Source organism: Parasteatoda tepidariorum, chromosome 5, assembly GCF_982258835.1.
Source record: "Parasteatoda tepidariorum strain Cologne lab strain chromosome 5, Ptep-v5.0, whole genome shotgun sequence".
Taxonomy (NCBI): domain Eukaryota; kingdom Metazoa; phylum Arthropoda; class Arachnida; order Araneae; family Theridiidae; genus Parasteatoda; species Parasteatoda tepidariorum.
The window spans coordinates 93,531,960-93,600,255 of NC_141759.1; the positions used below are offsets into that span (position 1 = coordinate 93,531,960).

General features: G+C 30.7%; 1 protein-coding gene across 2 annotated transcripts; it reads left to right on the forward strand.

The window, feature by feature from the left end:
- Nucleotides 1–2,365: 2,365 nt before the first annotated feature.
- LOC107445008 (very long chain fatty acid elongase AAEL008004) lies at nucleotides 2,366–51,529 on the forward strand. 2 transcript variants are annotated; one of them, XM_043042237.3, is made up of 8 exons: nucleotides 2,366–2,589; nucleotides 23,134–23,254; nucleotides 32,885–33,075; nucleotides 37,265–37,354; nucleotides 41,649–41,705; nucleotides 42,518–42,623; nucleotides 44,956–45,092; nucleotides 50,699–51,529. In XM_043042237.3, the coding sequence occupies exons 2-8, from the start codon at nucleotides 23,188–23,190 to the stop codon at nucleotides 50,990–50,992; spliced, it is 942 nt and encodes a 313-aa protein (XP_042898171.1). In that variant the 5' UTR covers nucleotides 2,366–2,589; nucleotides 23,134–23,187; the 3' UTR covers nucleotides 50,993–51,529. The 2 variants fall into 2 exon arrangements, with proteins under 2 accessions (XP_042898171.1, XP_042898173.1); XM_043042239.3 differs by lacking the exon at nucleotides 2,366–2,589 and adding an exon at nucleotides 17,158–17,440.
- The last annotated feature ends 16,767 nt before the right edge of the window (nucleotides 51,530–68,296 follow it).

The following is a 68,296-nucleotide window of genomic DNA, read 5'->3' on the forward strand; positions in this document are numbered from 1 at the left end:
GATAACACTGAGGAACACTTTTTTTTTTCTGTTCCATGAAATTTTTTTTATCTAAGATCTATATCTATGTAGATATTTTTCTATGTAAGATTATATTTTTTTTACATAATATAATATCTAAGATCGGTTAGATATTAGATATTATCACGTCGCTGATATCTAAGATCAAGTCTCCAAATCTACAATCGGTTTCTCTTTACAAGCTACGGTTTTTAGCAATTTTTCGGTTCCATATAACAATTTTTCGCAGTAATATATCATAAAAATCAATTAATACATCAATTAATAATGAAATAAAAGCTTAATGCATGGTCCTGAAATAATAAATATAAAATGATGTAACAAAAGTTATTACGACGATTATTTAATGAAAATATGATATTTTAAGCTTCGAAATCAGACAAAAAAATTTTTTTTTCCTCTGAATTAAAACACAATTTTTTCGACTGATTTGGATCCATGACCATTGAAATTGACTTATTAATCAATCACGAATTTCGAAACCTGTAATGAAATTTATATTTAATTAATTATTCAATATTTACTTAACAATTCCGTTTTTTTTTTTTTTTTTTTTTTTTTTTTTTTTTTTTTTGTCGTGTGCCTGTTCCTGTCGTTCCTGTTTTTAGGTGGCGCCATCTATGATCAGGAATTCGACTTCTGCCACGCCATTCACGCAACCACAACCCGTTTATAGGGCGGGTCACATTCACACACAAAGTAGAAAGGACATAGAACACAGAGAGAGAGAAAGACACATCCATGCCCTGCCCGGGATTCGAACCCAGGAACTTTCTGAGGCAAGGACAGTTCCCTGCCCCCTACACAGGCCGGTCGGCAACAATTCCGTTATTTTCATGAAATTATTCAATGAAAATGCTTGTGAAGTAACGAAAGTAAAACTAAAAAATGTCTTTTCTAGGTACATTATATTGAATGAATAATGAAAAAGCAATGCATCTATGAAAAATTTAATAAGTATTTCGCATCAAATAAAAATAACAATGAAGAAGTATGTTCCACTGATAACCATTCTCGACATTTATTTCCGCCATTTTTCGTTTTTATTGCAGCGAAAATCGAATTTTATCTCATTCATTTTCATTTTATGCCCAAAAATAAAATTATAAGACTAGATTTGATGCCGCTCCAGACCTATAAATTATTCCATTTTCTGATTTAAAACCCAATTTTAAGACTAATTTTTATAAAACTTTATAACAAAAATTTTATACTTCATACCTTCATTAAATATTTTCAAAATAATTGATAAAATTTCAATCATTAGATACTTTTAAAATAATTGATAGAATTTCAATTATTAAATAATAATTAAGAGTCCTTAGATTAATATATTCCCAATTATTTTTCATTTTGTAACCGTCGTTGAACAGTTGGCCGAATTTTCAGTTTACGACTGCTAATGTTCAACTCCGTATCCTTATAATTTTGAACCCAATCCAGAAGACTGGGGAACTCCTGGATCAAGTATCTAGAGAAATTTGCTTTCGTGTTTTTTGATGGAACTAATCCGCATTTGCGTTAAACGGGAAGGAAAACCACGAAAACTTCCCACGGGCAGCCTGACGGCAAGGGGACTCTAACCCATGATCCGTCTACCACTGAGGATATTTTACGTCAGCACTGTTTTCGGTGCAAGCCGGATGCGGAAGTCGCATCGGCCAGCCATTGCGTGGATTCGAATCTGGGACACATCATTGGGAGGCGAGCGCTCTATCCCCTGAGCCACCACGGCACAAATTTTGATCGTTAAATATTTTAAAAATAATTAAGACTCCTTTCATTAATATTTTATTTCAATTGCTAATGAAATTTATTCATTAAGCCTCAGGGTTCCGTCAGAAGAAGAGGGTTCCGCAGTCGAAAACAATTGAGAACCTCTGTTCTAAGGAATCTATAATAATTTTTTATATAATTTATTTGATATTGCAGATAACATTGTCCAACGGAGTTGCAATCTAGAAAATTCTTGCGAATTTGGCCATATAAAATAATTGTTATGAATTACAAGAATTCATATTAGTAAATTATAATTCGTGATGTTTTATATTTAAACATCAAATGTCTTAAGTCAAACCTGTCACGCCGCACACTAATTTAACTACTTTTATTTTCTACGGTTCCACAGAAACACGGTTGCAGCTAAATTAGAAATTATTCCAACTCTATATATTTACGGGTAAAACCAAACCAAACTTCCGAATTAAATATTACCGCCAAATAAAAGAGCCCTCCTTATTACTTGCTCTCTTGTGTAACTTGAGGTCAGCTTGATAAACGAGCCAATAGCGCTCCGTTCCGCAAATCTCCGCCAAGAAAAGGGAGTAAAAAAAGAACATCTGTCACCGAATTTAATGGTTCCAAGATCAGAGACGAAACGGAACGGAGTGGAAAAGAAAGAGTAAATTTTCACGGCCGCTTGTGGTTTGGCGAATTCCTGAATTAAAGCGCCACTTAATTGTTAAGTTTCGGTTTTTGTTTTTGTTCTTTATCACCACCACAATCAGGAGGGGTAGATACATTTAATTGTTTGATTGGTGATTGGAGAAGCATATTAGGAGATAGGAGGTAAGTTGTGATTTTTATTATCGCTAAGATTTTAGAAGACATTATGATTATGTTTGATGACATTTTATTTTAGTGCTAAAAATATTTCTTTCATTAAAATAGTTATTTAAAATTTCACAATATTTCGTGATTAAATTTGATGAAATTTTATTTTAATGCTTAAAATATTTCTTTCATTAAAATAGTAACTGTTGTTAAAATTTCACAATATTTTGTGATTAAATTTGATGAAATTTTATTTTAATGCTTAAAATATTTCTTTCATTAAAATAGTAACTGTTGTTAAAATTTCACAATATTTTGTGATTAAATTTGATGAAATTTTATTTTAATGCTAAAAATATTTCTTTCATTAAAATAGTAACTGTTGTTAAAATTTCACAATATTTTGTGATTAAATTTGATGAAATTTTATTTTAATGCTTGAAATATTTCTTTCATTAAAATAGTAACTGTCGTTAAAATTTCACAATATTTTGTGATGAAACTTTATTTTAATACTTAAAATATTTCTTTCATTAAAATAGTAACTGTTGTTAAAATTTCACAATATTTTGTGATTATGTTTGATGAAATTTTATTTTAATGCTTAAAATATTTCTTTCATTAAAATAGTAACTGTCGTTAAAATTTCACAATATTTTGTGATGAAATTTTATTTTAATGCTTAAAATATTTCTTTCAATAAAATAGTAACTGTCGTTGAAATTTCACAATATTTTGTGATTAAATTTTATTTTAATGCTTAAAATATTTCTTACTTAGTATAAAAATCTAACGATGGTGTCGTAGTTTCCCATTGCTGCCAATAAATCTTTATTGTCTTTTATACTACTGATTTGATATTTAATATTTGCCTCAAGTTTAATAGCCTCATCAAGGGAGTCGACGATTCAAGTGGTATTTTATACATATCTTAGAATTACTTATGTGTAGTTGTGGGTACAATAATTTTAAAATAAAATTTATTAAATCTGGAATCAGATATTCAAACATTAACCTTGTGACCACTGGAAAAAATTTTCTTAAAAAAAGATTGTGTGTCCTTTTTTTAGAATTATTTTCTCTTGACAAATATTTATTACTAGAGTATTTTTTAATGTATACATTTTTTATTCACAATTTTTGCTTAAAAAATATATTTTAAACTAATTGTTAAAAATTTCATGCCAAAATTTTTTGTTAGAATCGATTTATTCATTTTAGTTCGATTCTTTATATTAAACTGATTCAAAAAGCTTTGCAGGAAAAATGGTATACTATATATAATACTAATCTAGACTATTTTTCACTGTTAGTCACTGTTTAGTTTAAGTTTGTTACTGTTTAGTTAGTTTAAGTTCCAGCTGTTCATTGTCCTAAATTTAGTTACCCGTACCTAAATCATATATAAATTTTAGATTTTTTAATATTTGTTTTAAAAAAAAGAATTTTTTTTTTTAAATAAATAAAAAAAATTAAAATATTTTAAAAATTATTTTATTTTAATAAATTTTCTTCTCTTTTTATTAATCTGTATTACTATTCCGTGTCTTTTCTCTTTTTATATAAATGTTAAAATAAAGAAACAAATAAAAACTGGTAGCAAAATTATTTCCTTATTAGTTTTTGTTTTGGTATCATATCATTAATCAAGTCAGTAAATAATGGGTTGTGAATAGAATGTCGACATTAAGAACTACTGTAAATATTTGTATATATGCTTTAAATTAGCCACGGTTTAAAGTGTTTTTTCGAGGAAACAAAAACTTCCACTTAGTTTAAAGCAATATTCTTTTCTTTTTGCATTTATTTCCTTTTCGAAAATTTAGTATATTTCGAAATTGTATTTTTTAATTATATTTATAATAGTTCGTACGATTAATTATGTTTCGAAAATTGAACAAAAATTTCAGGTATTATGTGAAATAGTAAGTGATTTTCGAAGAAAATATAGAAACTGCTGAGTATTACAAAAATAACAATTCTGCAAAAAAAATTTTTAATTTTAAATTATAAAATGTTCTTCCTCATATAGATATAAATAATTAGGAAATGGCTCTTTTATAGCCAATTGTGATATTACAAAATAGAGGGAAATAAAAATATTTTTGTAACAGGAGCAGAGGGTTTTACTTTGATAACCGAAGAATAAAAAGTTGCACTTTCGTTGTTGCCATGAGTATGAGAAGCCTCTTTTCTTTTAGAAACCAAGCACCAAACAGTTAAAAAATATTTAAAAAAAATTTTTTAAGTGCCGTGTGATTTTTTCTTTCGTTATTAAATTTTTTAATAAATTTCAAATATAAAAATTAAATTTTCTTAATAATTTTATTTTAATTCTGTATAGGGAAAAATAATTTTTCATTAAAAACTAAAATATTCTTTTTGTATCACAATTTATACAAATATTTAAAGGACTTTCTTATTTTATTTTAAAATCGTTTGCTAGATCGCACAATACCTGAAATTTTAGACCAATTTATTCTTTTCATCAAATTTTTCAATTGCTCGAAGTCAATCTTTTAAAAAAATCTTTTTTTACCCGTGCCTATACACATAAAAGCATATTGAATACATATAGTTTCATAAAAAATTATTAAATAATTGTTAGAAAGTGGCCACATGTTTTAAAAAGTGACGACTGTTTTTAACTGACCACTGGTCAATAGCAAAATGTGATAATTTTGCCCTACATTATCAAGTATTTATTTTTTAGGTCTTTTATTATTAATACCAGATTCATAGTGTGTTGAATGTTGATAGAACTCAATTCGAAATTATTATAAAATATTAATTAAGAATAAATTTGGTTGTAAAATTTTGCTTTCTTTGTTAAAAAAAATTGTTTTAAATTTTTTTTGTTAGAACTCTTTATCTACCAATATTCTTAACTTTTAAATCAACCATTGAAATACCAATAATTTCATTTTGAAAATAGATTTAATTTTTAACTCGTCTAAGATTTTTAACTCATAACTTGATTGCTCATTGTTAGCATTTTGTTGTTCGGTAATTTTACTCAGAAACTAGTTCACCAGCAACTGCTTTTTAATAGAATATAGAAGAAAGTAAAATATTCTAAATATTCTAAATATTGATTTCATACCCAAACATTATTGACAAGTGCAATGACGAATTATCTCGTCATTGCAACGTTTAGACATGAAAAAGGAGTTAAATCGTCAGCGGTCAACGATGTTTAACATTTATGTTGGATACATTATGTATCCCTTTTAATGTTACTCTCTTTGTTTACCAATCATCGCGTTTACTACTCAATAATTTTTTTATTTTATTTCTTGAAGACGAACAGATTATACCAAAAAGGAAGGTGTGCAATTGAAAGATTTCAAAATGTTTTATTTTATAAAAATAGATGTGGTTGCACACATTTATTTCCCGATTATATTAGGATAAGTTTAAACCTAATCATTTTGCTCAGTTAATATTGCAACTTCTTCAAAAAATATTTTTGAATTCCCTTTTTTTTGTGGCTATTATAAAAACTGTTATAAAATTTTTTTCGTAACAGATAATTTTGTAATAGTGCAAAAAGTTAATTTCCAATAATGTTTTACATTTCATCATTTTTAATTGCACATGTAGTGTAGATACAGCTTTACACAAAGCTTATTACAAAAGTAAATATAACTTGTTAACTGTTTAAGAAGCTATAGAGCTGTTATTAAGCTAGAAACCGCTTTAAATATCTTAATAATATGTAGAAATGTTGTGTATCTGCTTATAGTTATAAGCATTAGATTTGAAATAATAATCCAAATCTTAATAACAGTAAAATATTGAGAAGCGATAATAAATAACTACTAGTGGGCTGCGCCCCCAGCTCGCTAACGCTCGCCAACCCCTGAAAATTGCTACGCAATCTTATATGGCTTGCTTCACAAACCAAGCTCGCTTCGCTCGCTACTAACTTAGTTACATTGCAAATGCACAAAATTCTAAGAATTCAAAACAATCATTCAAATCCATACAACAACTTTCTTTTTTAAAAAAAATTACATCTTTTTAGTAAATACTAAGTCATTTTAAAATAAATTTGAATTCAAATAAATGACATTTAATTCGTTAAACCTATTAGAAATGTGCTATAGTCTGAAATCTTAAAGCGTAACAGCACGACTGAGACTCATTTTTCAATGAATAACTAATAACAATAATAAAACAAATAAATTCGTGATATAAATCAAAAATTGTCAAATAAATTCGTAATATATAAATTCGTAAAAAAAAGCACTTTCAACAAAATACTAAAATAGAGATCTATCGATAAAGACTACTCACTTCTGCCTAGCTTAATAGTATGAGATTGCCGCAGCTGATAGGGTCAATTTCGGTAGAGATCCCATTTGGTAAGAATGCTCTCTCTGGTTATTTCAGTTTCCGTTTTTAAAAGCGTTATATGTTGAGCCACCTCAGCTAGATTTGGCATGTGACATTTTTAACGGCAATCATTGGTCGATTTTCTAGCGTTGCCATTCGGGTAGTTGAAATGAGGCTTTTTTTTGTCGCCGTGTAAAAGAAATATATATATAGATAGTAAATGCTATGGGATAAACAAACATTTTATAGGTAAAAACATATCTTTATAACTTTTATTTCTTTCATGCTGATAACAACCAAAGAAATCTGGTTCTTCCTTGTCAATAAAGAAAGCATGCCTTGTAAATTTCTGCCCAAAGAGAATGTGCCGACAAAAACGAGAAACGAATTTGCAATGTATTCACTAAAGGAGAGTTCAAAACTCATCGTCTAAAGAGAGTTTTTAACAAATTCGTTGTAAATGAAGTTAAAACGTATCAACTTAAAGCAGAATGTAAGAAAAAGGGTTAATAATAAAAAAATATTATTAGCTTTTTTTTAAAAATTATTATAATGAATTTTTTATAAAATTAATAATAATGATAATTTATTTAAATCATTGAAATTAATATCGATTTTAAAAATAAAATTTAAATAAAATAACTTTTTTATTTTTAACTATAAAAAATATATTATCAAGGCTAGGATATTGATGATTTGAAAATTTTAACAAAATACATCCTAAAAAATGCATCTAAATTCCATAAAAAAAACCTTAAAATAAGATAATGCACTCAAAAATTTTCGGAAGCATGTTTTATATTAACTTTAAAAAAAATCCTAAGTCGAAACTTGTATTTATAAATACAGCAAAAATCACGGTAATAATTAAAATTAATGTAAAATAATACCTGATAAAATTAATTAAGAATTAATGAATTTTTAATTTCAATCTTCAAAGTGCATTACCTGATCAAATATTTTTTGATAATCTTAAAATTGAAAGATCATGCTATAGTTAGAAAACAAATTCTTCTTGAAAAATTCTTTTCAACATCAACATTCTTAGTGGTAGGATATTTAAAATTTAAAAGCGAAATTTTTATTATTTTATAAAAAAAAAAATTATTTCGATTGTAAAATGATCTTAAAATGAAAAATATTATTCGAAATTCATAAGAAATTGTTGAAAAATTAAAAAAAAAAAATCTATAAAAAAAACAAAGATTAAGATTAATGCCCTATGGAGCAAAAAACAACTAAAAAGGCAAAAGAATGCATTTATCATTAACATTCCAGCCCTATTTATAAATAAAATAAATAAATGTAATACAAATTATAATAAATGTGACACAAATTATATTAAAAATAAAATAAATGTAAATAAATGCAATGCAAATTAAATAATACATGTAATACAAATTATATTTGAACTACCATAAATAAATGTAAAAAAAATCCTAAATAAATGTATTACAAATTATATTCGAATTTTAACTTGATTCAGACATTTTCTATAATCACACTTACAGACAACGTCGCAAATGTGGTATTCACTTTCCATTGCTTTTAAAAAATAAAATTTCCTCATTGATTTAAAAAAATGATAATAATGATTCTAATGATAATAATGATAAAACGTAACAATCATTAAAATTAACATTGGTTTTCTGGAAATTAACATTGCTTAATAATAAAATGCATCAATCCTGTAATTAACATTCATTTTAAAAATTAAATTTAGATATAATAACGACTTTTTATTTTTGCAGTGGAAAACAAATTACGACTAAATTAATGTAATAGAAACCACACCTGCACTTGAATTTTATTTAAACGTTCCATTAACACATTTACATACAATGTCGCCAATATGGTATATAATTCTTTTGGCATCAAAAACGAAAATTTCCTCATAAATTTCGCAAAATATCCGTCAATTATTTCCAAAATAATGTTTCTCTAATATTCACATCCGTCATTATCTCAAGTAATCATTATTTAATATCCCAAACAGTTAATTTGTTTCAAAATACCTGAACTTGAAGATTGTAATCTTAAAAACACGCAACTATTTAGCCTGAAGTCTGAAGTGTCCTACAATCACGTGACGCAATTGTCTGAATACCGAAATATTGCACAAACTCAACCTTTTTAACCAAAAAGCGTCACAAGGAATCTTTTATCAAACTTTCATACTGTGTTATTTTTTATATATAACCAAAGGCACCTAAACCCTAAAAAAAATTAGGTTGTCACGTGGTGATAAATAACCCGCAAGTTTAACCCGGAGGTAGTTGACCTTTCAGAAACGGCAAAATTTGAAACAAAAAAAAAATGAAGGCCAAGGCTACTTCTTGATATCGCCAACCTTGATTAAGAAACACGTCGATCTGACATGAGAGTTATTGATTTTATATCCGATATCAGGTAAAGAATTAGAACTGGAATAGAATATTTATGACGTTAAAATTTATTCATTAAGTTTTCGTTTTGCATTTTTAAATTTAGAATATTAACTGTTATTAATTCATCAGGCGTTAGGGAACTTATTTCAAAAACGTCATCTAAAAAAAAAAAAAAAAAAAGAATAGATTGATAACTTAATTTACTATGGGAATGTATCTAGAGAAATTTAGTCATTCACTTCTGTCGTTTTATATTAACAATGCGTCCCGTGACCTCACAAAATTGTTACAGTAATAGTCTTATCAGTATATACATATCAGTATATACATATCAGTATATATGATATAGTAATAGTCTTATCAGTATATACATATCAGTATACATGCTATAGTAGTAGTCTTATCAGTATATATGTTATAGTAATAGTCTTATCAGCATATACATATCAGTATATATGTTATAGTAATAGTCTTATCAGTATATACATATCAGTATATATATAGTAATATTCTTATCAGTATATACATATCAGTATGCACGTTATAGTAATAACTTATCATCAAAGCAGTGGAAATTCACCTTGTTCAGCAACCACTTAAATGTTATTAATTTTTATTCTCCGAGAATTATAATATCGGCAGTAGGCAAAGAAATTTCCAAATTTTTTAAATACACCATTTTTCTGTTATCATGCATTATAAGTAATAAGTTAGTTATAAGTAGTAATAAGTAGTAAGGATAATCAACTCCGACCCCGCGCAATTCGCATCTTTCTTAAGATAAATGCAATTCACGTAGCTGATACTCATTGATTTAATTTTAAGTACGGATTAAATATTTTTATCAAAATTTTTATCACGGTATATATTTATCGGTAGATCATTTTTATCACGGTATGCATTTTTATCACGGCATATTTAAAATCATTTTGATCATCATTACAGATAATGATTAATTATTTTATCATCATTTTTATCAATCATTTTTAATCATTATATATAATGATTAATTATTTTTATCATCATTTTTATCAATCATTTTTATAGATAGTTCTTTCTTTTGTAGTGGTGGTTAAAATCATTTTAAATTAAATTTATAAATCTAGGAATGAAATAAAAAAAGCTAAGTTTTGTTATCTCTTAAAATATAAAAATAATATCTTCCGAAAATATTGGTAGCTCTGGTACAGAAACTTAGTTATTCTCGTCAAAATTTCCCAGAAAACGCAAATGATTCTAATAAAGTTGATATTAAATAAACTACTGGCTTCAAAATAAAGTTCTAGGTAAAAAGAAAAAAAAAGAGTTCTAAATCTCGAAACTCCTGTTACCTTTCAACACTACTCCAGGGTACCGCGGAACACCTTTTAGGAACCCTTAATCTAGAATAAAATCATTGTTGACATCTGCCTTCATTTCTTTTTATCGTTTGTTTATTTATTCGTTTTCAGAAAAAGTTCGGCATCAACTTTTTCATTTAACCTTTGAACCTTTCTTAAAAATAAAAACATCATTACAGAAAAAGTAAACAAACAAATAAGTTTATATATTTATCTCTATTATTTTCTGCGTAACATTTATGAGGAGGTCGTCTGCAACCTTCCGTCACACCTATTCAACTTATTTTATTTACCAAAGTGTTGGACTTTCTCACTACTCTTTTTTGATTTCTGAGTTATGAGTGACATATTTGACATTTCATGACATGATCATTTCCTCCATTTAATTCATTGTTGGCATTCATGACAACAAGGCAGTAGAATTTTTGATTTAATTAATTTCACTCTTTGATGAGTTTAAAATAAGGAATTTATTTGTTTATTTTCAAATAAGATATGATGTGTGTGTAGTTCTTTTTCAACAATAGTTCTTATTAGTTTTTTTTTTTAATTTTTGTTTTATTTCATTGTTATTCATGTCTTCGTTTTTAGGAATTAGGATTGGTTACTTTCTTTATTTTTACTTTCTTTTAACTTCTTTTGATGCATGCAAGAACGCTACAGGCGACTAAAAACTCAATTCATTTTTTGTTTATTTAGTTATTCAATGCCAAATACCGCCATAAAGAACATAGTAAATTATTCAGATTTAAAACGAAATATTTTATTTGCATTTACATCCAAAAAAAAACTTAAAAAAAAAATGATTGAGAAAAGATGGTAATTTTTATCTCTTTTAATATATTTTTGCTCTTTAATGATGATTAATATTTTACATATTTTCGTTGTTATGGGAACCTTGTGCACGTTGTCGTCGACATTTAAAAATTTTATTTATAAGAATTTAATAGAATTTTATTTATTTGCACTTTGCCATTCTTCCAACGATTTTCTTAATGAAAAAAAAATTTATGACGCTGAAATAGTAAAACTGACAGCAAAGTAATGCCGTTATAATAGATATCCATACTTGCCAACTTGTACGGTAGCTAAAAATTTTACAAAGTGGTAGTTAAACAACAATTAAAGTTGGAAATATTTTCTAAAAATTAAACTACTTAAACATTTAAGAGTTAAAATACTAACCAATAGATCACATCTACATATTTTTTAATTATTGACTTGTCGTGGTAGGTTGAAATTTGTAATTGAAAAGTTTAGAGGCTTATAATTGAAAAGTTTAGTGAAAGAACCAGGAAAGTGACATATTTAGAGAGGCTTTAATCAGAGTAACTGTTCGAAGGGGGGGGGGAGCTAATAATTCTTTGCCTCGCTTCGTTTACCACTGTCTCATTGAAAATAAAAATCATGCAAGCGTACTCAAAACTAATATGGATTAGTTAAGTTTAAAGTGAAAGCAAAGACAGTTCTGTTACTTTAAACATACTTATTTTATTAAATGTAGTAAATGGAACAATCTTTTTTTTTTCTAAGTGATACGACCACTTTATGTAATTTTCTCTGATAAGTACCTCTTAAAAATTCACTTACCTGGTTCTTCTACTACGCTATTTTTAACCTATTATTCTTTTTAACATAAACAAAATTTTTAGTGTTTATATAATTTTTTTGTTTAGGACAGTCAGGGGAAAAATAATGCATGGCTTTTACATTTAATACAAACATATTTAATCTGGATTGCTTCGAAATATGCTGTTTTTTTTAAGTGGGGAATAAAATAACTATAACTTTAACTGCTCTCATAAAAAGAAATTGACTATGAAACAGGGCTCGAAAAACCACCCGTCCTAGGTGGTCAAAAATTCCCGACGGACAACGAATTTCTCGAATCCGACGTCCGCGTGGACGTCCATTTTCCCGTTAATGTTCGTGATACATTTTCAATTTTTGTTATCTTACAAAGGTCTAGCGCCTCACTTCTACAATGACCCTCTAATCTAGAAATCCTGTTAATTCCTTCGTCAGCCTTCGCTTTTCTGAAGGAGTAGATAAAGAAAATTTTTATCAAGAATAGGTGTCATTAAAATTTAAGATACATAACATCGTTAAACACCAGAAAACTTCAGCCCTCCTAGCCCAAGCTATTTATAAAGACCTAATGCTGCAAAATGACCCACAATACAGCAATATACCGCGCATGGTGGAATTGATGTTTTCTCTGTCTGCAGCGGTTGAAAGGGGCTTTTCAGCAGTGACCTTACAAAATAACACGTTACGTACTGGTCTTAAACAAGAAGCGATAAGCGCAATTATGAACATCTACCTAAATGGAAAACCCCTTTCAGATTTCTGTGCAGAAACCTTTGCAAATCATTGGCTTGATTGTGGAACTAGCAAACGTCATGTTTGATTCATTTAAAAAACGCAGTACCCTCGGATAAATTGACATTCCCGACAACTCGACCTTTGTCATTTAAATTATTTCATCTAAATTGTTTCATAAGCGAAATACTAGGTTACTATTAGTAACCTAGTATTTCTTTTATTACTGTATAATGTAATCCTAGTAACAACTAATTCATTGTGCAATTTATATAAATGTTTGTAATAAATAAAAGAAAATTATATTTTTATTTATTTAGAAGCTACGGGTTAGTTTCACAGGAGGACGGGTACATTGTTGGACAAGCCGTCCTCGGGGACGGGTAAAATTTCTGAGTTTTTTCGAGCCCTGCTATTAAATGTTTTGAAAACCATATTTTTTTATGCCCTGATTGTACAAGCACATGGTTCCTATCTCCCGGCAAAGAGAAAAGAAAAAAAAAAATTATGAAGTGCTTTTTCTCATGCATTTTAGAAATTTCGTTTTCCTCCCTATTTAATAATGTGTGAATATATTGTATGCCGTTAGTGAAGGGTAGCCAAGTCTCATGATTTACAAGATCTTAACCAGAATAAACAAAAAGAGAATACATGAAATAATCCTACCAGCTATGAGAAATGAACGCATGATGCGTGTTTAAGAATTCTTAGTAGTGTTTGGGGACATCGGCGTTACGCTTTGTTGGTCTTCAGTAAACAAACCATTAACGGGACAAAATTCTTCTCTAACATATTGAATAATTTGGTGAAATGTTGGCGGCCTAATTCAAACGCTTTTTAATCATCTTCAGGATTGCCATATCTCTTCCCTTTTCGGGGAAAATTTCATCTATTGCACAGTGGGCCAGCATCCAAGGTTGCGTGACCAAAATTAGTATTTCGATAAAATTTGTTTCAAAATTTGCGGGTTTTCATGTGCAGGTAAATTGAATTCATAGTTGAAATTTTGAAATACACTAAAAATACCCAAAAAACAAAAACAAAATGGCGGCTGAAATATGGCGAGCAAAAATTTAAACAAAAAAATATAGTACGTTTAAATAATTAAATATAGCAATGAAAATAAAATAATTTTCGTAATTTTATATTAAAAATGAAAAGCAAATTATATTTCCGAAATAATATTACAAAATAACGCGAAAACATGAAGAAAAAAAAACGTAATTTTTGTTTTTCGGTATATTTAGTTCACCTTTGCAATACAGGCAAAATGGGGCAGGTTTTTTCGAAAGAAGAAACATCAAAGAAGACAACAACAAAAAAGTTTAGCTAATTACCTCGTGGAACTTTTTGGAACTAAGTTTCGAAAGTCATTCAATCATTGTAAAATGTCAAATGATAAGATATAAACTATAAGTTTGTCAAGAGTATTAACTAATCCAACAAATTGAAAAATTTTACTACAATTCAACACTAATTACTCTGATAAAAATGTAACAGTAAGGTGAAATTTCTATATATATTTCTGAAAAAAAAATTTAAAAGTTACATTTAAAAAAAAATTAAACATATTTTTCATTGCATTGTACTCTTGTCGGTCCAAAAAGTAAATTATAATGTTTGGAATGATTATGAATACTTAATTTGGGCTGTATTAAAACTGCCTACGCATATTTTAGTTGAAAATTTAATTTTTGACTTTTGGCCAAAGATCATGGTCTTCTGGCCCACAGTGTACTGGTAGCTAAGTTTATGTTCCAAGTATTATTCTTTGTTTTGTAAATTTGATTTAAAGTTATTTTCCACCGAGCTACGTGTAAATCGTTTGAAAGTTTGCATCAAACACCACTCTGTTCCGGCTCTCTCGTGGTTTATAAAATGTTAGAAAATGGGTTGAAAATTCTGAGAGCTTTTATTTTAGTTGTATACCTCACTATAAAATATTTTGTTCGAAGCATAGTTCTTGTAACTTGTAAGAAATACCTGTTGCATTTTGCGTAAGTTCAGTTTTCATTTGAGTCAGACTATTGGGTTATCCGGAATACTCACACCGTTTCAACACGTTGAATGCCATGGGGGTCACCGGTGACCGACACTGAGTTTGTTCGTAGCGCCACGGGGGTCACCGGTGACCGGCGAAGTCAAGATTATTAGATATGAGATATGATATTACTGAGATTAGTAACTGACTTCTTAGGATTTATGGATCTGCTCATAAGGGCAGTATCATCTGCGTAGAAGGCTAAGGTGATGCTTCTCATATTATTAAAATTTGGAAAGACAGCTGAATTAATTAGGTGGAGCAAGAGCACAGGGCCGAGGATTGATCCTTGCGGAACTCCCGCTCTAATGTATCTAGTGGTAGAAACGGCTGTATTTATCTTTATATGAAAAGTTAATTACTCGTATTAATAACTCGTAACTCGGCAGATAATTACTCGTATTAATTAGCAGTACTAGATCTTTGGAGATATTGAAATTTATCAGCTTGTATATGAGATCCTGATGCCAGGCGCGGTCAAAGCATTTTGTTACGGGTAATCCGTGTTAAGACTTTTAAAATGTTTGCAAAATTAACTGGAACTCTGCAAAATTTAATTTATGATTCTCTACCGTTTTCTTAAAAATATTATGTCGAATCCTGAGCAGTTGGCATCTGTGGCTAAGTTTTTGTTTTGCTGTATTATTCCCTGTTCCGTAAATTTGGTTCAAAGTTATTTTTCACACCACCACCTGTAAATGGTTCGAAAATTCATATGAAACGTCACTTTGTTCTACCTGTCTTGCGGTGAGGTTTTCAAAATGTTCGCAAAATTACAAAAAATCCTGAAAGCTTTGGATTTTAAATTATCTACCACATTGCAAAACATAGTTGCTATTAGCCCTGTATATTCATCCTCCTTACCCTCTTTATCTCTCATAATTTTTAATTCGAATCATATGAAGGCATGGCTGAAAGCCCTTATATAACAAGACGGAAAAGTGCAAAAACTGGTACGAAAGACACTTTATTCTAGCATTTTTTTTTGGAGAAAAATAAAATATATGAAACTATCAAGATTTCTTTCATAATTTTAGCATATGTATAAAACTGCTTCTTTTCCATGATAAACTTCGACCGATCATCAGCTAAGCAGCCCCAGCATGGAACACAACCACTGCTACTCGAAAGATGAAACTTATGGAGTACTCAAAATAAATTTCTCAGATACTTCACTGGAGCTCCCAGATCCATGAGAATGAAAGATATAAAAAGAGATTTAAAAATAAATAAAATAGATGAACACATAGCTGAACTATGTGCAAATTTCTTCAGAGATGCACTCTCTTGTCATACGTGAAACTACTTTAAAAACTTTGATTTTGAGCTCATCAAACACAACATAAAATATTCGCCTTTTTCCTATAAGATGGGGTAAATTTTGTAAATAGTTGTAAATACTTGTATATATTTTTGCGCATTTATTATCATGTATTTTTCCTATTTCTCTGAGGCTATGTGGCTACTGTGCACCTGCGAAGCTAGGGGGTAATACCTCGGGGGGGGGGGGAGGCTAGACAATCTGCCACAAAAACCTCTTCTCTCTCTTAAATTTGTTTGTTTAATCTCGCTATTTTATTTTAATTTTCTCTCAGTAAATGTTACTGAGCTCCAACTTTCACCATTCAATTGCGCTTCGGCGATTTATTATACATTCCCACTCAGATGAATTAGTAAGAGCCCCTCGCGGGGTTGATGATGAGATAACTACAACATATGAGTATGAGTCCATGTTAAAGTACATATTGCTGAATAGTTTGAAGGGAAAAAAAGTAAACTGCTTTTGAAAACTAGCTATAACTGAAATGGTTTTATTACCAGCCTTTCCTCGTTTCCGTCTCGCTTTCACCCCTGAAGAAGCAGATAGCCCTCTGGGCTAGGTACTCAGAATACAAAGATTAAATAGGTAAATCGATATTAAAACAATGATAAACAGTGAAAAAAAATTGAAAAATGTAATAAGATGGTGTCAAAAATTGATTATGGTAAAAAAAGCTATAAGTTGGTACTAAACCGATTAATATCTAAAGATCCCCAAAGTCAAAGACAATGTATAAACAGATTCCATTCGTAGATAAATCACTTGCTTTTATTCCGGTTGTGACGGTTAACTTGGTCTAAGAGATACACTTGAACCAATTTTTAGATGTTCTTTAAACCAGTGACGTGTGACCGATGGCCCAGTAAATCTTTCGGAATAGATGATTTTCTCTGACAAAAAACGAGTCGCAAAACAACCTTTTGTCTTCAATAGTCACGGACTCTCATAAACGACGAAATAGGTAAACAAGCTAGATGCATGGCGATAATTCGGGCCACTAATTGCCTTCTCTACATTGTTCTTACGTGTGTGTGGAAAAATTCACTCTTTTGCCGGAACTAAGAGTTTAGAATGAAGAAAATGTCCGAACGGAACATTTGACCTGACGCTTTTAGAGGTATTTATAACCACTTAAGACTTTCTGCTCTAACAGTTAGAAAATTTCCACAAAAGCAATAATTTTCTTAGTAATGGAATTAATTATGGAAACAAATGATTTTGAGTTACTAAATTAGTAATTGTTTTTGTGTTACTAAGTTGCTATATTAATTTAGTTTGATAATACTGTAAAAAACAATTTTTTTTGCTGTTGAATGAGCGGAATTTTAACGGGTTTTGGATTTTTCACATCTCTGATTTTAAATTTGTAATTAGTTTTTCTGTCCAAACTACTGTGCTTTAAATGACGTATTTAGTATATTTTTGTCTATGTACGTGTTATTTACGCGTTTAAAATGTTATATGAAAAAACGAGTTTCGCATGAATGTAGCGACAAACTTCTAGGGCTGTTAAGGCGCATCCTTAGGATTAAAATCGCATAGGAACCTAGACTCAGAGATGTCGTCTTACGCCGCTTGGGGTATATCTCTTATTATTAACTTTTTCTTCATATGCTTCTGACTAGGTCATTATAGAGGAAGCGCCCCTATCTGCGCACGTGGGCATATCTGCTTATGGGTCCCTGCGCAACTTTATCTTGATGATGTGCCCTTGCTCTCTTAGAAATTTGTCGCAACATATGTTATGTATAAATTTTTTTCATAACGTTCCGTTTTTCATAACGGGTTATATATAACGTTAACGTTATACGTATGTATTCACTCCTAACATATAAAACGTTTTTAAACCTGTACATTTCGACAAAAAATAAACTTAAAATGTCATTTTCAAAAAAAATTAAAGCTAAGTTCAGATTTGAAATCTCTATACCCGAATTATGCAAGAACAAGTTTTTGTATAAATGCAACAACACCACAGCTGTAGGTTATTGCCAATCAGGTATTGGCTAGATATTACTTTTATTATATGTTTTCTGATTCTTTTTAGAAGTGGGGGTGGAATTTAATTCAAAGCTAACAAAATATTTAATTCTTAGATTTAACCTTAATTTTAAAATAACACCGAAAACAGTATTAGAGCGATATATTATTAATTAAATTGTTAATATACCGTGTTAGGTTACAATATCACGTCTTATATGAAAATATGTGGTCCCGCAGTGGACTGATCGTTAAGACACGGTTCTCAGCAGATCACCAAAGTCAAGCATCACTGACTGCGGTCAGTGTGCGGGTGGGTGACCACTTGGATCAGTCTGCGTAGGGACCGAGGGTGTGCGGTATTAGTCCTCGTTAAACTGTTCTACCCTAAAGTGCTCGACTTCGCGTGCAGGTCGTCGGGCTACCGAAGCGGGGGTGTCATCCCCTCTGCAGAGGATCCAAAGTGTGATGGCATGTCTTCGGATCATCCTCAGGGATGATTCCCAGACCGTCGCCAATAGCCCATTGTGCAGCTCTAGTGCGACGTAAATGAACAAATCAATCAATCAATAAAAATATGTGAGAAATATCGTAGTTTTCCAATCACTATTTTATTTTTAACGAGACGTTGCGACCATTGCATCATTCAGAAATGATGCGGTTGTGCAACGTGCAGAGGTAACTTGCTCCGAACAGCGGATAAATATTTTCCAGTGGTAGTCTCTAAATTTGATTTATAGGGATTTTACACATTACTATTTCTAAATGATTCAAAGACTTATGACTACTTAAAGTTGTTTTCCACAGTAAGTATGCATGCATGAAAATTCCGGCTTCTAAACTACTTATCAATAAAGTGGTACATTAAATTAGGAAATATCTTCTAGTAATGACTTAAATTTACTACCACCTACTAAAACTTTTTAAAGACCGCGGGAACCCTGCTATTTTAAAAGTAATTGTGCGAAATTTATATTTGAGAATTGAATCTGTAGTGGTGGACAAGTGAATAAAGCAAACCAATCATATTCATAAATTAAAAAAATCTTTAGACATATATTTGCTACCACTTTCTCAGTTTTACTAGATTTTATATTAAATGGCTCTTTCGTAAATTGGTTTACATTCATAGTGGTCTAATCGGACTACCTATATGATACCGTGTGGAGGTTTTCAGTTATAGGAGGTGTTGTATCTCAGTTTTAATATAAGCTCAGATTAAGTTTTATATCAGCTCCCAGTAAACCTCTTGCCCATAGAAAGTCGCACAAACCCGAGAGAAATATACCACATTAAATCAAATAGAAATAATTTAATGTTCCTTGGGCGGCCCAGTACCATTTGATCCATGGACAGGTACCGGTCCGCGGCCCTGGGGTTGGGGATCACTGCTTTAACGCTTTACTTTTAACTATTACGGAATTTCCGTATTCCAAGAAAATATATTTTCTAGTTGTAACTAAGTATTTTGATCAATGTTTTAATAAATTAGATTCAAAAGAATTTTTTTTTTGGTCAACAGTACATATAAATTATATAAACTAATATTTAAAAGGTCAGATGGACAAATACTCATAGTTAGAAGCTCTTAAAAACGATTTAAAAACATTCTATTTCTATCAAAATTTATTCTTTAATAAACTGTATCAAAATTTATTCAGTTTCAATTTGTATCAAAATTACCGTGTGGAGGTTTTCAGTCCAGGAGGCGTTGGTTTTAACCAGGTTTTAATTTTTATTTTTATTTTTAAAGTGAGCAAAATAATCTGTCTGAGTAGCAGAATTAGGTCATGAATGGTTCTACGTGATAATTCATTTAAGAATCAAATTCACGATGTTTGAAGCTTAACTATCTTTTTTGTGTGTGTGAAAAGAAACAATGTGTTATTTTTTTACACTCGATTTCACACAAAAAAGCAGATGATAAGTGGTTCTTTTCATGACTGAGTGATATGAATGAATGAGCATTCAAAAGAGTTAACCTTAACCTTAACTTACGACGTGAATGGTGTCAAGATGAGGTCAACTTACATTAGGCTACTTAAGATGTTTGCAAACGAATATGAGGAAGACATTCTAACAAAAATGTATTAAATCATTACTTTTCCTGCCAACATCACGTTTCCTTTCCACTTCCGGATATTGAAGTTATTTTTTTATTTTTTTATTTATTAGGGTTTTGATTAATGGCAACATTTAGCAGTCAATATTTTTCCTAGTCGTGATGAAATTACGATTAAATCGATGGAAAAAAAAGCAGAAATTTGTTTAAGTTTCATTAGCATCCAAAAAACCATCATTAAGCTGTAACATCGCTTAAGTTCAAGTTATTGAAATGCATGCAATGGTTTGCCAACAGCAGTTGAGATAAAATAAATAAATAACATTTTCCAGGGTGTGTTTCGTTTTTGAAAAGTGATTAAAGGTGCTTGGTTTTGATTTACCTTTTTTAAAAGGCTTTAAAGATTCTTTTTTTTTAATTCGGGGTGTGTAAAAAGTGCTTAATTTTCTATCTTTTTAAAAGAGATTTTTTCCTTGCCGTAGCCATTGTTGTTCTAGGCTACAAAAAAAGCATGATTTTCATAATTTTCTCTGCAATATGTATCAAAAACTAGATCATGATTTTGTGAAGTTTTTGAATTTTATTGATTTATGTTTATAAATAAAGAGCTTAGAAAAAAAAATTATAACTGCACAGATCCAAATTATGATTTTTTTTTTGGAAATGATTAAAAATATTTTTTGAGTGCTTAAAAGTACTTAAAAGGTGCTTATTACTTGTTAAAAAATCTGGCTACGAACCCTGTTTTCTTATTATGCAGAGCTCTCAAAGTTTCGTCAAAAAATATTTAAATGGTTGCTAACTAGTTATCAGCGTCAAAATATGATCAATTTAATGTGCGATTTATAACTCACGAGACGTAATATTGTATTAAATGTATCGGGATTTTAAAAATCTCATGGAAATTATCGGTTATAATTACCAAAAAAAAAAAACGATTGAAAAAGCTATTGGATTTATAACGTAATCGGCAAAAATAATAACGAGTTAAAATGTGATTACTCAAATTCGAAAATCGCGTATCGTAATATCATATTAAAGATATAATAGCCAACTTCTACGGTCGCTGAAGAAGGTTTTATTAAGTGATAGTAAAACAACAATAAAAGTTGTAAGCATTTTTAAAATCTCAACTATTTAAACACACAGTTCTAACTAACTAATCAAGTTTTTCAGAGTACCTGTCCATGTATGGATATCTGCTCTTTCATCTAAATTGAATAATATGTGGTGGAAGGGAAGGGAGGTACTGCGTTAACATTAAGTTATATCTCAGAATGAACAAAAATTGATAAAATCAAGTCTGAGTCATACATAAAAATAAATCGCAAGTTGATACATAATAAAGGGAACAAATTGAAGATAAAGAAAGAATATTTACACTATTTACAAATTTACAAAAAAAAACACACAGTTCTAAAATAGATCATATTTAAATATTTTTTAACTACTGACTTGAAGTGGTAGTTTAAAATTTCTTAAAAAAATTTAAATTGAAGATTTAATGCGTCAAAACGCGATGACCACTAAGAAAATGTTTTCTCAGCGGCTGTGCAAGTGGGCAGCATTGTAAAGATATTGTAGTTTCTTAAAAATCCTGCGGAAATCCAAAGTAATTTCTGCGGAAAATGTGATCGAAATACAACATAGATTTACAATAGAATGTGTGAAAATTGAGCCCGTCAAAAAGTGATAAGTTTCGAAATTTTTTTTTGTTGTGTTTAGAAACTTTTGCGGGCCGTTAGCTGTGCACCCCTTTTTAGATAATATTCAACAAGTGTATCAGACTTCTATGCATACAATAAGTTTCCAAGAGCCGTGGATAGAGCGCTCGCCACCCAATGAGTTGAACCGGGTTCGAATCCCAGCGATGGCTGGTTGATACGAATTCCGCACCCGGCTTGCACCGACCACAGTATTAAAGTAAAATATCCTTGGTGGTAGACGGATCATGGGTAAGATTCCCCTAGCCATCAGGCTAACCGAGGGAGGTTTTCGCGGTTTTTCTCTCAGTATAACTCAGAGTCGGGTCGTCTGCTCTACCACTGTTATAAAGTAAAATAAAATAAATTTCCAAACTTGTGAGTGATAATGAAATTTTTTTTGATCAATTTGTGAAAACAAGGGGTGTTTTTTTAAGCATAAATTTTTCTAATAGTTTAAAGTTTTGGCGAACCTTTAGGAATCAAGTATTATATTTATTCCTTTCTTTTCCACCTATAAAAAATTAATCTAAAAACCATATGCTACTTATAATTTTGTTTACAAAAGCAGTTTTAATTGCTAGTAATCCCGGTTTCACGTTAGCTTGATTACTGTAATCAATAAAATTTTGCTCATCTCCGAACCACATTCACTAACAGCTTTTATCAATTGATGCTTGCAATCATAATTTCTGAAAGATGCACGATATTTTTTTAAAAGCCAATGTTATCTTAATTACCGTAATCAATAACAGTAATTTTTTTTCAAGGAATATTTTATTTTGATTACTATAATCAATTGTAATTTGATCAGTTCTGGACCATAATCACCATCAGCTTTTATCAGTTAAAGTTTGCATTCATATTTTTTTTAAAAATTCACGATTTTTTCTCCTAGTCAACGCTACCTTGATTACTGTAATCAATTACATTTTGCTCAACACAGGACCATAATCACTAACAATTTTTTTCGGTAGATGTTTGAATTTATAATTTTCGAAAATTTATAGATTTTTTTTTTTCATATGTCTTCTTTGTTTATTTATTCCTTAACTTTGATTTCAGATAAATTTTTACCAGAAAAGAGGGACTTAATTCCTTCGATTCGAAGAATTCACAATGGAATATGTTGCACAAGGCTTCCGAACACCTTTTGAGTTTTACACATGGATGATGTCAAAAAGTGGTAAGCATTACTACTCATTTTTATTAAACAATTGGATACCTGAAAGTGACATCATCATTGCATTTGTCGATTCAGGGGCCAATGAGATTCGACCCACATGTGTGACGTCACTCACAGGTATCCATCAAGTAAACCTGATTTAAATCATATGGTTAGACATAGTTAGACACCTTCCTCTCTAGTTGCAAGTACCCAATTGTTTTAAGGATTATTTTGTTATGCTTTGGTTATTATGGTTTGACCAATGAAACTTGCTAATTTAGACTTATCTATTGGTAGATTATAAGTATAAATTAGAAGATTAGTCTAGTCCCGCAGCGGACTGGTCGTTAAGACACGGTTCCCAGCAGATCACCGAAGTCAAGCATCACTGGCTGCAGTCAGTGTGCAGGTGGGTGACCACTTGGATTAGTCTGCGTAGGGACCGAGGGTGTGCGGTATTGGTCCTCGTTAAACTGTGCTACTGTAAAGTGCTCGACTTCGCGTGCAGGTCGTTAGGCTTCCGAAGCGGGGGTGCCATTCCCTCTACAGAGGATCAAAATTGTGATGGCATGTCTTAGGATCATCCTCAGAGATGTTTCCCAGACCGTCGCCAATAGCCCATTATGCAGCTCTAATGCGACGTAAATGAACTACAACTACTACAACTACAACAAGAAGAAGATTAGTTTAAATTTCTGTTATACTAATTCGATGGTTTTTAAATTTGTCACCTTCTTTTAAAAATTCTTCCAGACCGTAATAATACTGAATATCAGAGTTCTGTAATTAAAATAGAATTTTTAGACAAGATTATGCCTTACGCAAGGTTTACCATAAAAAATTTACGCTAATTAAAACATTTAAAATTTTCAAAACCTTAATGAAACATGTGTAACTATTTTTTAAATTTTCCCCTGTTGTTGCCACCCTGACAAAATAAAATTTTCGATCTCTATAAACAATTGTTATGGTATGGTTATGGTTATAAATTCAGAAAACTATTTCACCCTTATGTTCTTTATGTGACTCAGCCTTTCATCCTTTCGATAAGTGAGCACCAAGCATGCTTGGGAACTAAACACTGGAGATTTCGCGTTTGGCTGACCAATTTACCGGAACATCTGCTCCTGCACCCCAGAGCCCAAGGTCAAGAAAATTGAGATGGGCACAGTAGGCCTCGGCCCTCTATGGGCTGTCGCGCCACTGAGTTTAGTTTAGTTTTAAAATGAACACTCGGGCAACCATAGCGACTGCTAACCAAAATGATCTCAACCCACTGCATAATTACAAACACAATGAATGGGATAAGGGCCGCTGTACGGCCCAGGCACCTATATGTTATTCCAAATTAGGACTAAATGAACGCTAAACACATATAGGTTAAATTTGCAAGACACGAGGGAAATAATTAACTCTTTATTATACATGACTTTTTAATGTTTCGCCTTAAATTATAATAGGTCATGATGCGAAACAGTGTTTTTTGTTTTCTTCCGTTTATTGGTTTGACTTTACGGTTCAATTAAGCTATAATCGATGAAGAAATCGGTCGACAATTGATATACTATCTTTGTAAACCGAAAAAACTTGGTAAACTGCGTGTATTAAATTGTTTTTATTCCTTCACAAATACTTTTGAAGGATTTGTCATGCTTCCTTGCTTTTTATCAAAGTGGTAGCGTATGCAAAATGCATTTAACTTTCAAAGTGCCGACAAGCAATAAATATTTTTAATGTGGTCAATGTTTTTTATTGTGAAAGTTCTAAAATTAGGTTAATTTGTCGACAAATTTCGATTACTTACTAACTATTAGAGCAGTAACGCTTTAGAGCACGATATATAAACTTAATTGTAAAACTTAAACGATTTTTAATGGAGTTTATGAGTTAGGAGTAAAAGTTTGAGAAATCAAAAGGACTAATTCAACGTAACAGATATTAAGAGAAGTCTTGTTGAAAAATATCTTTAAAAATGTGTTATTTTTATTTAATATTTATAATTAAAATGATGTAAAGTAGTTAAATTGCAAAATATTGCTATGTATTTTAAAATATCAATGCTTCTTGAAGATTTATCCTAACATTAAAGTTCCGAAAATATCAAGCAATATTGTTTAACATTTTATAGGCGATATTTTCTAAATTTTCAGCTATTCCCCTCTCACTTGGTTTTTTTTTTAAAATTTTTTAATCTTGATTTCTAATTGTGCTGGAGTTTCAATATCACCCAGCTCTGGTGATTTAACTTTTTACAGGCGACATGTTAATAAATTTTAGCTATTCCTATCAATACTGTCTTTGAACTTTTGTTTTTCTTTTAAAATGCAAGAATTCCGATATCCTGTAGCATTAGTGTTTTATTTATTTATCTATTCTTTTTCTTTTTTTTTCTTCTTCTTTTTTTGTTGGCGATATTGTCTTACTTTACTGCTATTCTAAAAATTTTAAACGCGCGTTTCCGTTACGCTCGTGTGTTTTCACGTTTGACAAGCGACACATTCTTCAGTTTCCGTTGTTCCTCTCATTAGACTTTTTAAACTAAATGTTAAAACGAACGCTTCCGTTTAGCACTTGCGTTTTAACATTTGACAAGACATTCTTAAATTTCCGTTATTCCTCTCATTAGGCATTTTGAACTAAAATTTTTAAAAGCACGTTTACGCTTAGCACTTGTGTTTTAACATTTGACAAGACATTCTTAAATTTCCGTTATTCCTCTCATTAGGCATTTTGAACTAAAATTTTTAAAAGCACGTTTACGCTTAGCACTTGTGTTTTAACATTTGACAAGACATTCTTAAATTTCCGTTATTCCTCTCATTAGGCATTTTGAACTAAAATTTTTAAAAGCACGTTTACGCTTAGCACTTGTGTTTTAACATTTGACAAGACATTCTTAAATTTCCGTTATTCCTCTCATTAGGCATTTTGAACTAAAATGTTTAATAGCGCGTTTACTTTCAGCACTTGCGTTTTAACATTTGATAAGACATTCTTAAATTTCCGTTATTCCTCTCATTAGGCATTTTGAACTAAAATTTTTAAAAGCGCGTTTACGTTTAGCACTTGCGTTTTAACATTTGACAAGACATTCTTAAATTTCCGTTATTCCTCTAATTAGGCATTTTGAACTAAAATTTTTAAACGCACGTTTACGCTTAGCACTTGTGTTTTAACATTTGACAAGACATTCTTAAATTTCCGTTATTCCTCTCATTAGGCATTTTGAACTAAAATGTTTAATAGCGCGTTTACTTTCAGCACTTGCGTTTTAACATTTGATAAGACATTCTTAAATTTCCGTTATTCCTCTCATTAGGCATTTTGAACTAAAATTTTTAAAAGCGCGTTTACGTTTAGCACTTGCGTTTTAACATTTGACAAGACATTCTTAAATTTCCGTTATTCCTCTAATTAGGCATTTTGAACTAAAATTTTTAAAAGCACGTTTACGCTTAGCACTTGTGTTTTAACATTTGACAAGACATTCTTAAATTTCCGTTATTCCTCTCATTAGGCATTTTGAACTAAAATGTTTAATAGCGCGTTTACTTTCAGCACTTGCGTTTTAACATTTGATAAGACATTCTTAAATTTCCGTTATTCCTCTCATTAGGCATTTTGAACTAAAATTTTTAAAAGCGCGTTTACGTTTAGCACTTGCGTTTTAACATTTGACAAGACATTCTTAAATTTCCGTTATTCCTCTAATTAGGCATTTTGAACTAAAATTTTTAAACGCACGTTTACGCTTAGCACTTGTGTTTTAACATTTGACAAGACATTCTTAAATTTCCGTTATTCCTCTCATTAGGCATTTTAAACTAAAATTTTTAAACGCGCGTTTACGTTTAGCACTTGCGTTTTAACATTTGACAAGACATTCTTAAGTTTCAATTATTCTTCTCACTAGGCTTTTTTAACTAAATTTTAAAACGCACGTTTCCGTTTCGTACTTGTGTTTTAAAATTTGACAAGCGACGCATTCTTAAGTTTCAGTTATTTCTCTCAATAGGCTTTTCGAACTAAATTTTAAAACGCACGTTTTCGTTCAGCACTTGTGTTTTAATATTTGACAAGCGACACATTCTCTTTAGTTATTCCTCTCACTAGGCTCTTTAAATTAAATTTTATACGTGCAAGTATTCTGCTATCGCTTATCACTAATGCTTACAGGCAGAGTCATGGTGGCTCAGGGGATAGAGAGTTTGCCTTCCAATTAGGTGAAACGGATTCGAATCCCAGTGATGGTTGGTCGATGCGAAATCCATATCCTGCTCGCACCGACCACAGTGCTGACGTAAAATATCCTCAGTGGTAGATGGATCATGGATTAGAGTCCCCTTGTCGTCGGGCTTACCGTGGGAGGTTTTCGTGGTTTTCCTCGCCTTGTAACGCAAATGTGGGTTAGTTTCATCAAAAAGTCCTTCACAAAGGCAAATTTCTCTCAATACTTGAATCAGGAGTTCTCTTGTCTTCTGGATTCGGTTCAAAATCACAAGGCTACGGAGTTGAACATTGGTAGTCGTAAGGTTATGCTTGTACATTTTTACGTTCTTTTGATTATACATTTACTGTGTTTTAAAAAAAAAATTTTTTCCTGGAACTTGATACCTTAAGTACTGCTCTGTCAGCTGTGATTATATTCTGAGTTACAAACATCTTAATATTTAACCATGTGTAGTTGTTTCTTTTTATTAACTTTGCACTCCTACTGAAGATGCGATATGCTTCTGATTGATATTGTTTATTTTCTTTGTAACGTTAGTTTGTATTTAGTTCATTTTTAAGTTACGCTGTTTTCTGGATTTCATATTTAATATTCTCCCTATTTGTTAAAACTCTAATTTGATAATTTTGAATATGTTTGCTTATGTGATTGAACTGTTGCGCGCACATCGGATGACCCCTTGCAGGGGGCGGGATGGGGTTAAGCTAGTTATTGGTAATCTAATCATAAAATTAATTCACTTTACGAAGTCAATTTGATACATAGCAGGTAAATAAACACTCTGAAACATTAAATCAAATTGGAAAAGCACACACGGCAGCAGAAACCAAATTTGTTTTATATAACAGAAATAAGACGAATATAAAATCTTTACAATTAAAAAAAAGGAAAATATAAATGTGTGTTTGCAAAACAGTACTTCATCAGGGGACACACTGCCTGCAAACACACAGGAGCCTTTCTGTTGTTAGTGGATTTAACCAAAACTAACAGTGCCCCGAGGCCCCATAATGAAAAGACAAAAATAGATAACCTTTACCACAATTGAAAAGCATTATAAAATTGAAAAGGAATCACAACTAAAAAGTACAAAATTTAAACCAACAAATGAAACGCCTCCTTCAAATCACAATATAAATAAATGTAAGTAAAGTAACAATTACAGTTAATTAAAGTGATAATAATAAAATACATTCCCTATCAGTAAGAGAAAAATCAAGTGCTGACACCTGTTTTGGAATTTCTAAACATAAAAACATCTATTCAGTAAGCCGACAATTTAATCGGCTGTTCAACGACGGTTATAAAATAAAATAAAATGCTTGCATGCAACAACACAATCTAAATTTTTAGTTATTCCTCTCACTGTGAAATAAATTTCTGAAAATACAACTATATTCCACAGATTCTTGGTATAAAATAAATAAATAAAGAGAGAGGTATGAGGGCGTGGATGATGAGTTCGTTAATCTTATCGCGTCTTCCTTATTGCCTATTCTCCTCTGTCAATGGCAAGGCTAAGTGCGTAACCTAGTGCTTGCGATTTCCCATTCAATTAGCATGCTCCCAACATAACTCGGTCGGTCAAGTGCAGCTGAGATAGCTAATAAAAGTGCCTCAACAATCTCGGTCAATCGTTTATTGGAAGCATGTTCTTTTTTGAGTAACGCTTGAATTGTTTTTGTGGAAGAGGAAAAGGATTTATAGTTTTTTTTTTCTTTTCTTTTTTTGTTTTATTTCTTTAAGAAAAGATGTAAACAATAACTTTGACTTTTAATCCCCCAAAAACTATGCAACCTCTATAGAGTTGTGTTGTTACAGCGTTTTGTTTCGATTACTCGTGATGCGTTGTAAACAAGATATAATTACTATGTATGGGAAAACTGAATTATTGCTGATTACTATTTTTTTTTTAGTTTAATGACTTAGGGTTGGCTTACATAATTTGTATTTACTAAATGATGACCATCTAAAATATGTATAAGGTTATGGGAACACAATTTCCTGAATTGTTCTTATAAAGGTTTTTTTTTGTAATTAATCTCAATTTTCTCTCTAAAATATAAATTATGAGCCATTGCTTGTGGAATTTTTGTTGCTAGAAGGTAACATTAATTCCAAAGCTAAAAAACTTCCAGCTGATGGACGATTTAAAAACAATATATCATTTTTTGATGTTCTACTTTGAAATAATATTTTAATATTTTGAAATTGAAAACTTAGAACTTGAATCATTGAAATAAAAATTTTATAAATTTTAATGGTGCAAAAAATTTCGTTTCTCAAGTTTTGCATCCAAGAAAATATTTATTCAAATACAAAAATAATCGTGTATGTTGCTCTTCTTTATTTCATTTTTTTGTATTTTGTGAATATAATTTAGCATGTGTGTATTAGAAATTTTCTCGAAGAAATTCTCCGATTTAACTTTTTGAAACCACTCATTTTGGACGAAAATGAGTGGTTTCAAAAAGTTAAATTTGAACACACACATTTGTAAATTTTGAATTTAAAATGCAAATATCTATTTTCTGGTGGTTGTAGCAGACAAACCTCAATTTTGTCATTGAACATTTTGTGTGCTACTATGCAAATTAACAATTAGATATCTGTTGCACATTAATTGTTTAATTTATAGGTCCACATTAAAGTCATTGTAGCCCGAATTTTTTAATATGCAATTAAATATTTTGAAAAATATACTTCTTATTTTAATTCAATACTTTTGTTTTGTACAACTTGGTAAAAATCTGACAGTAATATTTAATGTTCCTTCAAACATAAGAGTCCTACATAAACATTTTGATAAAGTTGCGGCCCGCCATTTGATTTGTGTTTTTAATTGTGGCCCCCGGCCTCATGTAAGTTGGAAAGCCCTGATCTACATATTAAAAAAAAAATCACAAGTTTAAAATCTATTTGGCACTTTGGCGATTGTTGTTGGCGCAACAGATTACGATACGGAAAGATTCCCTTTTATTATTCAACCAATTTCATTCTCTATTTACTATTTTATAATTTTCTTTGTTCCGAAAAAAGAGAAAGAGAAAAAAAAAAGCTCAAATAATATCTCCCTCTTAGAATAATGTGAAATAAAACATCTCGTCTATCGGGCAACATTTGTAGCTGTAATTAATTGATGGTACTTAACTCAAGCCTTTGAACTCTTGATTATTCAGGAAGTAATAACTTGGCATACAACTAGCGGATTCCTACTCAACTGTAACAAATTTTCGCCGCAGTGGTTAGTTGAAAATGACCTCACGTACATGTTTAATTTGCAAAACCCACTGCCATATTTCAGATGATAACATCTTTTAAAACAAATGTGTCACATATTCTGCTTACGGATATAGAATATTTTTAGCCATATTTATTTTCTGTTTTTAATGTGTGTCGTAAGGTCAGCTCCTGTTTGAAACATAACTCAGAACGGGTTTCATTGGTCAGTAATAATTGATGTAATAAAATATAATCTCTTTTCTTGTTGTTGTTTATGTTCTATTTCTTATCGATATTCCTAGCAATGATGAATTACCTGATCTTGATTTAATATGTGGGTTTACTTAGCAAGGCAAAATGAACATGTTTTTTTTCTTCTTTTTATGATTAAGTGATTTGGATGCTCTAGATCAATTTTAAATGGAATAGTTTAAATTGAATGTTCAGGAATGTTTAAATTTGTATGCATTTCATTTGTTATGCATTGCGGAAATGGTGTTTTTGAAGTAAAAATAGTTGTAACAGCTACCGGTGTAATTGTTTTGTGACTGAGTGTTTTGTAATTGTGGTGTGATTGAGTGTTGTGATTGAGTTGTGCGATTGTGAGGAATAAATGATCGAGTTTCACTGGGGAACAATTACTTCGGTTATAGGTTGCATGAGATTATTGATCGGATCTTAGATATTTTACCGTTGCTGAATTAAAATTAGATATCGGTCTCTCTCGATAAGCTACATTTCTTATGCAATTAAATAATGTATTCCTATCAGGATTTTTTAAATCTCGTTTGAAGGAATACTTATTATCCCCTCTTATTTGCTACGTAGGGAGTGGTGGAAATAAAGCAATACTACATTTCTGTTTATAATGCGATACATTATATATGCGAGTGCAATTTATGAAAATAACCTTATATCATATAAAACAGTTCACATTGTAACAGTTTTTATCTTTCTTCACACTTTTTTTTTAATTTCGATATTTGTAATTTCAATTTAGAAATTTTAATAATTCATATCCCTGGAAACATATAATATCGTCAAGGGCAAGTTTATGATATAAAAAACGTGAGAGTGATAAAATTTTCGATAAAAATGGGCAAATAATTATTAAGGAAAATAATTTGAGAAAAACACCTAAAATTTTGATAACTTTCAAACAAATTGGAAATTTGATGGAAAAAAAAAACTCCAGCTAAGTTTCCAATTCAAAATCGTCCTCTCATAATTTAAATTCCAATTCTGTATTTGCATTTCAGCAGGCCAACATGGCTATTTTTACTACAAGTTTAACAATTCATAATTCTTGAAATAGTTATTGAATCGTATTTTTTTATTCCAACAATTTCCTACTGTGCAAAAAAAAAAAAAAAAAAAAAAAAAAAAAAAGAATCACCTTAATAACCTTTGTTTTAAGGATCTGATTTTCACGCACCAAGTGTCAATCTTAATTGTATATTTGAGCCACGATGGCTCAGGGGATAGAGCGTTCGCCTTCCAATGAGGTGAACCGGGTTCGAATCCCCAGCGATGGCTGGTCGGAATATGAATCCGCATCCGGCTTGTACCGACCACAGTGCTGACGTAAAATATCCTCAGTGGTAGAGGGATCATGGGTTACAGTCCAATTGCTGTCAGGCTAACCGTGGGAGGTTTTCGCGGTCTTCCTCTCCATGTAACGCTAATGCGGGTTAGTTCCATCAGTTAAAGTCCTCCACGCGGCAAATTTCTCCCAATACTTGATCCAAGAATTCCCTTGTCTGTTGGATTGGGTTCAAAATTACAAGGCTACGGAGATGAACAGTTGACGTAAACCAGAAAAATTGGGTCTGCTGTTCAACGACGGTTGTAAAATAAAAATAAAATAATTGCATATTTCAATTCCTGACTATCAAAATAAGGGTAAGCAAAAGTTTGAAAAAAATTGAGTAAAAAATATGGGTTCTAGGAAGATATACTAAAAACACCATTTTGAAAAAAATCTGTAGCTTCCCGAACAAAACTAATTTATTCCCACACCAGCATTAGGCAAGATCGAATACTTGTGTAAATACAACAAAAAATTTGTACCCCAATGTAGTGGCACTTTAAAGCACATTTAGTAAATAAAGAGATAAAAAAAAGTAAGCCATCAGTACACAATATTAACATGATGTGTAAAATAAAATAATTTTAAATTATTTATATGTTTTCAGATACCAGGACAATCAACTGGCCACTATGCGGTAGTCCATTTCCTATTTTGTCAATTATTTTTTCCTATGTGTACTTTGTCAAAGTCTTGGGTCCCCAATGGATGAAAGACAGGCCGCCATTTAAGATTGAAAGACTTATTGTATGGTACAATATTTTAATGGTCATCTTTTCAGCGGGCTTCTTTATTTATGTAAGTACATTCAAATCGTTCCTTTTTTTAAGATTTGCTGTTCTAAAATTACAACTGTAGTTTGGAGTTTTGTTGCTTAAAAACCGTTCAATCAACTTTGCTAGAAATGAGAGTCGTGAAGCAGTTTTTAGTAAAACACGGCAAGACCGTAAAAGTACGGTGTCCAAAATAGAAAACGGACCACTCTGAATAACTTTGATCGGATCTTCATGTTACAGGTCTCGATCTTAATGGTTCGAAGGGTTGACCTCAAATGTTCTAATTAATAAGAGCAGATGATAATTTATGCTACACAGGCGCAATTACACATTTTCTTTGAATAAACATAGCTTTTTTCAACGAATTCGGATCTCTCAACTCAAAAATATATGGGGTTGTCGCAATCTGGGAAATATGGTCATTTCAGTTTAGTCAAGAGAGGGGTCAGAAAATTTGTCCTCATAATGTTAATTTTACTTTATGCGTATTTCACCATATCTCGGGAACTTATACGGCTAATTGAAACATTTTTGCATACAATTGCAAAATAAGTTTATCCAAAGATAATTTCATGCAAATAATAATTTGTAGTAAATATTCATTATTTTTTCCCAATTTTATTTAATAAAAGAAGCAAAGAGTTTAAACTGTAAGGTAAACTATTTTTTGCATCATTTTAAGGAATGCAAATTTACGTGGTGAAATACAAAATTTGATCGAAATCAATCGAATAGTTCGTGAGAAATCGAATTTTAAAAAAATGGTATATTTAAAATTTGATTTCTCAGGAACTATTCGTCCGCTTTTGCATAAATTTTGTATTTAACCCTTTCCACTCTGATGTCCCCACTGAGGCACCATCAACAGTCACCACTTTAAAATTATGAAATTTTATACTTTAATAATTATTAACCACATTATTTGAAGAATTTTAAAATTATATAATAACAATATTATACTGTGTATTTTAAATGCTATTGTACTGGTATTAGATCAAGCAGCTTTTAAAAGTACTCCGAGTGCAAAGGGTTAAATCATGTAAAATTACATTCTTTAAAGTGTATATCCTCAGTGGTAGACGGATCACGGGTATGTAAAAATTTTTTCAACTATCATAAAACAAATAATAAATAGTTTTAAAAAAGTATTTTTTACGTGAAATTATATTTGGATAAACGAAATTTATAATTGTGAGTAAATTTTTTTTTAATTTGCCTAAAAAATAGCAATTGCAAATATGCGCACAAAATAAAATTAACATTGAAAGGTCTAACCAAACTTTGGATTGCTCTCCTGATCAAATTATGGAGACCATATTGCTGTTATCCTTTATATTTTGGGGATCAGAAATCCGATTCCGTTGGGGGAAAAAGAAAAAAATTTAAAAAAAAGAAAGAAAGTTATTCTAGTGGTAATTAATGTATTATTTTTTTTTATTCAATTGAACTTATTTTCCATACCACTACATATAAATGCTTTAAAAGTTCATATGCAATGCCGCTTTATTGTGGGTCTGCGGTAAAACTTTTAAAATGTTGGAAAAATTGTCAAAAATTTTGAAAGCTTTGGTTTGTAAATGTTTACCATTGTATAAAATATTTTGCAAAACCGTACTTTTTGGCAGGCCAGCATGCGTTAACGTGAGTTTCAAAATAAATAATATGTATACGCTTAACGTTATACGTTGAAAATTATTCAATTATGGACATTTTTGCCTGTTAATAAATTTAATCATGACGACATATCTTTAAGACAATATAGCGTTGAGCGTCAAGAGCAATCAGCGATTACTATTGGGTGGGAGGGGGAGCAAGTACTATGAGCTAAACTAAAGTGCGTAGGCTAAGCATAATGAGTTAAACAAAGCTGAATTATGTGAACAGTGGTTGTTAAATGGAGGTTTTACTTTATGATTTCAATAATCTTTTTAAAGTTGAAAATTAAATTTTTTAACAAATCAAGAAAATGTAAAAAATTAAATAATTACTTTTTATTATAACTACCACTTTAGTTTTCAAATTTTTTTCTGCATTTCTGCAAAAATAAAAATAAAAAGTCTCAGAGAATAGCTTTTGATTTGCTTGATTGAGTCTAACAATGCTTACAACTTAGAGATATGCAGTACACAAAATATGGTCTGACGACTTGTGCGCTTTTTGTAAAATATTTTATGTAAACATGTAACCCTTTTGAAGGCCGTGGTAAGTACACTTACCACCACGTTTTACCACTTTTAATTTAGGTTTCCATTTTTCAATAACTTCAGCTTTCTTGAAGTGAGTTTGAATAAAATTGGTAACCATTTCTCACTTTTAAAAAACGCATAAAAGTTATAAAATACATAATTCCTTTTGAAGTTTGTAGCATTTAAAGAATTTATTTTATAAATAAAGAAAAATAAAAGTCAGTAAGTTCCTAATAGGTCATGTTAAATATATTTATCACCAAAAAAATGGCATTTTTATAAACTAAATGAGTTTTTTTTATATCAATTACTGTTCTTAAAACAACTTCAATTTAAAAAATAATTTACCTTTACTAGAAATAAAGGGCCCATTAAAGGGTTAAATTCCAAAGCTTTCAGAATTTTTGATAATTTTAAAAGCTTTATTACGTAATAGCTGGAATAAAATGGCGTTGTATATGAACTTTTAAATCATTTATATGGAGTGGTGGGGAAAATAAGTTTAAATTAATAAAAAAAAATTACATTTGCACATTAACTTAGCTGCCACTAGAATAAATTTTTACAAAAAGCTTCGAAAGTTGGCAGCCCTGCATAAAATAATAAAGCACTATTAATTTATTTATGAATTAATGTTTAAATAAAAGCATTAATTTTTAATAAATCAATTCCTCAAATATTAACATTAAAAATTTAAATTTTTATTGCCACTGTCTGAGTTTCTCTGAAGTTAATTTCAAATGGAATTTTTTAAAGAGTTTCTAATTTTCTGTGATAATAGCGGGTGTCATAAATTCAAGGGTAAAATTACAAAATGTACTTTCTGAAGCTTTTTGATTTGCTAAAAAAAAATGAACAATTCGTAAAATTTAAAAATGCTACGCAAATGAGAAAAAAAAGTTGAAATCTAATGCTTTGTGTGATTCTGAAACGAAGAAAATGTTCTTGATAATAACTATTTAACTAAACTAAAATATTATAATTAACTAAGATATTTTCCAAATGCAAATGAATAAATTAAACTAGTACTTTTCACCTTGACGTTCAGAAAAATTAATTTCAAAACAGGTTTAAAAAGAAACAAAAGTCATGATCAACCGAACGCTATTAATACTATACTATTACTATACTACTAATACTATTACTAACATTCAAACTAATAATTAGATATGCTAATTAAATTGTAACAATATCAGCACACATTAAAAGTTCGACTAGAAATAAAAATTTGAAAATAATTGAGTCCCACTATCCAGTAAATTTTATGTTCAAAGTCTTATCTATTTCTCAAAATATTGAATCATAAGGTGCATTAACTTTTTGTCTCTTTAAAAACACTAAATTAATCATAACTTTTTCTTTTTTCTTAAACTTTTCAAACATATTTAATTACTTGATTAAAAACTTCATTGGCATCAAAAATATACAAATTAAAAATAACTGTCGACATGTTTCAAGAGACAAAATGGGAGCCTGCTTTTGAGCTCTCAAAAGCAGGCGACTATTTTAAAGACTTGTCTCTTGAAGCATGTCGGCTGTTATTTCCAATTTGTATTTTTTTGAAGCGAATGGAGTTTCTGATCAAGTAATATCGTTAGTTTCTTGAGTATATTTATTTAATAACATTTATTTGTGTTTATGAAACTATTAATTCTTTATTAAAGCCTGCTCCTTTAATATTTAAATAATATCGTTTGTTTTATTAAACAAAATGGCGACGAAATGACGTCGAGAAAGATTAAGGAAACAAATAGTTTTTATTAATTTCTATTTTTCAAAACGTATATTTAAGGGAAATACATCTAGCTATTAAAATTGGCCAACTTAATTCGTAAAGCCAAAAAGAAATTGGAACCTGACAAATTTTCAACAGCCTCAGAAGCACTTGATACCGCTTTTCAGATTTTTCCCTGCTGTTGCCACGCGCATAGAAATAATCAAATTTTATTTCTTGATATCTATTATATTATTACTTATACAGTTGCATTGTTACTGATGATAGATTTCCTTCTAATTTTATTTTAGGGTGGAAGCTATTCATACATACCGCCTTGGGGACAATTTAGTTGGATTTGTGAACCAATCAACTACGCAGATGATCCCGATACGATAAAAGTAAAAAAGTTCTAAATATTATGTTCCAACTGCAGTTAAAGTTTATAAAACAATTTTATCACTAGAAAGACTGAAACTTAGTGTATACCTATATCGCCCAAAAGCAGTCAAAATGACTGCATTGTGATTGGATGTGTAAAGAAATTTGTTTAAAATTAAATTCTAATATTCTCTATATTATTTACAGTTATATAACGCGTTATTAGTAAATATTAACAATAAAAAAATTATATGTTGTACAAAAAATCACAAAATTCTAAGAAATTGTGTCATTAGTGTCTTTCTAATTGAAATTAAAAAGCAGTCGAAATGACTTCCTTGGCAATCTAGTATTAATAAAAAACGTGACTTTAAAATTTTTTTATATCATGTCACGATGGCAATAATTATGTAAACGGAAGAAAAAAAACTATCCAAAACGATAGTTTTCAAGTTTTAAACAATTGCAGAGACGACAACTTGGTGCGTTTTGAGGAAATTTTTATGCGGTGGTAACAAAATTAATGATTTAATATAGGACTCTTAGCTCAGAAAAATTTGTGTTAAGCTATTTTGTGTACCATTGCATAAAAAAAAGTTAATATAAAACACAACTTTTTCCGATCTGAGGGGCTTTTGGCGAAAGCCTGTCAAAATGTGAGTATCTCTCTATTTAATTTATAAGCCTTAATTGAATACGCATGTCCCAAAATGTATGTTAATCAATAAACCTGTTATTTTTCTCGGACTGGGATTTTTAACCCTTTTGGGACGGGTGATTCAGAAAAGCATTCGTACAAAATCAGGATCAGGACGTAATTAAATAAAAAACGGTAACTTAACCGGTTAATGCCCAGCGTCATATATTTAGGACAGTTCCTTTTTTCAAAGACATTCATTGTGGTGGGAAACTCTTTTCAGTATTTTCATTTATCTGGGTGAATTAAAGGATTCTCAGATACCACAATGATTTAGTTATTTCTGATTAGATCTAGAATTATAAGGAACAAGCACTTTTTGATCTATCAAAGAGTTTTTGAATGCTTTAACAGTAGAAAAACCAATTAATTTCGATAATATATTATACCACTTTTTCCATAAAACCACTTTTTGTATCATTTCAATTTATAAATTCGGGACAAAACGGGTTAAATGCAGTCGTTTCTAATTTGACAGACTGACTTCGCTTTTACTTTAATTATTGTTAGTTTAATCATACATATAATCAATGTTAATTCAAACTATAACTAAATAGTTTTTATTTTGAACAAAGTAATGGTGAATTAAATAAATCAAACAATTATAACTCCGTCCACAAATAAACTGCGAAGAATTACTTTGATTACCAGTTTTATCCTTTTACCCTGATTGATACGGTTTTATACTGGCACGTATTTGTGACAGTCGGCGCGAAAGGGTTAAAGAAGGGTAATTAACGAAATTTATGTAAGTTTTGAACTTTAACTCTTTATCCTTTCATAAACTTTTTTGCTTAGAGCGAAGCATTTAAAAATTTCCCATATTTTAATATTTTTTGAAGTTCAACTTTCTTTTCCAAAATCGGAATCCGTAGTGGGAAAAATAGAAAAGAAAAAGCCAATTTGTCATGGTTACATTGTTGCGTTTCGCCTAATTGCGAAGTTCTGGTCTGATTCGTTTTGTAACATTATTTAACCGAAAATAATTCTTTCGGCACGTTTTTAGGCTTAATATATATTTTTTTTTTCTCGAGTTTAATTATAGAATGCGTAGGCATTTTGGAGACAGTTTTAAAATTAGTTTACTAACTTTGTCAATCCAATATGGACTATAGGTCAAACTGTCATTTCGCTCTAAATAGCCTGAGAGATAATGTTAAAAAATGTCAGTAATTTTAATCTCTTAAATTTTTTTTAAACATCTGTGCGTTAAAACAAAGCGATTGTTTTTGCCCTAATTTAAGAGCGTTTATAGCTAAAAAATTAATGTTTTTTTTTATTGGTGGCATTAAAAACGTGCATAAATAAAAATTAATAATAGTTAGTTAGAAAATCTGCCTCTAAACGAAAGCACATAAAAGAAATATGGTTATAATTAGTTAAAAATTAACTCTTTACTCTCTGAAGTCCCCGGGAGGAAAAAAATGTGAAGAAGCCCTTAATTTTGTTGTTATTAGTTATTACTAGAGCCCGGATTTTGATGACCTAAAAAATCTCAACTAATGCCCTTAAAAAGTGCAAAAAATGCCCTTAAAAAGGGCAAAAAATGCCCTTAAAAATCCAAAAATTGTGCAAAAAATGCCTTAAATAAAGTAAAAATATTGAATTAAAAAAATGTTTTGCTGTTTAAAATTATTATAAGTCATTTAAAAAATATAAAGCAATGCAATACTTGTTCTACGTTCATTAAAGTTTGAAAAATATGTGTTACATCCTAAAATAACAAAAAAAGGAAAATATATTGACACCAAAATATTTTTATTTTGTATAGAAACTTTAATGATATAACAACTTCCATCTCATAATATTACTAAATATCAGAATTACATTGGATTATTAAATCTTTTTTGATAATTTGAAATGTAAACGAGCGTCTCTTGTCTGAAAGTAAATTTTCATTCCTGCAGAAGCTCCTTTCAACGTCTACTGATGTTATAGATGCGTACTTGAAAAAGACGGTCTCACTTACTGACAATTCTTCTTCAATTTGAAAAGATTTTGCTTCACCTGTTAATATTCTATAGATTTTCTTCATTGTTTGGAAGCCAGTGTAATAATGAAAATTGATAAAAAATAATAAAAATTGGAAAAAATTAACAAAAAACTTTAAAAAATGCATTAAAATGCAAAATACGCCCCAAAATTTAATGAAAAATGCCCTATAAATCTAAAAAAATGCTCTAAAAGACAAAAAATGTCCAAAAATGCAAAAAAAATGCAAATGTCATCAAAATCCGGGCCTTAGTTATTACTATCTTTCATGAAAACTTTTTATTTTATTTTATAACCGTCGTTGAACACCCTCTCGATTTTGGGCTTACAACTAATAATGTTCAACTCCGTAGCCTTGCAATTTAAACCCAATCCAGAAGACAAAGGAACTCCTGGGTCAAGTCTTGAGGAAAAATTTTGTATTCGAGGAATACTTTTGATGGAACCCACCCACATTTGTGTTACATGTTGAGGAAAACCACGAGAACCTCCCACGGTCAGCCTCACGGCAGGGGGACTCTAACCCATGATCCGTCTACCACTGAGGATATTTTACGTCAGCACTGTGATCTGTGCAAGCCGGGGGCGGTTTTCATACTGACAAGCCATCGCTGGGATTCGAACCCGGTTCATCGCATTGGAAGACGAACGCTTTATCCTCTCAGCCACCACTGCTCTCGTGAAAACTTTATAAAACGCAGGGATGCTTTCTGCAAAAATTCTAATAAATCGGTTGCGAATTAAATAGTAAAATTTGTTGAATAAGGAGTAGCTGAGCTGCGATGGCTTAGGGGATAAAGCATTCGCTTTCCAATGAGGTGAACCGGGGTTCGATCTCGCCGTTGGCTAATCGATACGAATTCCGCATCCGGCTTGCACCGACCACAGTACTGGCGTGAAATATCCTCAGTGGTAGATGGATCATTGATCAAAGTCCCCTTGTCGTCAAGCTAACCGTGGGAAGTTCTCGTGGTCTTCCTCTCCATGTAACACAAATGCGGGTTAGTTTCATCAAAAAGTCCTCCACGAAGGCAAATTTCTCCCAATACTTGATCCAGGAGTTCTCTTGTCTTCTGGATTGGGTTCAAAATTACAAGGCTACGGAGTCGTAAAACCAAAAATTGGGTCGGCTGTTCAACGTCGATTATAAAAATTATAAAAAAATAAAATAAGGAGTAGTTATATAGTAGCAATATATACAGGATTTTCATATTATGCTATTGTTTTATTGCATTAAATTATTGCAAAAATATACAAATTCTCTGCATAGAGAATTTTAATTCTTCGCTATTACTTTATTCTTTGATTTCATATTCTGTCAACGTATGCAAAAGAGTTGAGTATTAAAAAAAAAATTCTCACTTTTTTAATTAACCGGTCAATTAAAAAAACACGATTGGCTGGAATGTTATCCTTTTTCTCCCTCTTATGATAATTTAAAAGAAAATATTGTTGTAAAAATTTAATTTAAATAAATTTCGTTTTAAAAATTTTGTCAGAAATTAAATTTGAATTTTTTTTAAATGCTCATCAGTTTTCTTAACGTTGTATTTTATTATAGAAACATTTATTAATTTATGGCTCATAATTATCTATTTTTTAAAAAAATGTATTTTAATTTTTAGATGATTTCTATAGGATGGTGGTTTCTTTTACTAAAAATAGCAGAATTTTCTGATACGGTAAGCTTTGAGTTTAATTTTTTTCTCCATAATATTTAATTTCGTAAAAGACATAATGTATTAATATTTTAGAAATCGTCGCATAATGATTTATTAATTATTATGATTATTATAAATATCTTGATATTATTTTATAGTTTCCTCATAATTTTATTAATATATTTTAAATTTTAAGTATAGGTAATTTTAAATAAAAATTCGATATTTTCGTCTTGTTTTTTTTTTTTTTTTTTTTTTTTTGTGTTTCTATTACATTTGCTAAATTGTATTAGATGATATTTTATAGTTAATTTTTACCTAATTTAACCAATAATGTAAATATTTAAGTAATGTAGGATATTTTAATTTACAAGAAATAGTAGTGTAAAGATAAAAGCCTTTCACAATTTTTATTTTATTATAAAATTTAAAGACATTGGTTCTTTTAAATATCGGTACTTTTCATTGCATCATTTTCGAAAATTTTAATAGCAATTTTTTACTTAGTTAATTACCTAGTAATGTCTAGTTATAATGTAATTAATAGAAAATCCTCGTGTATATATTTCCTAGCAATTTTTTTATCAATTAATAATTTGAAAACATTGGTACTTTTAAAAATACTGGTTCTTATGAAAATATCGGCTACCTTTAACTAAAATCTGAATTTTTGTCTGATTAAAACTGTGTCTTACTATTTTTTCTTCCACCAGCTAAATTTGGATAATTCTCTAATAATATTATTATTTACTAAATATTCATGTAGTCTTATTAACATATCAAAAGTATTATTCTAAGGCAGATTTTTTAGAGAAAATTTATAATTATTTCAGATATTTTTTGTTCTTCGTAAAAAGTTCAACCACATATCTGCTCTTCATGTTATTCATCATTCATTAGTTGCTTGGGGTATCTGGATAGGCATGAAATTTGGTGCAGGTAAATTATTACATATTTTTATTACAATTAGAACTAGTGTTTTTGTTGTCGAAGGCCATTAAGGCAAGGGGTGCGATTGCTCTTGCTTTCCAGTGGCGCCATCTATGGTCAATAATTCGACTTTTGCTCCATTCATATGTCACACCCATTTATAGAGCGGACCCATTCATACACCCATTCAATCATCCACAGAACGTAATTTTGACATGAATCAGAGAACGATCAATCTCCAATTATGTACCCCTAGAGCAGTGTTTCCCTAACTTATGACTTTTGTGTACCATTTCTAAATTTTTCGTAACGCTGTGGACCACTAATAAAAATATGAGTGAATTTTTACTATAAAAAAATTGCACGAAAGTTAAAAATCACAACTGGCTGTTGACACTACTAATTATTAACTGCTAACTCTGCAATATAGAAAAATACGTAATCGTAAATTTTCATGGCTGACTTTGTTTTCAAAAAAAAAAAAAAAAAAAAAAAAAATTGAAATTTTCGTTTGTTGCAAGATATTTCGCATAAGAACCCCTAAACTCGTGCCCCCGCTAAGCTGTTCCTGTACCCCAGGGGGGTATGCGTACCACACTTTGGGAAACACTGCCCTAGAGATATAATTTGTTACAGGAGCATGGGGGGGCTGAATGAATGGATGTATGAATGGGTCTACCCTATAAACGGGTGCGACGTATGGTGTGGCAGAAGTCGAATTCTTGGCCATAGATGGCGCCGCTGGAAAACAAGAACAATCACACCCCCTCTGCCCCAATACGTCAACAACAACAACAATGATAAGTGGAACCCTAGTTCTCCTTGGAAGAGCTAAAGGCGTTCCGGTAGTTAGTACTTTTTATAACCAGTGGTAAATTCTGAAACCTCATATTATATTTAAATCCAATCTTTATTCATAATTTATTTTACCTTTCGGTTGTCATTATGAAGTTCCTTTAAGTAAAATTAAGAAAGAAGAAATAGAATTTTATAACAAGAAATTAGAATTTTATAATAAGAAATTTCATTTTATACAACAAAATATAATATTTTAAATAGCAATACATTGAACAAATTAGGAAAACATTGCATTAGTAACAAAATGAAATACCTAACTAATATCTTTAATAAAAAAATATTTGTTTCTCTAATAATCTTTTAAGTTTTCATTTCGAAATTAATCATAATCTGTCTAAGTGTTATTTTATTCATTTTCAGCTTATGTAGACACACCAAAAACAAATTCATAACTAAGACTAGAGAATAACGCAATAACTGAAAATTCAACTGTCTGACGAAAAATATAATTTAAGATTATTGACAATAAAACAAGCTAAAGATCATCTTATCTCTAATTAAATATTCAAAAATAGTCTTTTATAGGTTATGACATTCTAATAAACTTTATTTATATAGTTGGATCGATTATTTAGGATTCCGTAAATTGATTATTTAGGGTTACCGTAAAAAAAAAAATTGGGAATCGCTTGATTAACGAATAAATTTTTTTGCCATTATTTCAAGCATACCACCTTTGAAGAATCTTATTGGGGAAAAATTTCACCACCACCATTGTAATTCAATGATAGCTATTTATAATTTCAATATCATAAATGTTTGATCTACCTGAAAGTTTAATTCGCAAAAATATTTTTTTTCTTATTCTTTTACAATAATGCAAAATATTCTTTTATAAGCAAAAATGGTAGGGTATTTAACCTTTCATTCAATGAAAAGGTTTCAGTTAAAAGAGTTTATTTTATAAACGTGTATATATTTAATAAAATCAAAAATGAAATCAAAAGAATGTAAACGTATGGGATCGCAAATTAATATTTAAGCAAGGAAAAAGCAAAAACGCTATCAAAATCTGACAAATCACAGAGAGGAAAGTCAAATATAATTAGCATCAAGACATGTGTTATTGCCGGAAGGGGAAGGAGATCGAATTTTTTAAATTAATAAATTGTTTTAAATGTATATTAATATAAAAAAATTCCAATTTTTTCACTCGATCGAATTTTTAAAATTCCAGCCAGGGGACAAGTCGAGGATATTTCTACTCACTTGAATATCAATAAGTGGGCCCCCATATGTGAACTCCCCCCCCCCCAATTTTTATAAGAATTTTAAAAATACATATTATGGGAGATTTTTGTGGAACATCTTTTATTTTTAATTATTTTTGGTTGTGGTGATAATAAAAATTATTACATACCTTTAAAAACATATTTTGCTTGCGGAAATTGGGTCTGATAATTTTTTTTAATTAGTCTTGTTCATTTACATATTATTTTATAACAATTATTTGGCTCTATAACTATCAATATTTTAATTGCAGGAGGAAGTAATGCCTTTTTCCCGTTTATAAATTGTTTTGTGCACACAATCATGTATTCATACTACTGTCTTGCCGCACTTGGTCCAGGAATGCGAAAGTACCTCTGGTGGAAAAAGTACCTCACAATTATTCAAATGGTAAGTGGAGAATTGATATCGAAAAGGTGGCAAAATGTTTTGAAAATTCATTCGTGCCTTAAAACCAAAACAAGTTATTTTTAGAGACCACTATCCCTATGAAGGAGTTAAGTGTACAGTTTGTGTTACGGAATTGCTACTAGCAACTGAGTTTGGCGGGACAGTCCCGCTTTCTGGTAGACTGTCCCGCGTCCCGCCAATTTTAAAAAATGTCCCGCTTCTTAGAAAATATCTGCATTTCTTATTTTAAATGTACTGTAAAAATATATTCCTATTATTTATGAAGTATTATGGTGAATATAAAGAAATAAAAAATACATAAAATGCGTGCAAAGTAAACTAAATTAGGCAATGTACCAAGTTAGATTTACTCGGTGGTGTGCGATCATTGTCTTTACGTCTCGGATTAATTCAGATAAGTGCGGACTGCCGTTAGACAGTGCGGTTTGTTGTTTTCAATTTGACGTTCGGTGTGACTCATTATTTGATTGACAAAGGTTGAGCAATAGTCGCCACAAAGTAACGGTCTATAAGGTAAAATTTAATACTCTTTTTTAGCCTTTGTAATAATTTTTTTATTTATTTCTAGTATTTACCCACAAAATAAAAGATGAGTGAAAAAAGAGGATGTAAATTTAATGAAGAGCTAAACAGAGAATTTCCATTTATTAAAAGTACCAAAATAGACTATATGGTACGGTGCGATAAACGCAATGCTGAATTTTCGGTCTCACATGGTGGAAAAAACGATATTACTAAACATCTAGCGACAAAGAGGCACAAAAGATTTTTTAATAATGCCGCTTCCTCATCTAAAATGGAACAATTTTTTCGCAGTCTTTAGCAACACGGAAAAACAGCTAGCATTAGCGGAAGGGCTATTTGTTTTCCGCACCATAAACCACAATCAAAGTTTCAGATCAATGGATTGTACGTCGCAAGTGATCAAAACATTATACGACAAAAAATATGCATGTGCAAGAACAAAAACCGAAGGAATTATTTGTAATGTTTTTTCACCATATTCGTTTTCACAATTGCAGAAAGAATTAGAAAAATGCGCATTTATGTCCATATATTCTGATGCTTCCAACCACAAAGATTTAAAATTATTTCTCACAGGTGTTAGATTTTTTGATCCAGAAACAGGAATTAAAATTAGAATATTAGATTTTGTTTCATTGCCTGATGAAACTTCACAAATAATCTTTGATTTAATAAGTACTATTTTAAAAAAGAATAATTTAAGCAATAAAATTATTGCCCATTGTGCTGATAACACTAACGTAAATTTTGGAGGAAAAGCTAGAAGAGGCATCAATAACGTTTCTACGAAACTTAACGAACATTTGAAGCAAAAAAATATTGGAGTAGGTTGTGCAGCGCACATTCTAAACCTATACTATTCAAAACAGCATCTGACTTACTTCCAGTTGATGTTGAAAATACTTTTGCAAACATTTATTCGTATTTTTATATATATATTGTGCGAGTTGAAAGTTTGACAAAATTGTAATTCTCATTTCCTCCCATTTGTTCCGCTTTGTCTCAATAAAAATGTGGTCACTTTATATTAGATCCACCTTGAATCGAAAACTTGTTTTACTTATCAATAGATTTATTGTTTTAAAAAGAAAGTGACATGGTTGCTAGATTTAGAAAAAAAATCGCTGTTTTTGGAGTCCCGATTTGACCTCTTTTTACTTGATTATTACTGATTGTTCTTGTTGGAAGCCGTGCACCATCATACGTTAGTGTTACCATGTTGTTCGAGCAGCGAAATTGTCACCCTTCCTTCGGTCAATCCGAAGTTTGCATGAACACCATTTCTAAAAGCCTCAGTCATGATTATTCAAATTGTGCCCTCAGTTTTATCACGTATCCTCTCACAAAGCCGCTGAAAGGAAGATTGTGGTATATAGAATCAATATAAAAGTGTTTCCATAATTTTTTGCATAAACTGTATATACGTAACATAATTCCTGATTAGTATTTCTAAGTTAAAATCATTCTTAGTCATCAGTGGTTTTTCCCCTTTGAATAGAGCAACTATTATTTCAGACCTGATTATTTCAGCTAGAGATAAGCAATGATTGGAATTTTAAAAAAACCCTTGAAGAAATGCTTGTTTTGGAAACCGCAAACTTCACTCACCTTCATTAGAGCAAAAAAAAAAACCACAGGGAGTGAATTTAATGAGATATCTGATAACAATATACACGATTCACCTTCCCACTTTTGTGGTATTTATTGAAAGAAATAGTTATACGCATCTCTTTAATGTAAGTGAATCTTCTTAAGAATTCTTATTTAATTACTCAGAAAATGTCTTTCCTAGAAATAAAAATCTAAGCACTGTCTTACATTCCGATGTCATCTGAGTTATGATGGAATTCCCTATCTTTAGTTCGCAATTGATCACAAATTCTAACTTTTTAAACTCACCGCATGAAACTTTCTCAGTTTTATTTCTTAGATGTGATTCAGTTACGTAAAATGAATAGAAATAAACGATAGATCCTACGCTTAATCAGGTTAACAGGTACTGGATCAGAATGTGTTACCTGTTGAGGGGCGATTAGTGAGATGTAGCAACGTCGCCTATACCTTCGCAGGCCTGCCAACTACTACGTTTTCTGAAAATTTTTTATGTATAGAGTGGTAGACTTTTCATAATCAAAGCTTTCAGAATTTTTGGTAATTTTGAAAAATCATAAAAGCCTCACCACGAAAGGACTGAATTAACCTTTTATGGGCAATTTATTTCTGGCAAAGGTAAATTAAAGTATTTTTGGAATTGAAATAGTTATAGGAATAGTAATTGATATAAGAAAAAAAAACTCATTTAGTTTATAAAAATGCCATTTCTTTGGTGGTAAGAACATTTAACACGACCTATTAGGAACTTATTGACTTTCATTTTTCTTTATTTATAAAATAAATTTTATAATGCTACAATCTTCAAATGGAATAATGCATTTTATAACTTTAATACGTTTTCTTAAACTAACAAATGGTTGCCAATTTTATTCAAACGCACTTCAAGAAAGCTGAAGTTATTAACAAATGGAAACCTAAATTTAAAGTGCTAAAAAAGTTCACCATAGACTTTAAAAATTGGTGGTAAGTATACTTACCACGGCTTTAGAAAGGGTTAAAGTGTTGTTGAATATGAACTTTTAAATTAATTATATATAGTAGTGCGGAAAATAAGTTTAAATGAATAAAAAATAATAAATTTAAATATAAACATAGCTATCACTAAAATAAAGTTTTACTGAATGCATAGAAAAAACTGAAGCTTAGCATTTGATAAATTCAGCAAATGCCGGTAAAAATTGATATTGGTATAGTTTTACAAAATATAATTTTATTTGAACAAAAATTGATGTAAAGAAATTTACAAATTGGCCTTCTTCCGTTTCATTTTAAAGGAGGCAAGACAGCGGGATGTATATCAATCAAGAAAATCAGAGAGAATTATATGCGAAACTTGAAAATGTTCTTTTCACACAACGAAGTTTTAGAGGTTGCCATCAACTTTAAAAAATTGGCTCATTATAATGATACGTGTTCCATACGTGGTTTGAGAATGGTGCAATAAATTTTGAATGTGAAAGACTAGAGTAATAATAATTTAATTGATTGCCAATCAATACAAATTTGATTGGTTTAAAAATGAAAGCTTCGATTACAATATGCGTTGGAAGTATTCGGTTGAAAAAGTTAACTACGAACGTAACTTGAATGAGATGAAATTTTATTCAAATAGAGACTTGTGACTGAACTCTTATATGCCGAATGCACTTCTTTAAACTATCACAAAAGCAAAATTTATAATTAAATTAAGTAGATATTTCATTTAACAATTAATTTGGTATAAATGTATAACAATTAACGGATACTGGATATCTGTGTAATCTCGGTATTTGGCGCGAAGCGCCCCTGTTTGATATATAAGTAAAAGTCATCATTAAAGTCATATGCTAGTTTAAATTGGGGAAATCCCTGTAGTCAAAAACAACAAAAGAAAAGGTATAGCCAGGAACTAGTTGTCAAATAACACAATATGCGCTATAAGTCGGGCATGAAATTGAAGAAAAACAGTAATGATAAATTTACATGAAAGTAAGATTAAGTTAGCTATATACAAAACATGTGTTTAAAACAAATAAGTAAGTAAATGAAGTGAAAAGAGCAATACTGAAATATTTACATACTAAAACTATTTACATTAAAGAATATTGTGAACTTCTGCTAAAGCAGTGACCCGGTCGTCCTGGCAAGACCACAGCTTGTACCGGGTTGCTCATTGTACTAAATTTAATAGTACTACGGCTTTCCCGGATCGGACCCTACAGGGTTGCTCCTTCACCGGGTTCGCCGTAGTCCTATAACCTATCTGTGTGTGTTTGTGTATGATAAAGTTAGTAGAATTTAGATATAATGCAATCTGAGCATAAGAATGCGGTAATCGGGCTAAAATTCATATTATCACGAATAACAATTAAAATTTAGAACCAAATATATAATTTAGTATATTATTATATATTTGTCTCTAAATTTGAACTTGCCGGAAATATTTGATATTCCTGGCCAGGAAACTATGAAACTTCTATCTGAGATAGGCCTGAAGACACCAATAAGCCTCCAATGGATCCCATCGCATGTCGGGGTAAATGGCAATGAGACAGCCGATGTGCTCGCCAAGAATGGCTGTGATATTCCTATGGACTGTTTGAACCGTCTTACTCCCACTGAGATCCACTCCCTGGGAACACATCGTTTGCTTCCAGTGTGGCGCCGTACTCCATCCCATCAATGGTATGCTGGCAACTGCCCTGGCCTATCATTAACATGCTGCTGCCCTCGGCCTTTCCAATAGGCCATGGCCAGATTTCGTAGTGGCTATCTTAAGTGTTTAAGGTTTCAAAATGGGGAGAAAACTTTCCAACCTTGTTCCTGCTCACAACCTGCTAGTCCTGATCACCTTCTTTTTTGCCTTGGCGCTTCTTTTAGGCAGCTGCTGGTTGATCGGGACTTTCTGCAGATGTATGGGGAACTGACGCGACGGGGCCTTTCTGGACCTGGTCTAGGCTTTCCTTCTCCAGGGGAGTGTGTAACAACAACAACAGTATATTATTAAATAATATTGGTAGATAAGCATGCATTATTTATTTAGAATAAATGCTAACAATGAAATAACTGAGGTACCAGTATTTGTCTTTTGGGAAAAAGCCATGTTCCAAAATTAGAACATCAGCGTTTAAACGGTTAAAAATCGAATACATTTTAAAGTTGTTGTTGTTGTCGTCGTATACCATTAAGGCAAAGTGTGCGATTGTTCTTGTTTTCCAGTTGCGCCATCTATAGCCAAGAATTCAATTTCTGCCACACCCGTTTATAGGGCGGAACCATTCATTCATCCACAGACCGTAATTTTGACTTTGACCTGAAGCAGAGAACGATATTTTAAAGTGAATTGAATAAATAATTTTGTCGAATTATTTTAATACGACCTCCTTTTTTATAACAATTTATAATTGTTCTAATATTCTAGATTTATTAACTACTCGCTCTAAACTTTTTTTAATTTCATTTTTTAGGTTCAGTTCGTACTCGCATTTGTCCACGCAATGGTGCCTCTCTTCTATGACTGTGGCTATCAGAAAGGATTTGCTTATGCTGTCATGGGTCATGCCCTCCTGTTTATGGTCATGTTCATCAACTTTTATCGCAACACATACAACAAACAGAAAAAGATTGATTTAGAAACAAAATCCAAACAAATGACCTCAACGGAAGAAAATCATCAAAGCAATGGTGTTCGAACTCGACATTCCAAACGTCTTAGCCAAGTGGAAAAAGAAAATGGCTACGCTCATGAGAAAGTGCATTGATAATAACTCTCAGTATCGAATCTTTTTGGATTTTCATATTTATTTTATTGGGACTGGTATAAGACGCACACGGAGGTTTTTACCTACTGCTGACACTGATAAGGAAAATTGTTATGACTTCTTAATATGAATTGTTATGACTTTATAATTATGAATGTTTTAACGGTTTTCTCGAAGTGCTCTTCTGAAAATGGTTACCAGCAATTTATGTTTACATTTTGCCAAGATCTTTTAAGATTTTTTAAGCAAAATGTTAACTGTGTTATACCTCAAAACGAACGGATTCAATTTAAATGTGTGTGGCGAGTTATTCTCTGTTATTTTGTTGAAATTGTTTCGTTCTATTTTTTATGAAATTTATTACGATTTATATCTAATTATTTTTTGAAATTTTTATGATCGATTTTGTTATTAGATTTGTACAATATTTTGTATAGTTCAGTACAAAGGAACCGGATTCATACGGTTCCTTAAAAAAATTGATGAATTGTAACAAAATTATGAAGAATAAAATATTACACCTGTTCGTTATCACAAGAATATTTAAATGAATCTGATTAATAGCTGGCCTATCACAGAGATGCCAACTGCTCCGGACATGCCAAAATAATTTTTAAAAAAACGGTATATAACTACAAAGTAAATGTTGGAAATACTTGACTATTTTTGCTTGCTTTTTAAAAGGTATAGCATGACATAGGTACTACACAAGTGATGATTATATAAGCCTACGAATTATTTAGAAATAGTGGTGGATAAAAATCTACTAAGTTGAATTTATTAAACCAAGAATCACAATTGATAAACAACCACTTTAAAATATATATTTGCTATCGGGAGCAAGTTGGCATCTCTGCTGTCAACTACTACGCTTTTTGGAAAATATTTTATTGAGTGGTAGACATTAAAAAACCAAAATTTTCAGAATTTTTGATAATTTTGCTCACATTTTAAAAGCTTCACCGCTCTAGAGCTGGAAAAATGTGGCGTTGCATATGAACTTCTGAATCATTTATATGTAGCAGTGTGGAAAATAAGTTTAGATGAATAAAAAATAATACATTAAAACATATCTACCACTATAATAGATTTTTACAAAAAGCTTTCAAAGTTGGCTGCCCTGTAACAGCTATAAGAAAATCTCGTTTCATGAGATTTTAGCCAATACAATTAGATAACACTAGGTGATGGATACCGCAATCACAAAGATGCATCCAAGGTTACGAAGGGCAACAAGCTGGCTACCCCATCGCTAAGGGGTGCTTGGCGAAACGGTAAAACACAAATATTTTTCTGAGCTAAAGTGGTAGGATACAAATTATACAGGGTGTTTATTAAGTCCCGGACCCATTTTGATGTTTAATAACTCATAAAATAATAAAGATAGATTAAAATTAATAACATAAATGGTTAGATAGACTCAAAAAGTTTCATGACCCTTGTCAATGAACTTCTACTGAAAATATCAAGTCGATAGTCAATTGTACGCTAGGTAGCGGCAAGCATGTCTCATCAGTCGTATACTTAGACACGTTGGAAAACTTCGTATTTCCACAACTAGAAAAGCTGCAGCCACACGTCTTTTTGCAACAAGATGGTGCTCCACCTCATTGGGGTATCATCGTTCGTAGTTCTTTGAATGACCATTTTCCAGGAAGATGGATTGGGCTAGGAGGTCCAATTCCTTGGCCACCCAGATCACCTGATATAACGCAGCTGGACTTTTTTTCTTTGGGGATTTATAAATGACAATGTTTACAGGAGGATCGTGTCGAACATGACCTAAAAGACAGAATTACAACCGCAATAGCCTCTATGGATGCCGACATGTTTGCCGCTACCTGGCGTGAAATTAACTATCGACTTGATATTCTCCGTGCGACGACGCACGTGGAAGTTCGTTGACAAGGGTCATGAGACTTTTTGAGTCTATCTAACCATGTATGTTATTAATTTTAATCTATCGTTATTATTTTATGAGTAATTAAACATCAAAATGGGTCCGAGACTTTATAAACACCCTGTATTTATTTGAATGAATGCTAATATTTGTGGTCAGAGGTAGGACATTATTTTATTTCGAATTTTATTGCAAAAACGCAAATTTTTTAATATTGTTAAAAACATCTTTATAAAAAAAATAGCAGGAAACATAAATGTAATATTTTCTAACAATGACAACCACTTTCAGTTTTGAAATAATACATATTTATATTATTTAAATTAGTAAACAGATATTTGTAAATGTATTCAGTTAAACACAAATATTTTTCTCGTCCAAAATAAACTGCAAAAATGAAATAATTTAATCACTTTCGAAACCGTATGAACTTTTTAAAGCTTAAAATGTACCCGGAATTGTATTGTTTTCATTTTAAAACATTAATTACTTTTTTCGGAAACAAAATGTTTTAAAAATTATATCATTTCTTACGTTAGAATTGTGCAACCAAATAACCTAAAAACTAAGCCGTTCGTCAAATCCATTAATTTTTCCTTTTTTTGTTTTGACCTTCATTGAATTTTATAATTCTTTGATTTGATTTAAACAATTATTACAGCTTAAATAGTTCAGTGATGCGTATCACGCTAATTCCTTTGAACTTTTATTATTGCCAACTCAGAAACGTTTAATTTGAAAAAGAAAAAAAAAATGTTTCCCACAATTTAAAACTAGACAAATTTAATCCAGAAACTCATTATTTTTCTGTGTATAATCTCAAGTTCATATAGTTCTCAATTCATATAGTTCTCAATGATATCTGGTTTATGAATTATGTTTAATATTGTTATAAAATTAATGTTAATCTTAACGTTATAGAAATTGGATAATTTTCTTAAATACTTGTTAGGCCTTCATAAAACACCATTAACAGAATAATAAAATTTTATGCGTGCCTTGGATATTTCACAGTTTAGAGTAGTGGTTCCTAACTCGTGTTCTGCGGAACCCTAGGGTTCCGTGGAAGAGTCATGGGGGTTCCGAGAGTTAGGACTTTCTTTTTTAACCAGTTATGATTTTTAAAACCTGTAACTAAATTTGTATCGAATTAGCAATCCATTATTTATTTAATTCCATTATTTACATTATTTCTAATTTTAATAATCCATTATTTATTCGATATTTTTGTGAGATTGCATTTAATTAAAATTCATATGAAGTAAGAAAATTCAAGGCAATGTTTTTTTCTAATGACAATAAAATAAATGGATTATAAATAGGATATGCATTTGTGAAAAATTGCATTATTTCGCACGGAATAATGGAAGAAGTATGTTTCTCTGATAAACATTTTCTAAGTTGATTTGCGTCCTTTTTCGTTTTTATTTTAATGGAAACCATATTTCAACTCATTTATTTTCAGTTTACGCATGCGCTGAAATCAAATTAAGAACTAGATTAGATGCCGCTCTAGAACCGTGAATACAACTGTCTGACGTAAGACCTAATTTTAAGACTATTCTTGATTAAATGATATGATAAAGAAAATTTCCTTCTACATTAATTTACAATTAACGAAATAATAAATAATAATTGGATCGCTACATATTTTCCAAATAATTAATTTTCTTTCGTTAATTAATATGTTAACAATCGAAAATGAACATTTATTCACGAAGTCTTGGGGTTCCGCTACAATGAGGTCTATCATTTAGGGTTTCGCAGTTGAAAAAAATTGGGAACCGCTGCTTTAGAGAACAAATTATTGTATGCCTTACATAATGATTTACATAATAAACCTACAGATGTGTCGTTTTAGATTTGAAGCAGCGATATATTAATGAATTAATAAATAACATTTAAATCATGACATATTTTTCAAATAATTAATATTCTTTCGATAAAAAAATCAGGAACCACTGCTTCAGAGAACAAATTATTGTATGCCTAATTTTAAGACTAATTTTGAATAAACGATATGATAAAAAAAATCAATTCTCCATGAATTTACTGAATCGCTGGTTCAAAACTAAAACGACGCATCTGCAAGCGTGTAATGCCTGCACATGCGTCGTTTTAGTTTTAAAGCAGCGATATATTAACAAAATTATAAATAACATTTAAATCATGACATATTTTTCAAATAATTAATATTCTTTCGGTAAAAAAATCAGGAACAACTACTTCAGAGAACAAATTATTGTATGCCTAATTTTAAGACTAATTTTGATTAAACGATATGATAAAAAAAATTCAATTCTCCATTAATTTACTATATATTAACGACATAATAAATAACATTTAAATCATTACATATTTTCCAAATAATTAATATTCTTTCGTTAATTAATATGCTAGCAATCGACATTTACAATTTATTCCGAAGTCTCGGTGTAAATAAGGTCGATCATTTAGGGTTCCATAGTTGAAAAAAGTCAGGAACCGTTGCTTTAGAGAACTAATTATCGTATGCCTGCAAATAGTTCAGTTAGGGGTGCTCCTCAAATATTTTCCGTTCAAGCTCAGCCAGAAAACATCCCTTTCAAGTAAGAAACTATCTGTGATAATTACATCGGCAAATTTATTTACGACTTTTTATCTGCGAATTCCTTTTTGACTATGTATCAGCAAATTCCTTTTCGTGACAAATACTTAAAGAGTGTTACTAACCTGATAATTAAGATCGACTCAATGCTTTAAGCTTATTAAAAAGAGTTCTTGGTTTAGATTCTTCCGAATGTGCTTATAATTTTCTTAAAAAAGTGAAATTTGTAGAACTTACATATTTTTTTTATCGATCGCTGACATGTATGTTTCGGTGTTCAACTGGTCAAAGGATAAAATTGGGTGATAATCGGAATGTTATTAAGTTATGGAAAAAATTTACATTTTACTTTTTGTACCTTAAAGTATTCTATGTGAATTAGTGTTCCTGAACTAAATACTTTTGTATTTTTTTAATGGAATCAAATGTTTTTTTCCTTATAATTTTCTTTGTATGATAATAAATTTCCATTCTTCTTTATGATTAGTTTTTGTACAAAATAAAAAAAGAATCATAAATCTTGTGCCGGGTGATACTGGTTCTGCCAATCAGAACAAAGTTTTAAAAAAATTGCTAAATAGCATTTGAAAATAATTATTTGGAATTTAACGTATTAACGACCTGAGCCGTGAAGTTTTAGGTGATAGAGCGCTCGCCTCCCAATGAGGTGAACCGAGTTCGGTCTCAGCAATAGCTGATAGATTCGAATTCCGCACCCGGCTCGCACTGACCACAGAGCCGACGTAAAATATCCTCACTGGTAGACAGATCATGGGTTACAGTCCCCTTGCCGTCTGGCTAACCGCGGAAGGTTCTCGTGGTTTTCCTCTCCATGTAACACAAATGCGGATTAATAGAATCAAAGAGTCCTTCACGAAGGCAAATTTCTCCCAATATTTGATCCAGGAGTTCCCTTGTTTCCTGGATTGGGTTCAAAATTACAAGGCTACGGAGTTGAACATTAGTAGCCATAAACGTCGGCTGTTCAACGTAAAATATTAACGACCTAAGCCGTGGTGGCTCAGGGTGTAGAGCGATCGTCTCCCAATGAGGTGAACCGGGTTCGATCCCAGCGATGGCTGATTGAAACAAAATATGCACCCGGATCGCACCGACCACAGTGCTGACGTAAAATGCCCTCAGTGTTAGATGGATCATGGGTAAGAATCCCCTTGCCTTCAGGCTAACCGTGGAAAGTTTTCGTGGTTTTCCTCTCCGTGTAACGCAAATGCTGGTTAATTCCATCAAAAAGTCCTCCACGAAGGCAAATTTCTCCCAATACTTAATCCCGGGCTTCCCTTGCCTTCTAGATTGAGTTCAAAATTACAAGGCTAAGGAGTTGAACATTAGTAGTCGTAAACTCAAAATTGGGGCAGCTGTCCAACGGCAGTTTTAAATAAAATAAAAAATTTTAGCTGCCTATTTCTCTTAAAATACTCATATAAGATAAATATTTGAAGTGGAAGTTTTCTGATTTTATCTTACAAGCAAAAGAATTCTCTTAAAATTACGGAAGAGATATTTTGATTTTTCCTATAAGCTGCCAACTTCTCTTAAAATACAGATATAAGATAAATGAAGCAGAATTATTTTGATTATCTCAGATCAGCAATCTATTTCTCTTAAATTATATATGTGAGATAAATATTTGAAAGGGAATTATTTTGATTTTCTCATATTAGCGACTAATTTTTCTTAAAATAGCATTCATATAAAATAAATATTTGAAAAGGGATTAAATTTGATTTTTCTCAAATTAGTGACCAATTTCGGTAACAACAGAAATGATAACTGCTCCGGATTCAACAAAATATTTAATAAAACGGTAGAGAGCTACAAACTCAAATTTGTAGATTTTTGGTTAATTCTGCCAACTTTTTAAAGGAAGCTCAACATGGCTTAATTGTAACAAATCTTCACAATTAGGCCGTAAGTATTCGGCGAATCAAGTAAGCTTTAGAGATATTTAGACGTATTGTTAAGTAAAAGCTCTATGCAGCTAATTTACTAAACCGAGAATGGTAGAAACCACATAAATCTCGGTGCACTGCCGCGAAGCGGCATTAACCGATTCATCTGTAGTAATAAATCGATGATGAGGAGTAGTGAGGAGGAATGGAGATGGGAGGAAGAGGGGGTGCTCAGCACCAAAAAATCGAGAGGGGGTTCGTGTGACATGGACAATCAAGAAATGTTGAGTGGCATGGAGTAGAAATTAACCCCTTGGGGACGGGTGATTCAGAAAAGCATTCGTACAAAATCAGGTTCAGGACGTAATTAAATAAAAAACGGTAACTTAAATGTAGTCGTTTCTAATTTGACAGACTTACTTTGCTTTTACTTTAATTACTGTCAGTTTAATCATATATATAATCAATGTTAATTCAAAGTATAACTAAAAGTTTTATTTTGAACAAAGTAATGGTGAATTAAATAAATCAAACAATTATAACTCCGCCCACAAATAAACTGCTAAAGAATTACTTTGATTACCAGTTTTATCTTTTTACCCTGGTTGAAACGGTTTTATGCTGGCACGTATTTGTGACAGTCGGCGCGAAAGGGTTAATGACAATATAATCATAAACAATATAAAATAAAATAATCATGAAGATTATGATGATCGATTACTAAACCGAGAATCACACACTGGGTTCATACGCGACAGGAAAAAATAAAAAAGTGGTTGTAATATTTATATAATTTTTTCAATATTATATTTGTAGTTACCAGAATATTTGATTTCCTCTAAGTAAATATATATAAATATGAAGGTGGATGACAGGAAATATAATGATAACGATTTTCCTTCTTTCAGACTAACTTTGTCAATATTTGCTCCTGAAAAAAAAGCTTTGAAGTGCAAACATAATACATATTAGTCAAACTGTACGCAAATAGAATGAATCATTCAATTCAAAATTAAAAATGAAAAAGTAAAAAAAATTGCAAAAATGATAAGTTTCTTGATTCTTTATTACAAAATAGAATTACCTTTCTTTCTGTTTAATAATATTTTTGAATAAAATAAATCCCATCAAGATTGATTGTGACTATAAAAGTTATGCATAGTTTAAAAATCTTAAGGAAAATTTAAACATATACATCTATTTTAAAAAGAGAAGGAAAAGTCATCTAAATGAAAATCACGGGACAAAAACGTTCTATTTCCATAAAAGCTGATTCGGAGGGGGGGGTGATTTTGTTCGCGGAAAGGAAAGTTTTTCCACAGCGCAGCCCATCTTCACAGTGTAATAACTCTCGGGTAGAACGATTTTTCACGCTATTGATTTTACAGAACGATTACTCTTCAAAATGGGATAGATTGAAATCCAATAATCGTCCTTTTTGTGAAAAAATGGACCTAAACCGTTATTCCTCCTCCATCTTCATAATTCTTTCTTAAATTAGATATTATTAAAATAAAATTATATAAGTTCTGTAGGGTAATTTGAAAAAGGGGTCGAATTGCATTTAATGCATTTTTTCTAATACTGCGAGAGTTAGACAGTGGAACAATATTGTACGGAAACAGTATTTTTTAAATAAACATTTTTAAGGGAATAAATTTTTAAAAAAAATCATATTCAGAGGCCTTCGAAACTATTTAAGCAGGTCACGCCTGTGAATTTGACCATTGGTGACTCTATTGAGATTCACAAAATGATAATTTTAAGTGATTATGGTCGCTAAAAACTGCTAACAAATCTTTCAAGTGACCAGGTATGACTCGAGAGGAATCGTAGCTATAGTGAGACAAGTCGCATTAAAGTATGCACGTGAATTTAAAAAAAAAAATCGTTAAAAAGTAAACATGAGAACAGAATAAGACGAATTGCAAAATATATCACTGTGACTTTAGTGAGCCCGGTGGCTGGATGGTAGCTCTTCGCTATCCCGTGCCACAGGTTCTGGGTTCGATCCTCGGACCGGGCAAGGTTGACTCAGCCTTTCATCCCATCAGTGGGTCGATAAATGAGTACCAAGCATGCTTGGGAACTTAACATTGGGAGTTTCACGTTCGGCTGACCACCTAACCGGAACATTTGCCCTTCCATCCCAGAGCCCAAGGTCAAGAAAACTGAAATGGGCACAGTAGGCCTTGGTCCTCTTTGGGCTGTCGCGTCACTGAGTTTAGTTTAATTTAGTTTAGACTTTAGTGAGCCAAGTCGTGAAATGGTTTTTATGTGGCTTTCAGGGAAATCAAAGTTGAAGCAACGTTTCGCAGTGATTTTAGTCCCTCAGTCATGTATAGTTTTGTGACTACTAAGTGTCCGAAGTCTCAATAAGTAGTCAGTGAGACTCTAATATGATATCACGAAATAAAGTAACAAAGTAACACTATGACCTTTTTGGGATAATTTAAAACTGTCACACCTGTGACTGTTTTTGACTTTATTGTGACGTCAGTGTGACAATCTGTGAAATCTGGGTTTTAATGGTGTAACCAAAAAAAGAATTCTTTGCTTTTTGTTCTTTGCGGTGTTCTCTCAACTAAGCTTTTTTGTTATCAAAAACAAGATGTTTAAAAAAGATATCCCTCCATTTGTTTGTTTGCTTTAAAAAAAAAGTAAGATGAAAAATAATATGCAGATGCTGTATTATTCTGCAGCCCTCCACTAGCAGCCATGATAACAAAAGCCTTCCAGTACGGCAGCTGCCGTCCTGGGAGGCTTTTGTTATCATGGCTGCTTATTCAATGCATCCGAAATGCTTAGAAACTACAAAATATCTTGAAAAATACGCATCAGTTCGAAATTTTGAAAATGCACTTCCAAAAGATCTTCAAAAGATGTTTCAACGATACCGAAGTTACATTCCAACCTCACCCCCTTGAGATTGGATCGAGTTAAAATCAAAATCTTAAATAGGAATCTCCTATCACTTAAGGCCTGTTTAGACGATCCAATTTCTTGGACAGAGATTGATTGATATTGATGGAAACTTGTTTTGCTTTCAGCTTGGATCGTGTAAACAATCATCCAAGTACTTGCTCTAAGTTCTTGGACGACAGTAGAGCAACATGTTCTACTTTCCACCCAAGTTTTTCCTCCCTTAACCAATCAGCTTCTTAAGTTTTGTGACGTCAACAAGCAGACATCAGATTGTTCCTTTTGTTGTTTCCTTTCATATATTTTAGTGAAAATAAGTTAATCTGCTACGGCCTATTTGTGTTATTATGATTTTTATTTGAATTTATTCAGTAATTTTAAAGTCATGTCCCTTATGAAAAAATCGAGGTATAAATGAGGTATAAACAAGGTATATTTTAAAGGTATAAAGGAGGTTGTTATTTAAAGACGTCGTTGAGGTTGAAAAGGGTGCAAATGAATACCTCAAAACCAACCTCAAATATACCTTAATATATACCTCCAGAGGTATATATGTTTCAACTTGAGGTGTTTAATTTTACATCTGGGGTGAGGTAGATATTTACTACTTTAAAGTGTTTCATTTTCAACCTTAGGTTATTACTTATCAGCTTGAAGTATATTTATTTACACTTGTGGAAGTATTTATTCAACAACCTAAAGTGTGTCATTTTACACTTCAGGTTATTATAAATCAACCTCAGGTGTATTTTGTTCCACTTCAGGTAATTATTTTTCAACCTCAGGTATCTAATTTTATGCTTGTAGAGATATATATTTTTCAACGTATGGTGTGTCATTTTACACTTCAGGTTATTTCATATCAACCTCAGGTGTATTTTGTTCGACCTTAGGTCATTACTTATCAGCTTGAAATATATTTTTTTACACTTGTGGAAGTATTTATTCAACAACCTAAGGTGTGTCATTTTACACTTCAGGTTATTATAAATCAACCTCAGGTGTATGTTGTTCGACCTCAGGTAATTATTTTTCAACCTCAGGTATCTAATTTTATGCTTGTAGAGGTATATATTTTTCAACCAGAGGCATGTCATTTTACTCTTCAGGTTATTTCAAATCTACTTCAGGTGTAATTTTTGATAGTTGGAAAGGTGATTTTTTACTAACGTATGGTGTATTATTTTTCACCTCAAATATAGGTTTTTATGCTTGTAAAGGAAATGTTTTTAATCAAACTAAAATATGCCATTTTTCCCTTCAGGTTATATTTTTTTATGCTAATGCTGGTAATTAAATATAATTAAAATATTTCTCCTTAGACTGCTAATTTTTAACCTAAAATATATATCTTTTCACTTGTAGAGGTATTTATCACTCTGATTGAGTTTTTAATGTTACACATTAGGTGGTAATTACTTATTAACTTTTTACGGTCTGTCTTAATTTTCACTGCTAATCCTGATGCTAAGAAACTATTTTCTAAACACATAGGCGGAATACGGATGAATCTTTCTTTCGAAAGAATTTTCGACTGATTTCCATGTATTGTGTGAAGAAAAGTAAAATGCAATGCAAAGAATATATCTTCCTTCAATTTTGAAATACAACCCATTGGAATGTATTCTTCCTCACACAATTCAGAATAGGAATTTTCACTTAACGCCTTTAATTTATAGTTTGTGAACCTTGTGCTAATTTGCAATTAAATAGTTCATAAAATTTATTAATCTTGAATTAACATGTAGAGTTGAATAATGTTAAGTATGCTGACTCATAAACCTTAAAAGAACATTTCAAATGTTTCTGTAATTTTAATAATTTCAATTAAACTATCGTGAAAAGAGGATACATTTGTTTCAGAAAAATGTGGGAACTCATTTATATAGAACAGATGTTAAAGGCGCTAATTTTTTTGTAAAAGCGAAATAACAGCAAATTTAAATAATTTAGCCAGCTTACAAATAAAAACTTTTATTAACAAAAAAAAATTAATTTTTCGTTCAAGAAATCAAAATTCTTGACAATCACTCTGCTTCTTCTGCAAGTTTGCTGTGCTTACGTTATTTGGAGCATTGGAACCTATAAATAAAAAATTTGAATTAGCGAGAGTCATATTTACATTGATAATGACAAATTTTAAAAGATTAGAATAATATTTTAAAGCTTATTTCGTTGCATAAATCACCTTTTATTATTATTTCTATTCAATTTTGAATAAATAAATGGTTTCTTTAGTAACAGCAGATGAATAAGAATAATAATAATGACCTGCAAAACTCTCCTCCCAGTATATTTCAATTCTTTATTTTGACTGTTTAAACATATCACTTAAAAGAGCTAATTTTTCTATAAGATGCATATAAAAACTGCTGTAGAAATAACACGCTTATTGAAATTCTTAATTTTCCAATAATTCAACCGACCATTTTTAATTATGGATTGTTATGCTGATATTTAAATTTTTTTCTCAGCAAATTTTGAATAAATTCAATTACACTGGCCTGCTTGTTTAAATTTTTAGTCCAATTTCGCAAAAGAAATTGTACTAAAACCAATTCTCAATGCTGCTGATTCCGAAAATAATTGTCTATCACGTAAGGTTTTTAAAAACAAAAGGTCATTTTCAACCTTTTATTTAATGTGATCAAGAATCAATCATCTTTTAATAAAAGAATGTAGAACATCAATGTTTTGTGTTTTTCATGCCCCATCGAAATAAAAGCAACATTAAGTTTATATGTTTACTTGCCTGAGAGAATAATTTAAGATAATGCTATAAAATAATGTTTTCAAAAATCAAAGATCATGCAAACTTTATCAGTAATTTTTTAGGTGAAAAGATTTCATTGAATCAAAGGAGAATAATTTACTTGTCTTTTTTCTTTTTGGTGTATATTTAGAGTTACTCCCAGGGGAAGGCTCTCCAGTTACTAGTCTCCACTTCCTCCTAGCTGCAGAGCACGTATTGACAGCCTTATTCAAACCTTGAAATTCTGGATGCCATTTACGGAGTAGCTCTGTAAAAGTTGCATGTTCAAGTTGAGTAAAATCAAGTTATATAAAAGTTGCATAGCAAGTTTAATTTGGAAATTTTCAGATGAGATTTTTTTTTAAGAAATTGAAGGAAATTGAAATATATATTTAAATAACTTTGATAAGTTACTAATGTTGACAACAAAAATCCAGAGTCAATAATACTTTTAAACTTTTTTAACTACAATATAGGCAGATTAAGTATAGGTTCACCAAAATGATTTTAATATTTAATTGAAATAATAAAATTATTTTTTTGGAATAGCTGTCTCAGTAAATTTGTTTTATACAATATTCTTTGTGGATTAAAGATAAAAACTATTTTATTAGAGCACACTATTTATACGAAAAGTTTTCATGTTCTTTTAGTCTCTTTACGAGTCTTCACGAGTCTTATTAAAAATAAATTGAAAATCATTCCAAAATATTAAACTGCATCATGTTGATCTAGAATAATATTCAAGATTTTGCCTTAGCGGACTAAAAACTAAAATAAAACTAAACACAGTGGCGCGACAGCCCATAGAGGGTCAAGGTCTACTGTGCCCATTTCAGTTTTCTTGACCTTGGGCTCTGGGATGCAGGAGCAGATGTTCCGGTTAGGTGGTCAGCCGAACGCGGAACCCCCAGTGTTTAGTTCCCAAGCATGCTTGGTACTCATTTATCGACCCACTGAAGGGATGAAAGGCTGAGTCAACCTTGCCCGGCCCAAGGATCGAACCCAGGACCTGTGGCACGGAAGAGCGGGGCGTTGCCTTAGTGGACTAAACGGACAAAAAGTTTGAATTTTGCATGAGAATTTTTTAAATGGATGCCAGCCCTTATGAAAAAATCGAGGTATAAATGTGGTATAAACGAGGTATATTTTAAAGGTATAAAGGAGGTTGTTGTTTAAATACGTCGTAAAGGTTGAAAAGGGTGCAAATGAATACCTCAAAATCAACCTCAAATATACCTTAAATATACCTCCAGAGGTATATATATTTCAGCCTGAAGTATATTTTTTTACACTTGTGGAAGTATTTATTCAACAACCTAAGGTGTGTCATTTTACACTTCAGGTTATTATAAATCAACCTCAGGTGTATTTTGTTCGACTTCAGGTAATTATTTTTCAACCTCAGGTATCTAATTTTATGCTTGTAGAAGTAGATATTTTTCAACCTATGGTGTGTCATTTTACACTTCAGCTTATTATAAATCTACCTCAGGTGTATTTTGTTCGACATCAGGTAATTGTTTTTCAACCTCAGGTATATAATTTTATGCTTGTAGAGGTATATATTTATCAACCTGTGGTGTGTCGTTTTACACTTCTGGTTGTTATAAATCAACCTCAAATGTATTTTGTTCTACCTCAGGTAATTATTCTTCATTCTCAGGTAAATAATTTTATGCTTGTAGAGGTATATATTTTTCAACCTAAGGTGGGCCATTTTACACTTCTGGTTGTTATAAATCAACCTGAAGTGTATTTTCAACAATTGGAAAGGTCATTTTTAATTAGCGCCATGTGTTCCATGTTCTACCTTAAGTTATTATTTCGTAACTTCAAGTATATATTTTTGTATTTTTAAAAGTATTAATTTATCAACCAAAGATGTTTTTTTTAGCACTTACGAAGGTGAGGTGTTATACGGACCACCTAGTTTATTAATTTTTAGACTCACTATATAAAAAATATAATATATATAAAAAGATATTATATATATTATATGAAGAATAATGTACACTACATTTTTTTCACTAGTAGAGATCATTTATCAACCTGAAATTTTTAATATTAAACCTTCGGCAGTACTTGCTTCTTTTGTTAAGCTATAAAAGAAAGTTTCAAATCCATAATTCTTCTATAATTTTAATAGATTGATTTAAATCATCTTAAAATAACACTTATCCAAATTCTACAGTTAGTAAAAATTATTTATGGGAACTCATACTCGTATTTTTAGAAGATAGTTGTCTAAGGTGCTTGAATTGTTAAAGCTATAAAACTACAAATTTAAATAATTAGTCAGCTGAAATTCAAAGTACTTTTATTTAAAACTAAAATTTCACTTTTTTTACAAACCAACAAAATTATTTTAAATACTGTTTCCGTCTACATGTTGAAACTTGTAACTATTGGAACCTAAAAGGAAAAAAAATATAAATTAGTAAGAAAGTCATATTTACAATAATAGTGGCAGGTCTTAAAATATTAGAAAGTATTTTTTTTATCATTTAAATTAACTGGATGAAATTAATTTTCCTTTTCAGATAAATATCTTCTGCCATTTCTATTCAATCCTCGTAGCTAAAAAGCATGACATGTATCACAGCCACAAAATAAAGTACACTGAAGACAGTATTACCATTAACAACATTTACAGAAATTCAAATATACAGGGTGTTTATAAAGTCTCGGACCCATTTTGATGTTTAATAACTCATAAAATAATAAAGATAGATTAAAATTAAAAACATAAATGGTTAGATAGACTCAAAAACTTTCATGAACCTTGTCAATGAACTTCCACGTGTGCCCCCTTCGTCGCACGGAGAATATCAAGTCGATAGTCAATTTCACGCCAGGTAGCGGCAAGCATGTCGGCATCCACAGAGGCTATTGCGGTTGTAATTCTGGCTTTTAGGCCATCAATGTTCGACATGATCCTCCTGTAAACATTGTCCTTTATAAATCCCCAAAGAAAAAAGTCCAGCGGCGTTATATCAGGTGATCTGGGTGGCCAAGGAATTGGACCTCCTCGCCCAATCCATCTTCCTGTAAAATGGTCATTCAAAGAACTACGAACGATGATACCCCAATGAGGTGGTGCACCATCTTGTTGCAAAAAGACATGTGGCTGAAGCTCTTCCAGTTGTGGAAATACGAAGTTTTCCAACATGTCTAAGTATACGACTGATGAGATTGTCTTTTCTGTAAAAAAGAAAGCTACCTCTCGTGAAATTGACTATCGACTTGATATTCTCCGTGCGACGAAGGGGGCACACGTGGAAGTTCATTGACAAGGGTCATGAAACTTTTTGAGTCTATCTAACCATTAATGTTATTAATTTTAGTCTATCTTTATTATTTTATGAGTTATTAAACATCAAAATGGGTCCGGGACTTTATAAACACCCTGTATAATTCCAATCTTATTATGCAATTTTAAAACTTTTTATTTTTCTATACATCTGTAACATTATGGTACTTGTAAGTTTAATAATTAGATTTCCTTCCCTTTCTTTTTTAAAAATCTTTAAACTCAATAAACCTAGTCTATATTTTTCAACTTTTTGTCAGACTTCATGAAACTAGCAGCCTTTTTTAAATTTTTGACGCTGATTCTGAAAAGGACTTATGTTATTGTCAATCACATCAGAGTTTCTTAAAAAATAGTTATTTTAATAATTTTTAATCAATGTAATGAAGAATCTACAATCGTTTAATAAATTAAAATTTTAAAGTTATGTACCAATTTTTATTCTTTTTTTACACTCAATCGAATAGAACAAATTACAAGCTGATAAGGAGCATTTATTTTAAAGTTGTGAGTAATTTTATGTGAGGAAAATGTCTAAGAGAGAATGATTTGAAATAATACTTTTAAAATAAGTTGAGTATAATATCTCCTATATAACTTATAATACCGAACAGAATAAAACTAATAGTTAGTTGTAACAAACACTTGTTTAAATATAAATACACATCCCATAGGATGAAACTCAAAATAATGCATGTTACTTTCAACAATAAATGTTTTTATTTGCAACTGATTTTATTCAATTCAGGATTAAAATTGCATACTATACTGACTTATTTCTAAAATATTTAAGATTTCCGAAATTCGCACATTTTTGAAGTAGTGAACCATAAACAGCTGCATGAAAAAGCTCATAACCTTGAAACAAATTGTCATATAAACTTGAAATCGGATTTAATTTCATTCTGCCCAATATTCTAAAAAGTAATAACAATCTGCTTAGTAAATAAATAACGTGGGTAAAATGCGAGAAAATAATATGTAGTGAAAATAGCAGTTTTGTGATAAAACATGAAGAAGTGAGCTAGTACAGTTACTAGTTTTCAATTATCAAATATCTAGCAAACTATTGTTATCAACAATTACATAAATTCTGTAGTTTATTAGGAGAGATTACTTTTTCTTTTAGGTATAAATTCAGAACTATATCCTAGGGGAAGGCTGAGCCGTAGCTGGCTTGTCTCTTCTTCTGCGCCGCCGCGCATGTGCTATTTACAGCCTAGGCCATCTCAGTAATATCAGGGAACTGTGGATAAGCTCTGTAAATATATATATATATATATATATATATATATATATATATATATATATATATATATATATATATATATATATATATATATATATATATATATATATATATATATATATATATATATATAAACAATAATATAAACTTTGCAACAAATATCCAAACGATAAGCATACAGCTATAGTAGAATTTCAAAGCAAAGTTGCTATTTTAAAAATCTTTCAATTTTCAATGATTTATTTATAAGAGAAATTGTGAACATTTTTCTCAATTAATCAGCGTGCATACTGCTACGTTAAAACATATACATTTAAGCAAAATAAAAGGAATAGTTCTATTTGACTGAACTGCAAACAATAAAATATACTGTGCATAACCCTGTTGTAACGATTCACCAGTAATGTTACCCAAAACAGTGACGAGAAATATTTCGGTTATTCTCTCTTATTGCTAAGCCTACAACGATAGCCTCTAAGAATATCCTTCAACTTAAATTATTTAAGATCAGGACGCGTCGTTAAAACAAAAATAATAAAATTTAAGTTTCAAAATTGAAGCATATTTGATTAAAAGTGATAAAACTAAATTAATAAATGTCAAGCACACTTACCGAATTTCGAATAGACTTTCGATGTCAACACACACGCCATTTGCCGGCTCGCATGGAA

Bases quoted from the DNA above. Each gene is read 5' to 3' on its own strand.
- LOC107445008 (XM_043042237.3), top strand. From the start codon at position 23,188: ATGGAATATGTTGCACAAGGCTTCCGAACACCTTTTGAGTTTTACACA. The intron at 23,255-32,884 runs GTAAGCATTACT...ATATGTTTTCAG, and splicing joins ATGGATGATGTCAAAAAGTG to ATACCAGGACAATCAACTGG. The intron at 41,706-42,517 runs GTAAGCTTTGAG...TAATTATTTCAG, and splicing joins TAGCAGAATTTTCTGATACG to ATATTTTTTGTTCTTCGTAA.